Raw genomic sequence first — 51,395 nt, forward strand, 5'->3', positions numbered from 1 at the left:
ATTGTCTTGTCGTCTCCTCGTCTGGCTTCTGGTCCTCCCTCGAAGGTTATGGGGTCCCTCCTGGTCCAGAAAAAATCTTCAAAAAGTTTTGCCGTGTTTGGACTTCAGGGATTTTCTGTAAAACAAAAAACATGCAGAAAAAAGCAACTGGCACTAGGCACTAGGTTAATATAAAATTGCATACAAATCATACAAGGTTGATGATATAATAGCATGAAATAATCAAAAAAATATGTTGGAGATGTATCACCAACCATCGTGCGTGGCCATAGACCCGCACGTCATGGTTATTGCGGTGGTGGTATTTATCTGGTGCAGTCATGTGTCATGCGCCTCCATTCATGGTTCTAGAACCGTCATGTGCTTTCTTAAGTTACAGCGCCAACCACGATGGTAATTAAGCTTAATTCCTTGTAAATAAAATAGCAATTTCATTTTAGTTATGCATGTGATAGATGATTCTGCAGTTGTGAATGTTACATTGGTTGCTATGAATATTACAATTGGTTGTAACATTTTAGTATTGCATGTTATAGATGATTCAGTAGTTGTGTGTGTTACAATTACAATTTTATAGTTTATTTTGTTGTTATAAATGTTCAATTGGTATATGTGACAATGTAGTTGTGAATAGTTCTGAGAAAAATGTATATTTTGTTCTTCGTTCTTGTAGCTAACAATGTATATTATGTTTCCTCGCATCTAATCTTAACAAATATAAGCCACCATTTGTCATATACGAAAGCAATTTCAATAATAAGACATATGCAATCCAAGATCTGTTATGAAGCATTCTTTGTGATTACATGACCATAATACCCGAGGCAACATATCACTTGGAAAGTGTTTGATTTGTCTATAGACCAATGAACATTTATATGTTTGAACCTTTTGTCTTTCATCACTTCATTTATAACTTTTTACCAGCAGGGATAAATTTTTGTTGCACTGTAGACAACTAACTTGCTTGAGTTTGGCTTGCCATGTGTGAGGCTATCCTTCTTGAGTGAAAGCTTTCGGTGGACAAGGAAGAAGTTTTCGTGCCTTAAGGGCCTCGGAGAAAAGGAGTTGTCCTATGGACAGCCTCCGGACTTCAACGCCCTAACAGATTATCTCTGGAAGTAAGGCTTTGACCAACTCTTCAAATGCAAGAATCAAACTTGGGTAACTACACTTGCAACATCAATTAGTAACACTAAACTTAATATGAGTTGTCCTTCATATTTTAACAGGTCGTTATATTTTGTCGCACTGTACAAAAGAGCAACCCATAAGTAAGTACAAACTGCTTTCCTTGGTTAATACAACAACTTAAGTATGATGAGGATAATGTAGAGGACGGAGCCGAGGTAGAATATAAGTCTTATACCTTACAGGTTGCCGACGAAGCTGAGTACACCACCTTTCCTTATAAGAGGAAATGAGTATCCAAGTGGTGGTGTGTGGTTGATCATCTGGCCCCGAAGGGAAGGGAAGCGCCTAAGGTGGAGATTGTTTCATGTCTCGACTATCACCTAGGTCTCGCCTTATAAAGGGGGGTGATATCTAGGATTACACTATTTACTAATCGACATAGAGCCATAGGGCGTCCCTAACTTTTACGTCAAGATGGTGATTTTCTACAAGGTAGGCTTCATGCGGGACGAGGGGCCCAGCCTATGCCTCGAGCTGTTGGGCCCTGAGACCGTCTTGGTGACCGGCTTCCTGGTTAACTGGCCACCTTGGTACTATGCACCGTCAAGAGTCACGACATAGGCTGAGGTAGTCGACTCTTCCTCAACATGTCCGCAGGTTTGCCATGGATTGTTTGTTGCTATGATGTTGGAGTTGTGTCGGAAGAGGATGGGTGGCGATGACGACATGCAACAATTGGTCTATTCGGTGGTCTTTCGTGGCTCACCATCGGAATCAGATTGTGTTATCGCCGACAGGTGCAGCTGATTAGTTGGCATGGATCTTCATGTGCCTTGTCATGAACTTTGTGTCGTGGGTTTGGTAGGCAGTTGTTTCGCAACATACTTGGAGTCACTTGCCCCGGGATAAGCGACTACAATTACGCATATGTGCAACCTCGATGAGGTCTTCTTCGTGATCATGTGTGTGATATATCTTGGGTATGACTTATGAGCGGGACACGATGGTTTTCACACTGTGTGTCTGTTAATCTACTGACAATTCTTTTCATTTTAATTAACAGATGAGGTAAATCTTTTGCCTCCGTTAAAAGAAACAGTTTCTCCCAACCTTAAGGATGTGTTTTGTATTGGTGTATGGACGCCATCATGCCAATGTTTCAAGAGCATCACTTCTTTCATATAATTGATGATCTTCCCTATAATTCACACTTATTTGTGCCCAAAGCTAGGCACGCAGTATGACCGTTAGAACATTACCATGTCCAATCATTATATTCCTTTTCTTGTCATGGTCCTCATATATTAGCCTGCCTATATATAATCACTACTTTTATCATGTCATTCAAAGAATATTTTCCCACTTTGTGCCCTAAGGGGATACATGAAGATCAAAACAGCACTTAAAGCCTCAAAAGGCTAAAGACCTTGGACCAGACCCTGCACATACTCTCTCTATATATGGAAACTCTGTCATTTATTCGCATGCATGATTATACTATCACATACATTGAAAGTATTTTTAGGCATGTTCTCTTGTCATGTCTTGTGCACATATATGGATTATGGATATACATGTAGTGTAGCCACGAGACATGATTGACTAAATCTGACTAATATTTCCACATATATGCAAAGGTGGTAGTTAGTGTGCAACTGTGCATGCTTTGCCTTTTGCATGGGTGGTACTTAAATTATTTAGAGTTCTTTTTCGGGCCAACAACAAAACGAAGTTCCCCGCAAATAAACAAAAAACAAAATGAAGTTCCCAAAATAAAAGTTTTCTCTGGACATATAACAACAAATACTGACATAAATAAGTTTTTAGACCAACGTTCTTATTTGGGATAATGTTAGAAGGTTTTTTTTCTCCTATTTTTCATCAGTGGACAAAAGTTTGTTCTCTGATTTTTGCCTTTCCTAAAGCCTGAAGTAGCGTGGCCCATCCGAACTAACTGTCGACTGAACGCCCAATGGGCCTTTAATTTTCCATATGACGTCTCTAGGTCATGCTCTATATAATTAAGCCCTAAACTAAGGAAAATGTTTCCTTTCCGCCGGCTGATCACGTGCAAAGGCTAGGAAAATCCTATATGCCGCTCGTTGCGTCAAACTGCCGGCGCTTCGCACAGGCGAGCGACCGAGCAGCGACACAACGCGCCGGCCCGTTTAACCGTTCCTGCGCTCCCGGTTTTGGGAACCTTCTAGAGGTTTCCAGCTGGTTTTTTCGGGTTTTGGGAACCTTCTAGAACGTTCCTGAACTGGTTTTTTATTTTCCTTTCCTTTTCTATTTCTGTTTCTTTTTCTTTTCTTTTTTTCTTTTTTGTTTTTCAAGTTTATGTTTTCTTTTTCAAAAAAATGTTCGCATTTTTTAGAAAATGTTCGCGCTTTTACAAAAATGTTCAGAATTTGAAAACAATTCGTGTTTTCAAATTTTGTTCACAAATTCAAAAACTGTATGCATTTTTTTAAAAAATTGTTCACAAATGTTTCTTTTCTTTTTTAAGTTTCTGTTTTTTTTCTTGATGTTTTTTTTCAAAATTTCAAAACTTTGCAAAAATTGTTCGCAAATTTAAGAAAAATGTCCGTTTTCAATTTTTGTTCGTGAGTTTCAATAAATGTTCCTAGTTTTTGAATAAAAAAGCCTTCACAAAATGTTTTGGAATTTCAAAAAGTGTTCCATCTTTCCAAATTTCTTCACAAAATTATAAAATTTTCATGTTTTCAAATTTCGTTCACAAATTAAAAAATGTTCGTAAATTCCATAAATTTGTTTGGGAGTTTGAAAAAGTGTTCCTGTTCCAAAATTTGTTCGAAAATTTCAAAAAATGTTCATATTTACAAGTTTTGTTCGCAGTTTCGAAAAATGTTCCGTTTCCGAAATTGTTTGCAATTTTGAAAAATGTTCGTTTTTTCAAATTTTGTTCTGCAGTTTCAGAAAATGTTCGCGTGAAAAAGTTGTTCGTGTTTCCAAATTTTGTTTGGAAATTTGAAAAATTGTTCCTGTTCAATTTTTTGGGTAGTTTAAAAAATGTTTTCCGTTCTAAAAAAAATGTTCGCATCTCCAAAATTCATTTGTGTGTTGAAAAATGTTTGAGTTTTCTGAGAATTTGTGAAAAAAATAATGTTCGTGTTTGATAAAATAGTCACGTTTTCTTTTTGAGAAAAACGTTTTGTGTTTGAATTTTTTAAAGATGTTCGGATCGGCGTTTTAGTTTTCTTAAGATTTTGCAATGGTCTGTGGTCAACAAAGCTAGCTAGCTCAACTGGTTCGAGGCGCACGCTCCTAAACAACAGGTCTGATGTTCGCTTCCTGGCAACGCACCTTTTTTATTTCCAGCATGAGCTACTGTTCGCGAGAGAGATCGCTCGACTGCTTGACGCAGAGAGCGTCACATAGGAGCTCCCCAAAGGCTATATCTCACTTATGGCCTGTACAGTAAAGGGCTGGCCCATTAGGATGCACATAAAAGAAATGGTAGAAGAAAAATGGTGCTCGGGGATTCGATCAAATTTAAGTTTAAATTTTCTGAATACATGGTCAACACTTTCTCTATACACATTTAACACTTTTCAAATGCAAGTTTAACATTTTTTATATACATGGCCAACATTTTTTCTATACACATTTAACATTTCCCAAATGCTTGATTAACATTTTTCTAATAGTTCTTTAAGAAAATCTTGCTTAACATTTTTTCAATACATGATCAATATTTGCACACACATTATATATTTTTTGTATAAATTTTTCGTATACATGGTCTACATTTTTCTGTACACATTCAACATTTCTCAAATGCATGATTAACAGTTTTTTCAAACACTATGTAAAGTATATTTTTGTAATATATATGTTTATAATTGAAATTGTAAACAAAAGAAAAGAAAGAATCAAAAAATAAAAAAATGAAACAAACAGAAAAAAAAGAGACAGTAGCCTGCCGCGCACTGGGCCGGCCCATATGCTCGCATGACTGGTACACGCTTCAGCAAGTCGCAACCTTCTCTCGCGTGACGCGAGATATAGCCGCGCCCATGATCACGCCCGCGCATCAGCCGGCACCACTGATGCTATAAGGGATAGCCGACGCAATTTGGGACGCAACGCTGCTAGGCTTGCATAGATACTGCTGCAAGTCGTACGCGGGCTGCATGGTGGTTGTCACGGCTTCAATGCCGGTCAGGATGCACCGCTGCAAGGTCGGTGCAACCGGTAAAAAACTTTATGTTGAATTTTGTAAGTTTTTAAATTAAATATTGTTGCAACATACATATCCCCATATCTACATGCTCGAAATATAACAAATATTATTTTACATACATCAGACTATGTTCCGCACGCCCCAGAAAATGTGCATACACAAATATGAATTTAGGTTTCTCCGTTCTACTGCATATGATCAAAATCATCCCATCGATCCACGCACAATATTGAGTTGGCGCCACTGCTGCAAGCCGAGGTCTGATCCTGCAAGGCAGGCAGCCGCCGTTACAAGCGAGACATGTGATGATGCACTCCGGAAGCACACTAATGTTGCAAGCGGACACTGCATTTTTTTTATTTTGATGTTGGAAAGTTATAACACTGTGTTGTAAGTCTGATTGGCCGCCACTATAGTTAGAACGTGTGACGATGCAACCCAAAAGCACGCCGATGTTGCAAGGGGCTGCTACAATTTTCATTTTTGATGTTGCAAAGTGATGTGCAAATCGGACAACCGAAACTAAAAGACAAATGTACGACGCTGCAATCAACACAATTAATGTTGCAAGTCGAACACCCGATGATGTAACATGGACGTTGTTAGAATAAATCCGAGGCATACCGTTGATCATCCGAATACCAAGCAATCACACGAGCACGACATCGAGATTTGTTAACGAGGTTCACCGATATGGCTACATCCCCGGAGCCTGACTACGGGCGCTCCTCCCCATGACACCATCACAATACCGCACACCGGCCACTCGGGCGCCGGCACTCGCCACTGGCTCCCCCTTGCGCGCATGTGCTATTATGTTGACATAGGTTAAATCGTGTGTCTACCCCCGCTATATATGAGAGGCCTAGGATACAAGTGACTTACTAGTACACGACTCCACATCCTATGTAAACGCAATACAACTCATAGTCCAACTGTAACCTACCTTGTACACAATATTCGACACAACTCTAACAAACTCCACCTTGGCGAATAATCTCCACCACCTTGAGTTCATCAATGCATCAAACTTTCATGTACATTGAACTTGAGTTTATTCCGTGAGCACGGCTGCTACTCCAAAGACTCCACCTGCAACTTGTAGTCCCTTCTTTTCTTGACCACAGTCAACACTCGAGCAAAATTAAGTTCCTCGTTACTCAATTTGTGCTCCCAACTTCCAGAGTATCCGTCCAACGCCATCACACACTGATCACTGACCTGCGTGAAAATGAACAACTCACATATTGGTTGTCACACATAAGAGTTACCTGAACTCAACATCACCACTCTTCCTTGACCGACTGTCTGAAACTTGAAGGAATTTCACCATTGCTTTTAGTCATCCCGAGTCAAATTCGCAGTTGTCTCACCACATATATGACCACCAGAGCCCTGGCCCGTCTTCATGTCCCGTGCATACCGCACGTCTCGCCGCTATTACCGCGTCGAGCCTCCGCTGTCCCGGTCGAGTCTCAAGGGTCGCGAACCCACACCACTCAACCCCCAGTGAAGAGTACCACCGATCATCACCGACCGATGACGAGTTTCACGCTTTCATCAGACTACTGGGCTCCAGTCCAAACTGCATGTCACTCACTTTTTCCCGCTGAATAGGCTTCGACTCTCTGTGCACTTACATCGTAGCCCCTTAATCAGCACCAAGTGAAGTCTTCCAGACTCCAGCTCCACCTTCAACATGACTCCATGGTGGTTGTACATGCCACCCCGCGCCCCGTCGACTCCTAGCTTTCATGTGCACCGTCTTGAATCAACCCCATGCCATAGTGTTGTCGAAGTCACACAAGCCTCGGGCTTGTGCCACGTGTTTCCACGCCCCAGAAGTCGGTCACCATCAGCATCACGCTCCTATGTCGTCGTCGCTGATTCCACCACCGTCTTCTGTACCAACCGACTTGCGTCCATCTGTCAGACTGTCCAGGCCAACTTCCCTACGTGTCTAACCTGAGCCGAACTTTCCTGACTGCAATCATCTGCAACTCCTCACAACCATCATCGTCCATTGGCTTGACATCCCGCAACGCCTTCAAGCATCCTTGTTGTGCCAACAAATCTTTCACCTTATCTGTCATAACTCAAGGTTTTCTGTTCTGTCGAACTTCTTCACCTCAAACCTAATACCCCTTGATGCCAGATTCTTTGTATGATTGACATGTGAAAAAATAACCAAACTTCTTTCCACGATGCCAAAGTACACAAAGCAAACATATGTGCTCGCGTCCCAGTATTAATAGCAATTTCCCGTGGTGTAGCTCCTGGCTCAATCCGGATGCTAGCTTGCTTTGTCCTCCTGATGGATTTTCTTGCCTCTGTAGGTTGCCTTGATATTGCACGACTACCGCTCGGACTTGGCCCTTTTCTTTTGGTCCAAAACAAATCTCATGTGTACACCGTGGCACAACTCAAGCGCCGATCTGCTGCATCGCTACAGCACCTCCGCCTCCAGCTCACAACCCTGCAAGCCTGGACTCCGTGGCCTTCGCTCGGGCCAGCCGGCCGCCTAGCGCCAGGCGCACGTATGTTCCACGCGATGGCAGTACGCCTGCCCAGGCGCACGCCCCGCGATACGCCGCTGCTGCTCGCCCAGTCTGCATGGTTCCGATCTCGCCGAGTCACCTATAAACTGCTGCCGCCACGTACCTGCATCTCGATCCGATTACTGCTCGAACATCACAATACGACCAATCCTGCCTGGATCGTAACTCGCCGATGATTTTCATCCCGTATCACGATCGCTTCTGCATTCTTCTTTCTTTAGATCAACTTCAACGGCCTTTTCGAACCTTGCTCATGATACCACTTGTTATAATAAATCCGAAGCATACCGTTGATCATCCGAGGACCAAGCAATCACGCGAGCACGACACCGAGATTTGTTAACGAGGTTCACCGATATGGCTACATCCCCAGGGCCTGACTACGGGCGCTCCTCCCCGTGACACCATCACAATACCGCATACCGGCCACCCGGGCGCCGGCACTCGCCGCTGGCTCCCCCTTGCGCGCATGTGCTATTATGTTGTCATAGGTTACACCGTGTGTCTACCCCCGCTATATATGAGAGGCTTAGGATACAAGTGTCCTACTAAAACACGACTCCACATCCTATGTAAACACAATACAACTCATAGTCCAACTATAACCTACCTTGTACACAATATTCGACACAACTCTAACAAACGTGAGGTGGTACAATCGAGACAAACAATATTACAAGTCTGCCTCCCGCCGGCGGTACTACAGGTCATACACGAGGCTACAGTGTCACTAGTAAATGAACTCTTGATTAGCAGCATTCCAGTTGGCCCAATAGCAGCATCCGAGCCGACCGTTACTACTACCACAGGATCACTTCCTCGTGCGGGTCACTGGATCTAGGATTGCCGCACGATGATAGCCGTGATGGTGTCCCACGCTTCCTTGGTCATCTTCTTGGCACCAAGGTAGTCACCGTCTGCGGTGGGATGGAGCGCATGATTGCCTTCATCGCCAGCCAGTCCTCATCGTACTCAACATCGCATGTGTTCACGACTTTCCACACATGTCGTGCCTCCATGATGACCTTCATCAGGAGAGACCAACTAGGATAATTGGTCCGTGTGGGGAGAGGGAAGGAGGTGTTGGACATACCCACGTCTCGCACGGAGCGTGGCATACCCAGCTCACCTCCCGACTTCCCTCGCAGTGCGAGCACATCTGCCACGCGCACCTCCTCAGTCGATCTCTTTTCAACGGTCTTGGAGTCGTTGCCGGCGACACCTTCCTTCGGCATATGCTTCGGCATGGCAACATGTGGCTCTCATACCAATTGTTAGCCCAACCCAACCTTTTTGCCTGCCGCCGGAATGAGCTCGCGGAAGAACATCGGTGTCCGAGTAATGGAGGAGGAGGAGGAGGAGGAGCGATGTATGTATAAGAAATTTTCCTCGGAGCGAGGCTGTTTCCCTTTCTGCTAGTCTCCACCAAGAGTGTTCGATTGCTATTTATACAGAGTACAGGGGAACAGAAAACTACCTATCTACCAAATCTGGTTACGATGATTAATCTTAATTAATTCGATTGAATCAGCACTTACCAGTTCTGGTTGAGGATGCAGTTGATTTACAAGGAAACAGAAGTCTTGGGAAGAGCCTTCGATTGGCGAAGGCCTATGGGGGGACAAAACCACATACGGATTTGATATTTTATTTAAAATAGTAGAAAGATATTGGTTGGGGTTCTAATTAGGAAAGAAGAAATCAGAATCGGGAAGGAAGCAAGAGGGATTGAGGGAAGGAGATCAAGAACATATCCAAACAACGATTGGAAGAAAGAAAAATAAACAATGGTTCAGTGTGAAAGAAATTGGTGGGCGAGGGGATCGTACCAGAGGGGAGGGACAAAACTAAACGAAACGAAGTACCAACTCCCCCGTTAGGAGTAGAGATAGTAACCTTATTTTAAACAACACACAACATAGCATACTCGTTGATATTGAGATGTGAGGAGAACATACAACAAGTACATATCTGAACGTTACAGTACAACTGCCGCTGCAAACATACATGAAGGACCCAAGAGAATACCAAATGAACATAAACGTCAATGATGAACTTTTATGCATGGCAGGATCATCAAACGTCATTCTGAATAAGCTGCCAGAGAAGAACAAGGAACACATTATCACACATAAGATTGCGAGCCGTAGTACCAACCCGTCTCTGAGAGATAGGACCAAAGTCATCAGGGAAAGAACAATGCTGGCCCCACACACACCATAAATCTCTATCCCTATATATGTGGCTACCACCAGCATTCGACGATGAAGACAACCATATCTGCATCACAATTGTGGGCAGAAAATAAGTATACTACATGCCAAAAATCAGATTCTTCAACACCTGTTGATTTTGGTTTCGTTTCAAACAAACTCAACCGCATTTGTATGTTTTCGAAAACATGTGTTTATGTGGGAATACATGTTTAATGATATTTGCTTCTACGAAGTGAGCATAGCTAAGATGGTTTTGTTTTCCTATTGTCCTGACCCAGAGATCTCAATCTCCGAGCTCTCGGCGAATAATTGGGACTTGGACCTTCGTAGGACGCTTTCTCCTGAAGAGTTGGAAGACTGGCATCGTCTTACTGCTTGCTTCCCTCTGCTCTCGGAGGATGAGGACTCGGTGGTCTGGCCCCACTCTGCCTTCGGTCGTTTTTTGGTCAAATCCTTGTACACTAAAATGATTTCGGGCTCTCCTACTTCCAAGTTCAAGTGCATATGGAGTACCCGCCTTCCTCCTAAGATCAAAATTTTCTTGTGGCAAGCCTTTCGTGGGAAGCTTCCCGCAACGGATCAAATAAGGAAAAGGAACGGCCCGGGTTCGGATAGATGCGCCTTGTGTGGGGATCTTGAAAACACGGATCATATTTTCTTCTGGTGCTCCTTGGCTAAATTTGTTTGGTGCTGCATCCGCTCCTGGCTCTAGGTGTCATGGGCCCCCTCTTCTTTCGAGGATCTTAGGGTTTTGGTCAACGGTTTATCTGGGAATTCAAAAAGGGTCTTCTGGGTTGGGTTTGCAGCGATCTGTTGGTCTATGTGGACCACTAGAAACAAGTTTACCATCGAGCATATCTTCCCAGCTAATCCTGCTGATTGGTTATTTAAAATTGGAACATTCTTGCAGCAGTGGAGATCATTGACTAGGGATGTTGATCATGAGGCCTTCGATGTTATGGCGTCCAAGATTCGGGCTACGGCCTCGTCCCTGGCGCGCAGTCAACGCGAAAAATCTTAAACCCTGGCGTCTCCTATTTAGTCCTATGTCTGGCATGCACGCCTTTTCTGGCTAGTTAGCCATGTACCTGAACTTCTTTTCTTTGTCTGCCTAAGTTATTGTGGTTGCTTGGATGTTGGCTCTGTTACTCTGCCTGGTGGCTTTATCTATAAAGTCGGGCGTACGTCTTTTATCTAAAAAAAGCTAAGATGGTTAGGTTTCTTGTGGCGGAACCAGCTCATCAGTGTTCAAGTCTTAGACTTGGTAGTTGGCACTGGTGCTCGCATTTTTCTGAATTTATTTTATGCTTTCTGGCGATGTTTGTTGAATGAAAAAAAAAGACGTTTTCATCAACTACAAGGCGCCTATGATGACTTTGTAAATCTAAAGGTATTGTGTTGGTTTAGTATCTCGAAGATGCTCATAGGAGTAGGTGCTTAGAGGAATAGGTGCTCATAAGGATAGGACATGCGTGCGTGCGTTCAAACAGTAAGTGTATGTGCGTGTATGTGAGGATCTGTGATGGTACTGTGTTTTAAAAAATGGCAGTTGCTTCTATATGCGAGAATAGTACAAAAGCAGGTGGTAAATAATATCAAATGTCCCATACTGAATGTTCATCAATTATAGTTCCTCACATATTTTAATATTTCTTGGGAAACATACAAAAGAAAAAACAAAAATAAAGCACGAGTATATGGCTACCTAGTTCAGATCCCCAATTCTTATTCGCAGCGACTATATCTCGCTTTAAGCAAGGTTGAACGCATTTCTCGTGTCAAAGCTGCAGTAACATCCTAGCCAAATAGCGGACACTTAACATGCTATCCCAGGTTTGAATCCTCCCGGGTGTGGTGCTCTCTTTTCTTTATTATTTTATTGGTTTTCACTGGGCTTTTCCTTCTTCTCTTTTTTCTTCAGTTTTGTTTCTTTATTTCTTATTTTCACCGGCTTTCTGTTTTCCTTTTCCGTCTTCTTAACTTTTTTTGGTTTTATTATTTCTTCTCCATTTATTGAATTTTTTTAGTTTTCCTTTGAGTTTTCTTTGTTTATTTTAGTTTTAGTCTACATTTTGCATAAGTTAGCAGCATTTTTTTAATACATGTCTGACAATTTTCCAATACAAATTTAATATTTTTTATGACATGGTCAAAATTTTTTAACCATTTTTTATAATTTTTTATTAACATTTTTAAATACAAGATTAAAATTTTCTTTGCTACATCGTCAACATTTTTCCTATACAAACTTTCAAACTTTTTCATACGTTTGATTAACCTTTTTGAAGTACAAGATTAACATTTTTAAGAACATGGTCAACATTTTTTGTATGTAAATTTAACATTTTTGACAAATACATGATTAACATTTTCTAAATGCAATATTAACTCTTTTTGGAATACATTGTCAACATTTTTACTATACACAGTCATTTACCAAATGCTTAATTAACATATTACAATAATTCTTCAACATTTTTTTCAATTGATACATTAACATTTTTATATACATGATCAAGAAATTTCATCATTTTTTAATACATGGTCACCATTTTTTTTATGAAAATTTAATATTTTTCAAATGCTTCATCAATATTTTACAAATACTTGTTCAACATTTTTCAGAATGGTTGACTAACATTTTTAAATGCTTGGTCAATATTTTACAATATTTGAAAGTGCAAACAACATTAAAAATTGGAATCAATAATGAAATAAAAACATGAAAAAAAACAGAAAAGTAAACGACTCAGTGTGCTTCCACAAACTGGGCCAGCCTATATGCTCGCGCGCTTCGGCGTGTCGGAAGCCTTGACTCGCTGAACGCGGGGAGCTCCTATTGGACGCTCTTTGCGTCAAATTGTCGTCCCCACACACAGCTAGGCAGCTTGACTGAGCCGGCCCATAGAGCTGTACCGCTGGAAGAAAAAGAAAGCAAAAAAGAGAGGCAGACGCGATGGAGGGAATCGAACAGGGGACTAACATCTTGCAAATGCATACTCCCGCTGACTAGCATTGCTTGTAACGGAACAGCGCGCATCTAAAATAACTTATGACAGCCATCCAACCGGACTTGTCTACTGTATCGAACCGGAATTAGTTACTCTACTAGTGAACATCTTCAAAAAAAAGTGTACATTTTCTCCTAAAGTATATACTTTGAAAAAGTACAAACATTTTCCAAATATATGAAAAAAGCGAAATCAGGAACATTTTTTCGCATATGCGAACAAAAACATTGAAACTGGAGAAAATATTTCCGAAAAACGTGAACTATTTTTTGAAGTTGTGAACAAATTATGAAATTCTGAACAAAATTTTAAACCACGGACATTTTCTGAATTTTTCTACAAATATTTGAAAATGGAACAATAGATGAAATTACAAAAATATGAAACCACGAACATTTTTTGAATTTGTGAACAAAAATTTGAAATTGGAACTTCATGAAATATCTAACAAAAATTTTGAATGCACAAACATTTTTTGAATTTGTGAACAAAAAGTTGAAAATGGAACTTTGTGAAATATCTAACCAAAAAAATGAAAACACGAACATTTTTTGAAATTCCTGAACATTTTTTGAAACGCGAGCATTTTTTCAATTTTGGACAATATTTTGCAACCGCAAACATTTTCAAAATTGTAGAAGTATTTTTGAAATATGAAAATTTTCACAATTTGTGAAAAAAAAATCAAATAGATGAACATTTTCTGAATTTCTTGTACATGTTTTGAATTTATGAACATAGTTTTTAAAGTAGACCATATTTAAAAATCCGAAAAAAATGAATTTAAAAAAAGACAAATATTGACATGAAAAATTAAAAAAGGCCAAAAAATGAATAAATAAATAAAAATAAAAAAGGAAACAGCAAAAGGAAAAAATAAGAAAAACAAGAATGATGAAAAATACACAGAAACACTAAAAAAACCTAAAACCAAAAATAAACTGGAAATCCTGTTCCGGGAACCTTCTAGAAGGTTCCCGAAACCGAAAACGCTGGAACCCGTTATGGGTCGGCTCAAGTCATCGATGGAATATCTAGGTGTGTGCGAAAGGTCCACACTTTGATGGAGCGTGCGTCTAATAGGAAATTCCCTGAACGAGAGACATAGGTGCCCCCATTCCTATTTGGGGCCGGTTACAGTCTATTCCACAAACTGGCGCACACCCCGGGGTCTTGGGCTCAGCCTGGTTACTTTTTCTTTTCTTTATTTTAACCTTCGAAAAATAGTTGTGCGACTGGAATTAGAAATATCAACCTCTCGGTGTACTTCCGCATGCTTTAGCCACTAGGGAAGCTCACATTCTGTGCTTAGTTTCATTATTTTTCCTTCTTATTGTCTTCTTTATCTTGTTTTTCTTTTTTGGCAATTATTTTGGTTTTTCTTCAATTTGATAATTTTTTAAAATGTGTGACCCTTTTCAAATTATGAACCTTTTTTGAAAATCTGTGTGATTTTTCTAATTTATGAACTGTTTACTAAATTGAAGAACCTTTTTGAAAATTTATGAACCTTTTGAAATCCGTGAACTTTTTAAAAAAATTGAAGAATATTTTTCTGATTCGTTAAAGTCTCTCCATAATTAAAATCTGTGAACTTAAGAAAAACCTGAACATTTTTAAAAAAATATGTGAAATTTTCTAAAATTGTAGAAAAAAAATTAGTCGATGAACTTTTTCAAAATGACAAACATTTTTGAAAATATTATGATATTTGGTTTTCAAAATCGACTAACTTTCTGAAAATTCGTGAACATTTTCTGCAAAAGTGATGATCTTTTTGAAATTCTTGAATTTTTTTAGATTTGATGAACTTTTTATCAAATCCACAAACATTTTTTAAAGTTCATGAACTCTTTCGTTTCTGCGTTCTTTTTCCAATTCCTGTGAACCTTTTTTGAAGTTCATGGTTCTTTTCAATATTTGTAGAACTCTTTAAAGTTTCTAGTTTTTTTTAGAAATGATTATGCCGTGTATATAATATATATTAACTATAGGAAGGGTCAGATAACATTATTTCCTTATTATTGTATATCTAATGAGCTCGACCATCAAAGCTCCCATGGGTATCCTACAACCATCAAAGCTCTCGTGCATAACTCGAATCCCGCTTCTCCCAGGAATAACTTCTGTAAAAAAAAAATCTTTGCGTTTGTTGTGTTGGAGAGCATGTTCTTGGGCCGGCCCAGCAGTGCGACGCGTGAGCTAGGTGCAACAACTGGCATGCTTTGTTGGAACGCGCAACTTCACGATGTGTTTGGGCGCTAGAAGATGAAGACCTAGTTAATGTTATCTCTGAAGTGATAGAATTAGAGGCAAAGCGAAGGATTTTTCACTCTAATGGAGATGCTCCACATACATATTTTGTTCGGGTCCTAGTTATCTTATGGGCCATATGGCATGCATGGCGGAAGGCGATACACGAGCAAATTTTCTTAAGTACGGCGATCACCCATGCATGGTTTCGTTGATCGGTACATACATGAGATTAGCTCCTGTAAACCTGCGGCGGCTCCACAAATCACCACAGCACAGCCCTCCGCCTGTTGGATCTCTCCTCCAATGGGGTTTGCAAAGTTAAAGGTTGATAGGACGGTTTCAAGAGCTTCTAATATTGCCGTGATTGGTGTGATCTGTAGAAATAGCAAGGGTTCACACATGGGGGTGTCTGCCAAAGTATTTGCAAGCATAACTTACCCAGCTACTCTCGAAACTCTAGCTTGCAAGGTAGCTTTATCCTTGGCAAACAATTTGATGGAAACATAGATTATTGTCAGCTCGGACTGCAAAAAATATCATTGCAAACATCAAGGAAGGAACTGGAGGAAACCCTGGACACTCATCCGAGAAACTCAGATCATGTCTTCAGTTTCAGAATTGCTCTTTCATGTTTGTAAGAAGGGCCTCAAATGTTGAGGCACATAACCTCGCTAGACACGCACTTAGCCTCTCTGTTGGTCGCCATATTTGGCTTTTACAGACCTCTGATATAAGTTGTATTATTCAGAACATTATTGATCGCCAAATAAAATGTGTGGTTAGCCTAAAAAAACTTAGGCTGAAAGCCCTGTATAGGAGCTCTCGTTCAGACTTGGCATCACCTTGGCAATCGAAGAATCGAATGAATCCAGCAAAAGAAAAGAAGAATCGAATGAGCCCTTGGGCCCTTGCCAATTGATTTGGGAACGTAGCCCAACTGCCCATTGGCCATTCCTCTTCAGGCCCATGCCAACTGCGTCACACGCCTAGCGGGTACGTCACATATATATAGGACGAAGCCATGCAACATGCAGCCCTAACCGATCGATCCAACTCGATCTCGATGGCCGCCGCCGCCGCGCCGTCGGACCGTCTCTCCGATCTCCCCGACGACCTGCTCATCCACGTCCTCTCCTTCGCGCCCTCCCGCGAGGCCGCCCGCACCACCGCTCTCTCCCGCCGATGGCGCCGCCCGCTCTGGCTCCACACCGCCGCCATCAACCTCGACTACCGCTCCTACACCACCACCACCACCACCACCGGCGGCGTCCCACTCCGCTGGCGTGCCATGGACAACGCTGACCACGCGATCGCCTTTCAGAACTCCGTCGGCCGCGGCCCGAAGAAGGTGTCCGTAGTTATGCGCGATGGCACCATGCACGACGACATCCTGTCCGCCACTTGCAGCAGGGAAGTCGTCGACGATGAGGATGAGGATGAGGATGATGAGGATGAGGAGGTGGAGGACGATTCCGGCGTGGAGGAGCTCCGGCTCGAGTTCCTGGACTACGGCGGCCCGCGGCACTGCACGCATGCCGCCCTCTCCGATTGGACGTACCACGACCTCTCCCTGGGCTTGCTGCCGTTCGCCGCGCTCCGGACTCTCGAGCTCACCGGTTGCAAGCTCAAGGGCCGACGGCGCATCCTCGACTTCCCGTGCCTGGAGGCGGTGCGGCTGCGGCGGTGCATCGTTAATCTCGACACGCTCCAGAACATGGTCGACGCCGCACCCATGCTCTCCGACCTCCGACTCGACGCGCTGAGCTTCGTGCCCGACCGTCCCCTCTACAGCCTCCGCTGCCCGGCGGTCACCGTCCTCGCCATGGCCAACTGCCGCGAGTTCACCGAAACCGACATGTACTCCGGCGGGTACTACAGCGTCGAGCTCGACGCTCCGTGCCTCCGCCGCTTCCGGTACGCGCAGGTCGTCACCGTCGACGGCACCACCTTCTCCTTCAAGACCCCGCCCACGCACCTGGAGCAGGTTCACCTCGAGTTCCACTGCACCGCGGCCAAGCAGCTGCGTCGCTCCATGCTCGCCGCCACGCGCCACGCCAGGGTTCTCAAGCTGACGGCATACTCCATGGCCGACCTCGCCACCGCCGACATGCCCGTCTTCCCCAACCTCGAGCGCCTCGAGATCGAAGAGCTGTGCGGGTGGTGTCTGACCGACCGCGCCGCCGCAGTCACCGCGCTGTTTAACCTGCTGCGCGGCTGTCCGGCGGTCCGCGAGCTCCGGCTGAAATTCAGCTCCCGGGAGTACGGCGGCGAAACCAATCATCCCGACCCAACGGATCCGATGGCCGCCATGTCGGAGTGCTCCTACGAGGGTCATGATGATCAGCTCTCCGCCGGTCCGAGCGGGGCCAAGGCGCCGGAGTGCCTCCGGCGTTCGCTGAGGAGGGTGGTGGTGCGGTTCGACGGGCAGCTGGGGCTCACCTGCTTCCAGGCGCGGCTCATCAAGTACTTCGCGCGGAACGCCGTGCTTCTGGAGGAGGTGGTCGTCGACGGCGGCCGTGGCTACGACTACGACGCGAGCCGCTGCGTCCACTGCAAGGTGGCCGGGTGTACGCCACCTAATCCATTTGTGGTACGGTCAGAAGAATGGTTGTGCTGTTGCCGCCACCTCCTTTGTGCTGCTTCGGCGATCCTGGATAAGTTGGCGCGCGGTCGCACTGCTCCGTCGCTGTGGTCGCTGTCCCAGTTCCCGCCGCTCGGCACGCCGGCTCATCGTCGGTGGCGACGTGTCTCCCCCGCCGACATCGGCGGTGTCGACGTGGCCTCGATCCGGCTCCAGCGCCCTCCAAGGTCGGCTGCCTCCTGTCATCGCCGGTCCACTGCCTCTCATGGCCGTCCCAATATGGGCCGCCGGCGCCGGTGATCAGCCTCTGCCCGCAGCATATATAATTACTCTAGAGTTGTCACATTGGTCAAGGCGTGTGCACCTGCATTTCAAAGTGATTCCTAAGCTCGAATATCCTTTATTGATTTTTGCCCAAGCGGCAGGATGTAGCTTTTGGTTCTGCATTTAAATTACTCCCTCTGTTCATTTTTATAAAACCTTGAAGATACTTCAGATAATGTGCAAAACAACCTATTTTAAGTTGTTTGAAATGACTTACAAAAATGAACGGAGGGAGTACCTAATTTTCTCTGTAACATAGTATAGTACTTAGTACATACTGTTTTCAGCGGATGGGACCGACTATACAGTTTTGACTTGGGACACATCTAAATGTGCTTTACCAAAACTATACTCCCTCTGTTTCTAAATATAAGTTTTTTTTAGAGATTTCAATGCAAACTACATACGGATGTATATAGACATATTTTAGAGTGTAAGTTCACTCATTTTGCTCTGTATGTAATTGAAATCTATAAAAAAGGACTTATATTTAGGAACGGAGAGAGTATATATTTAGCCCTTTATGAGATTACATGAATGGAAGGGTGAATGTTTATTCATAAAAATATCTTTTGGTTCTGCACTTAAATTACCTAGTTCTCTCTGTAACGTAGTTCTTAGTACATACTGTTTTCAGCGGATGGGACCAGCTATAAAGTTTTTTTAGTGCAATACTTAGGACACATCTAGATTTTCTTTAGCAAAACTGTATATATTTAGCCCTTTATAAGATCACACGAATACTCCCTCCGTCCGAAAATACTTGTCCTGGAATTGATAAAAATGAATGTATGTAAAACTAAAATAGGTGATACATCCATTGCTCCGACAAGTATTTCCGGACGGAGGGAGTATTTATCTAGTACGGTTTATTCATAAAACAATTTTCACCGGGGAAGGGTGGATGTTTATTCATGATTTATTAGTATAACATAAATGTGCAACTAAGAGATAATTTTAAGGGTGTAACTAAAATCAACAATATTGTTCATAAATCTCAAACTAATATAGTTCACAAATCAACATCTACAATGTTAAATAACCACCAAAATTGAGATTAGTCTTTTAGAAAACCAACAGTCCGTTTGTTTCGAGTACTCACAGTTACTCAAAAAGAAATGTACAATACACACTAGTTTTCGAACCTTCCATGTGCATTTTAGAAGGATTCTTCCGGTTTCCTATTTTCTTTCATTTTTGTGTTTGGTTTTTCTATCTATTTTGCTTCGTTAAAAAAAATCTCTTTTTCTGTTTTTGTTAATCTTGTTTATTCTTATTTTTTTTCATGTTCCTATTTTATTATAAAAAACTGAGTGATTATTTTTTATCTGTCACCAAAGTTTTTCAAAAAATTGCATGAGCAAGTTTTCTCATTTTATAATTTTTTACAAAAGTTGTGTGAAAACAATGCGTGAACATTTTTATAAATGTTGTGTAAGTGTATTTTTAAATTTTTAGTTTTTGTTATATGCCATGAATATATCGTGAACACTGCACAAGTAATTTTTTTTACATCTTCATGGACATTTAAAAACGTGTAAATATTATTTGTAAATGTTGCAAGCAGTTTTTTAAATGGTGCAGACACCTTTTTATATATCCTGAAACTTTTCAACATTGCGCGAATGTTTGTATATTACAATAATATTTTTAAACAATATGAAGAATTTTTCTAAACTTGTGAATAGTTTTAAAAAATGGTATGAGTATTCTTTAATGTCACAAAAAATTATAAATGGGTGGATATTTTTTAGGTGTCATGAATATCCTATTAAAAATGCATGAACACAATCATTAACTGTGTGAACAGATTTTCTATACACCAAGTACATGTTTTTGGAAATTTAAGTAAACAAAAATATTTTGAAGGTATATAAATATATAGCAATTAGAAGTATAAAAATAAAAATAAAAGATGAAAATCAGAATAAAAAAATACACTTACTTCTTTGAGTGAACAGTACGTACCTGGAAGCTAACCAACATATGGTTAAGTTTTATGATCTACCTCTCTCTGCAGCATAATTACTTGCTAGCATTCCACGTCACATTGGTCCAAGGGCCAAGGCGTGTGTGCCTGGCTTGCATTTCAAAGTGATTCATAAGCTCGAATATCCTTTGTTGTTTTTTCTAGCCGCAGGATGTTTTGGTTGTGCATTTAAATTTCCTAACGTTTTCGGCGGATGGGAGCAACTATTCGGTTTTTCTAGAGCAATATATATTTAGCCGTTTATAAGATTACACGAATACTCCATGGCCGACCTCGGCACCGCCAACTTGCCCGTCTTTCCCAACCATTTGAGCGCCTCGAGATTGAAGAATCGTGCGGGTGGTGTCTGACCTGTAAAAGTTATGAGATGGCTGAATATTATGTTGTATTGATCTGACCCGTGTAAGGGTATATATAGAGGTACAATGAAGGGAGAGAGACTTGGAGTAGAGGACAAGTTAAACCTATCATATTTCTATCTCTTATCTCTATCCTAAACGTAAATATACTTCTAACATGACCGATCGCGCCGCCGCAGTCACCACGCTCTTTAACCTGCTGCGCGGCTACCCGGTGAATCGTATTCATTCAGGGAGTTCTGTAGGACTGATATCCTAAGTTTGTCGCATGAGTATCAGAGCCTGAGGAATCAGGGAATATTTTACTTCTGTTCACATTCACGTGGTAGAGGATGCCCGCCATTCTCTCAACCCAGAAACATCTTCATGAAATATTGTAGTGCATCCAAACATCTACTCCCTTCGTTCGGAAATACTTGTCATCAAAATGGATAACAGAGAATGTATCTAGACATATTTTAATTTAAGATACATCACCTTTTATCCATTTTGATGACATTTCGGACGGAGGGAGTACGTCTTTACTTCTGGTACATTGAGAACCCAGTAGACATGCCATAAAATTCCTGCATTGTTGAATCTCCTTATTTCATAAGAGATACATTTGCATCCAAAGATCAAACGGACCATGGATACAACCAATTTAGTTACTATAGTACTCCCTCCGTTCCCAAATATAAGTCTTTTTAGATAATCCAACAAGTGACTACATACGGAGCAAAATGAGTGAATCTACTACACTCTAAAATATGTCTACATACATCCGTCTGTTGTAGTCCATTTGAAATATCTAAAAAGACTTGCACTTAGGAACGGAGGGAGTACATCTCATGTGGACAATCTGATTCTCGAAATTGTGCAGGCCATGCATCATTTAGTGGAAATTGAAGAATATGCCGATCAAATTCTATCGAGCTACTTTTAAGTTAAAACTTAAAAGAGGCCTAGATACGGTGTTCATAACCCGCCATTCCAGTTAATACACCAACTTCGACGCAAAAAAAAAAAAGTTAATACACCAACTTACAGAAAACACTACACAGAAATAAAAGGATGTACGTAAGTCGAGCGTCCTGAAGTTGTCTCCTCCTGAAATAAAAGGCACGGAAGGCATTCTGAATTCGAGCTGCTGCTTGAGTTGCATTTCTCACGGCTGCCAAAGAGTCCTCAGTGAGACTTCTTCTGTGCCTCCATGCAGTTGGGCACTCCTGTGAGATGTGAGATATGCTCTCTACTGCTCTCTCTGGTTCAACTGCAGCTAATCCTTCTGAAATAGTAGTACCACTATCTTCTATAGTCATTTAGTCAGCGATGCAAGATTGCTAGTTAGCGACACTTCTGAAAGATAGCCCGCAAGGCCCATGTGTCCCCGCTCAGAAGCTAGGAAAGCTGCTGTTTTGCCCACTGGATCTTGTGCAGAGGGATCGGTGACTGCTGGAGCTGAAGCACCAGCAGCAACAAGTGCAGCAACCATCTTTTCCCTGCAACAAAAATGGACTTACTTAACAAGGTCGCTTCCTAGTTCAAATTGCAATATGTGCTAACATATGAAGATAGAGAGACAGAGACAGAGAGAGATGTAAAAAATACAATCATTTCAATATATGCTGATGTATTGCACTTGGTGTGCGAAAAATCCACTGGTCAAGACATCTTATATACTGTAGATACTAAAAGGTTATCTTTTCTATTCAACGTACAGTGGCCTTTTCTACTTCATTTGTGACCTAGGTTTCACGGTTGGGCATTACTTGTTACAAAGTTAGTGGCATGGTGGCCGAGACCCAGGAGTACAAAAGTACAACATCAAAATTTGTAATTTTGGAAAAACAATGGTTTCTTCAGCCAACTACAGGGTATATCATCTATTCGTAAGAATAGTAAAGAACTTTTAGACAGTTATGATAACTTCCTGGTTAGGCAAAACGAAACCTAAATCACCAGTAGTAGAATATATTTTGCAATTACCTTCCAAAATAAGCAGCCCAATGAAGTGCAGTCCATCCGTTCGAATCACGCAAATTTATACCAACGCCAGCACCGAGAACTGAAGACAGTGCCCAGTCATAGCCCAGCGCAGAGATTAAGTGCATAATACCTTGCTCGTTTCTGGACAGAGAACATGTTCCATCATCTCCTTGGAGCTTCAGTGATAACCACTGTTGTAATTTACTTTTCAGCAATTCCTCCATAATCCAGTGAACCCCTCTTAGTGGACTTTCACATCCTACATCAAGCGCGTTGATCAACCGCTGCCAGTTCTCCTCATTCATCTGAACTTTTGGACTCCGCCCAGGCTGAGGATCATCAACTGAAACTGCAGAGGATCCGTTGTCACGCAGAAGTATTCTTGCAAACTTGGCAAGAAGTGATAACTCTTCAGCAGACTTCATAGATCTAGACAACGGTGCTAGGTCTGTGAAACTAGAAGCCGCCGAGTTTGCACGGAACTCAAAGTCCCTGAATTCACTGCAAACTTTCATATTCCCAGTGGTAATACAGAGTGTGAGTTTTCCGGCACTGTGTAGTGGCGTGCGGCAGCGGAGAACACCTGGCTGAACAATTTCAACAGGCACCTCAATGTCGCCAAACATTACTGCCCAGCATATGTTCGAGGGGTCACACAAGAAATCTCCGGTAATGATTACCTGCATTGATGAGCGGAACAGCAAGACACGAGAATAGTTGGTGTTAAGACGTACTCCCTCTCCTTTCCAAAATAGATGACTCAACTTTGTACTGACTTTATACTACTAAAGTTAGTACAAAGTTTGAGTCATCTATTTTGGAATGGAGGGAGTACATAGAAACTAAAACGTTCGTGGTGTACCTTGGTGATCTCATAGCAGAATGCCCATTCAGGAGAGATCTCACGAATGCTGAACTGTTGCTTCCGTGTCAAGGTTAGTCTTGTATCATGGTTGTACTCTTTGTTTGCAGAATAAGAACTTGCTTCAGTTATAGAGCTCTGGATAGATCCATTGCCCTCACTGAAGTCTGGTGTGGAGCCGTGATTTCCATGCAAGTAATTTGGATAACTCAACTTCGAAAGAGATTCTGCTGATTCATTTGACAATGTTGAATAATATCGTCCCTGTAAGAAAGTCCATGCAGAAAACTACTCATTTGACGTGCTCCTAATTGTATTCAAATTAAAATGATTGGAAAAGAGAACAGATTATAACGGTGTGGATTAGTTACAAAGAGAGAAAAATTCCACTCCAGCTAATTATTTGGTGGGAACAGATTATACTCCCTCCGTCCGAAAATACTTGTCATCAAAATGGATAAAAAGGGATGTATCTAGAACTAAAATACGTCTAGATACATCTCCTTTTATTCATTTTGATGACAAGTATTTCCGGACAGAGGGAGTGTGTAGATTGGTACAAATATCATAAGAATCCTATTACGCAAATGGTCATAAGAATTTCTCTGAATTAGTGCAACGACCTTATCTAATCCATTATGAACATATTTAAGGCACAGGGCAGAAGTTATCCTTTATATGTGTATAACAATAACTGAAATTTCCGCTTTTAGTTATTTCGTGTTTTACGTGCAATATTACAAGAGCACTCTGAAACAAGTAATTGCTGTGTGGCAGGAACAAGTAATTCCACATGACATATTTTATAACCGAATCCTGATATGGACTCATGCGAAAGAATTCTTGAAATATTCATTTTAGTGATGACTGAAATGCTGCTTTGGTCTATAACTAATTACATTTTGACACATGATGACTGCTTCAATTTCAGCATGAGCTGATACTGTTGATTAGCCTTTTACTTTACGTGTGGATATTTTAGCTCAAGTTTTCTCACTATTTATTTCCGGCAGATGATTTGACCAAATAACACCATAAATATTCACAGGAAAGGATATCATGCCAATCTACACTTGCTCACAATGATAATACTCGGTTACTCACATACCTCGGCCACTTCTCTATATTGTACCAGCACAATGTGGTCGTATGCACTGCAGAAAAGGAGAATAGGTATTATAATAAATAGTACTAGTCACTCTTTTTTGCCTAGAAAAATGGTTGCAACATTTCCTAGATAGCAAATGAATAGCATGTAGCACTCAGGCATCTTGGCACAATTGCAACCTAACGGTAGCATAAAACTATAAATGGCAAAGCTGATCTTACGGTTCCAGCATCCAAAAATATCGTCTCTGAAAATACGGATTTTGCTCTCCATGAGCATAGTAGCAACTCAGAGCATCAACGTTTCCAACCTGTTATGATATGAAAATGTCATATATAAGATTAAGTGCTAAGTGTGTTGATTAATAACTAATTTTTAAGTTCTACTAACAAAATGTTCTGCAAAATTCATTCATACATAATGACCAGGTTAACCATACAATATCTTATTTCTAGGCATACGTATTAGCACTGCTGTGACAGCTAAGATATCACAAAACATATATAGACACAGGTATTGGTAAAAAAAAAAGAACAAGCCCAATACACTGTTTGCAAGATCAGTAGCTGTAAGACTTGTGTCACTTGCACTGTTTCTCATAAATTAATCTTTGGAGTTAAATATTCAAATTCTGAACCATAAGTTAGTTATCTGCAGAGGACACTAAATTGGTATAGTTATTTTCTTGTTGCCTTGTCCCAATTCCGATGTGTCGCCTGACAGAGCAATAAACACTATAAGGTAAAGCAACCTGGGCAAATATATCCAGTTAAGAACTACTCCTTCCGTTTCTAAATATAAGACCTTTTAGAGATTTCAATATAGACTACATACAGATGTATATAGACATATTTTAGAGTGTAGATTCACACATTTTTGCTCCGTATGTACTCCATGTAGGAATCTCTAAAAGATCTTATATTTAGGAACAGAGGGAGTATACATGAATATATGTAAATGTTCAACACATTCAGCTAAATGGATGTGAATGATCTGATTAATTTGTGATACTTGATTTGCCATGAAACATCACACAGACTGTACAATTATGTTGCTACTTCTTGCAAGGATGATGCATTAATAGAAGGAACATGCACACCCAGTCCGAGATGTCCTGACAGACGGCACCCTCTCTTGTTGGCAAGACTGTATTGACAAGACGAAAATAATTGGAATACAGTGACACTATACTGAGCTTTCTGAAGCAAACCTTTAATCGCTCGTGAGCCTCCCCGACAGTTCTTCCATCTTTCTTCCTTCGCCATGCATAACCATCTTTCCGGAAAAACCGATTCACACGGCGATTATAAAGGAATAGTGAGCCACCTAGAGAACAAATGATATTGTTATTGTACACAAATAAAGATAGAAGTAAAAGCAAATTTCTCAAAATTAAGGAGATGTACTTACTGGGTGGCTTATTTGGTGGCTCATGGGTGATATGAAGCTGCTCATGATTCAACAAGATATAGTAAACTTCAGAAGGCTTTAACCACCTGCTCCTTGCTTCTTTGAGAAGCACGTTGATGTCAAAACCTATGAGAGAAAGACTAAAAGATAAGATAAAGCAGTAGTAGGTTTTGTACCAAGCCCAAAATTAAGGTAACCTTTAGCTATGCATGAGTTCAAGCAATCAACCATCCTCTCCTCCAAACAATGATACCATCTAAAGTTGGGAGCTTAAGCATGACCTAGGATTAGTGAAATCCTAACACAAGCGTGATGCTCCTCAACAAATCACAATGAAAATAATATTTATGCTTTCAAAAGATTATATTCTACACTTGATCAGAAATTAAAATGAAAACATTTAATACTTCGAACCCTAGGTCATGGAAAACAAGCTGATCCAAACTGATCAAACCATCTTGAGCAACAATTAGACTCTTCTTTGATTAAACAGTAGCGGGTACCACCATTGCCCTTGTAGGAATTAAAAATGGAAAACAGAAAAAAGAAAAAAAAAAGGTCCGGGCTATCAGCTACAGACCAAAATTTTTATCAATCGCCACAACAATAATTGAAGGGCCCAAAAGAAATATTTCCAGGTGAAGTAAAAACAAATCCAGCGTTAAAGGGGTTTCACCTAATGTGCCTTTTTCTTGGCTCCAATGATGTTTCTCTGAAGGACGACATTCTTCCTCTATCGGATCCACCCACTGTAAGTTACTTCTAGGAAACCTTGGGTGCTTGTCAATGGCATTGTTGATCGCTGACTCTGCTGCCCTCCAGTCTGATTCAGTGGTAGCTCCAATTTGTGCAGCAATGTACTGGAGAGTTAAAAGGTGCTCAATTCCGGCTAGCATGTTGTCATACTTCTCCCCGATATGGGCGTTGAAACCTAGCTTGAGCCTACGAAGATTGGGCATGGTTCCTGCCATGAAAGACATGCAAAGTACACCACATCTAAACTTGAAATACTTGAGAACGGAGAATGCCCTGTCGCTGAAGACGATCCTTCCCTCAGGAGCTGTCTGAACAGACAGCCAAAGAACTGTGAGAGAAGGTAATCCTGTGAGGATAGCAATATCACTCATCGGCAGTTCTCTGACAGCAACTTTCATAATGCAGATTTTGCGGAGTTGTCCGATGCACTTGGGAAGTCTGGAGAAGATGCAAATGTGCGGCAGCAACTCAAGTCTCTCGAGAAAGATGGGGGCAGACATGCCGCTCGAACCATCAAAAAGAACCACCGTTCCAACAGTACCAGCAGTACCAGCAGCCAGAGTGAGAGATTTGAGGTTACAAAGTTTCCCGAGTAAAGAGGCCAGAGCTATCAGATTTCTCTTCAAATGTTCACTAGAGAGTGATGAAGAAAATGTGAGATGAAGATCCCTCAGGTTTGTCAGCTCACCAAGGTCCCATAGGTTGTCTTCAGAGCTATTGCCGAGGTCAAAATACATGAGTGTACGTAGAGATCTGATGCACCCAATCCCACTAGGTAGATTTGCACCTCGAAGACAGAGATGCAACAAGCTCGGAAGTCTAACAATGTCCAGTGGAATATCAAGTACCTGTGTGTTTATTTCCAGTGTTTCTAGGTGTTTCATCCCTTCAATCTTATCTGGTAGCTTTACAGTGACATTACATGTGACCTGCAAATATCTCAACCGAAAAAGTTCACAAATTCCTGTGAGGTTCAATGTCTTGGTTCCAGTATCATCCCAAAGATGAAGTATTAGAACTCGAAGAAGCTTAAACACCACGAATGAAGGCATGCAGTTAAACAGGCCAGAAAAGAAAAGTGATCGAACTTGCGATAATCTGGTGCTTTCTGGTGTAGTTGCACATGTTGCACTGCCGAAGTGGAGCGACAATCGACGAACTTTATCAGCAAGTGGTATTGTTGTTTGCGAATAATCCACTACAGTGATGAAGTTCTCTTCAACGGACTTGTATGTAATGAGATCAAGTACCAGCTGGTGTACTGAATAAGACAACGACTCAAAATCGCAGCTGATATCCATAACTTGGATAAGGCCCATACTGACAAGTTCACCAAAATAGCTCCCGGCAACTTCCTCCATGTCTTGACCTTCGTTTGCACATATAAAACCATCAGCCACCCATTGCTTCACTACGTCATATTTCAAGAATAGATAGCCCTCTGGATATGTACTAAGATGGAGCAGACATGTCTTCAAATAATGTGGAAGACTAATGAAGCAAATGTTCAATATTCGTCCCATAAACCCTTCCATGCTAGGATTTGCCCCGAAAATGGAACCAGAAGAATTCTGTGTACTGCCCCATTGCTCTAGCTTCTCAGGTTGGCTTGCTAAAATTCTGGCTACAATGATGATTGCTAGTGGCAAGCCACCACAACTTCTCATAACCTGAGGTATAACATCATCAAATTGTTGAGGACTTTGATTTCCTGGGACAAGCATTCGTTGGAGCAGTAATTTCTCTGAGTCATCATCACTAAGAGGTTCCATTTTAAAAATATGCTCAGGGCAAAAACAGCGACATGCGAGAGCTACTTCCATAATTTCTGTCGTAGTTATTATTCTGCTGCAACTATTACTCTGTGGAAAAGCGCGACTAACCACATCCCATACTGATGTAGCCCATAAGTCATCAATTATAACAAAGTACCTGACAAATATTTTGTACATAGCATGCCTGTTAGTAAAACACCGAAAGGACAATAGAAAATAGAAAAAATGTTCAAAATAGTAACATTTAAGTTTTTTCAAGAGCATCAGTTTTTTAGGGTGATTCAGAGAATTCTAGTGTACAGTGCAGTACATTGACTTCTGTGATTTTCAATGTGATGTCAGGACACCTGTTTCATTGAATGTCAATTCTTTTTATGAATAGATAATCTTTATGGTACTCCTTTGATAGTATAATTAGCCTGACAAAAATTACATTGGCACTGTTAGGTCAACAGAGATACATCAACCGAGAAACCCATAGCAAACGGCAGTGGCGGAATTCCTAGATGTTGACTCTTCTTTTTTTTCTGTTTCTTTTTGTAAGAACAGTAGGGAGAGTGCCTAATCTCTTTACAGGATCTCTACTACAAAGCAATATAATAAATTTTAACAAACCAACAAACTTATGTATTTTCAGTATATCTTCTAAGGGAGAGTGGAGTTTCTGTTTTCAGAATTCTGCTGGAAAGCAGTCCTGAGAAGCAACATGGCTGCTCAAGATGCTGGCAATTTCTAAGTGCCAGAAGCTGAAGCCCAAATAAACAGGGTTTAACTGGGAAACAAAGTAATTTGGCGCATCTGTAAGCCCTTGACACATCTGATGTCTCCTTGTGTGGCTTGCGGCATCGGATGCACTGTCGGGTCCACCTGAACTACTTTTGCACATTATTCAAGTGGAAGTAGATAACTGAAATGCTGTTGTAAGTTGATTTTCTCAATGGACTTACATGATGACACGGTAATTCCAAAGAAAATGGACCAATGTTGTGAAACAAAATGTGCATATAACTGGACAACGATTAATACATGTCTGCTCCACAAAGCGAAAATCTGTGAATAGATGAAGCTACTAAGATAAGATAGCAGTAAATGAAATGGCTACAGAGGACTGTTACCTCTTGTCTTGTAGATATTCCCTGAGGTCGTTGATCAGGTGGCGCATCTCGCCATGGTTTGGAGGTTGGTGCGGCAGAACTTGGAAGAGTATGTTCCTGAGAATACCCCTCATATCGGGTTTTTGGGCTGTCCGCACAAATGCCCCACACTCGAATTGTCCACAGAGCTTACCCCACAACTTTAAGGCAAGAGTGGTCTTACCGATTCCTGCAACACCCACAATGGACACCACCTTGAGCTGCTCCTCTCCATTGATCAACCACCTCTCAAGCTCATCCGTTGGGCCTTCCATGCCAACAAGATCATCAGCATCTGACCAAATACTTGGAAGCTCATGGCCAATACGTGAGAATCCAGGACTGGAGGCGCAATCATCAAACTTGTACCGCTGGTATCGCTGAATCGCCTCCTGCGCTCGAGTCCTGAATTCTGAGATCTTGTCAGTGATCCATGGGCGCCACCTCCGCCTCTCTCGAAGACATTTAATCTTTACCCGAGAAATTTTTTTATTCTTGTGGCGAGCAGCTCTGCGGATCTTGGCACGGCCATGAGCATGGAGGAATTGGTCGGCAAAGTCGTCCATGTCGTAGGAAAGCTCGCGCACTTCCTTCATCCAATACCTCGCAGCCATAGGAGGTTCCTGCGGCGCATCTGAGAGCTTCAGCATTAATTTGTACAGGATGCAAAGGTCGGTCGTGAGCTGCTCGATCTCATCCATCAGAGCGCCCCGCAGAACCCAGTGTCTGGTCGCCAAGAGCTCATCGAGCTTCCGTGGAAGGGAGCCCATGGCGCCCAGCGAGGCACTGACTGGACTCCCCTCCATGGCTGCCGCTCTCTGTCACCAAGAAAAGAAAGAAACAGATCAAATCAGATGCAAATCAGGCTGCAAGTGGGACTGTCCGCGGGAAGCCCGCATCCGCCCAACATCCGCCGCATAGTATAAGTGGAAGACCTGCATCTGCCCACATATTTTTACACGGGATAAGTGGGTTTAGCGGGCAACCCACATCCAACCTGACTGAAAGTAATGTTCATGCACTCAAATAACAGCAGAGTACATGCACGCCAGGCAGCATAGTACAAATACTCAATTGTTCATGTTCATGCATACTGAATAGTGATCGTACGAGCTTAGGCAAGTTACCTGAAGCTGGACATCGTGCACCGACATACAGCAAGTACATATCATTACAACATGCTGTTGAGCAGTATATGAATTACAGTAAAACTAGAGGCTACAACCTGCCATCCTTTATTTGCAGTATAAGACTAAAGACAGGATCAAGTGCAATAGACTAGAGGCTACAGAAAGATGGATTTTTTTCCAGCTCTTCAAGATCTTCCATCACCATCAACCTGCCATCCTTTCTTCGAGTAGCAAACTAGCAACCCATATTTATATCAGAGAAAACATTAACAAATGACTGGATATGTAGTCTACATAGAGCCATTACACAAAATAAGAACTGCTACATGTTGCATCGATTGAATTACAGCTAAACTGAACTGATGGGAGTTAAGGGAGATGTTTTCTGTTAACAGAACTGAACTGGACTACTGTATGAGTAATACATGCAGCTCTGTTAGGCATGTAGTGCTGCTGTACTATCTTAGGTACACAGGCAGGATGATTCTTTATCAAATGCTGCTCTTTTTTCCTTACAAAGGCAAGTAAAACATTTGTATCAGCAAGACAAAAGTATGTCAAACAGTACTACTTCACTCGCTGTTTGCCGAAGAACCTAAACAGTTCAGGGGAATTCAGATAAGTCGCCATGAAGTTCTAGCCCAAAATACCTACCTCCAGTTAACAAGATTTGTGTTATTTTACACATAGGTACCACTCAACTTTATCATTGCTCATGTGCAGAACTGACAGTGATGTGCTTTTTTATCAGTTAGGTGCAAATGCAGTCAGAGATACACCATTGTCAAACTTATGCTGTACTAACAGAGATTCTCAAGGGACAAACTAGTAGCACTACCAATGATTCTCAAGATGTAGTCTACAATTATATGTAGGCAAATCCAGATCTCAAGGGGTGAAGGGGATAACCAGATAACTACCTTGGCAGGTTCTTCTTGGACAGCAGCTATATTCTTCTTCCTCTTCTTGCAGCCAGACCTTGGGAGTTCATGTCCAGGTCGCTTCTTGCGAGCCTCGCCGGTGAGGGCCATGGTGGAGGTGGACGGCGGCGTTGGTGCGGCGACGATTGAGGTGGAAGGCGGCGCTGCGGCGTCCATGGAGATGATGGGTGGCGTCGTTGTGGCATCCATGGGGTAGATTGGCGGCTGCGCTAGGCGCCGCATAGCGCAGCGGCCAAGGACGGCGGCGGCCTACCCTAGCATGCGGCGGCGCTATGCAGGAGGAACGAGGAAAGAAGAGGGGAACGAAGTGGGTTCTGTGTCGTCGGTGGGTTAGCGCAGGATTATTTTTTTCCATAGCGCTGCGAGAAGTGGGATAAGCTACACTTAGGACCTGTTTGGTTCACAAATCCTAGGACTTTTTCATTTAGTCCCAAAAAACAACTTTTAGTCCCTAATAGTCTCTCCTGTTTGGTTAAAAAGTTTCTAAAAGGGACTTTTCTAATCCCTACACCAAAAAGTCCCTGAAAACAAATATCTCCTTATCCCACTTCTCATAGCGCAGGTTTTTTTTTCATAGCGCAGGTTACGTGGGCGTCCACGAACATGAATTGTGTGGGCTTTTAAGTGGGCGCCGCGGACGGCCCGTGTCCACTTGCAGCCCGAGATGCAAAATTTGGCAACCACTGTACATATGCATGATAAAAGGAGGGGGAGGAAGAAGAGATTCAATACTGGATGTGGGAACTATACCTGGGGAGAACCTGCTCGGGAGGAGGAGCAGCCTCGCCGGCGGGTGGCGCTCGAGAGCAGCCTCTTCTTCGTTGTGCAGACGGTACTGCTGCCCTAGTCCCGGCCCCTCTCCTTTGTTGTGCAGACCATCTTCGCATTGCCTTGGTGAGACAGCGTGGGAAGCTTCGTGTCCGTGTTGGCGCAGGGTGGTGGTCGGTTTGGTGGCGAGCTCTGAAGTGCCTGAGGTAGAGGCTGGGATCGGGAGAAATCCCTATTGGCTTGGCCGACACCGACGTGGTGGCACCTGAGGGTTCCGCCGGACCTTCCTGGAGGGCGTCGGGGCTACCCTTCCTCTCTCCTTGCCGCGTACCGGGGGAAACCCTTGGCAGCAGCGTCGTCATCGCCGCTTCCCTTCTTGGAGGTGTTGATTGGTACCGGCGCTTCGAAGTCTCGTAGCTTGATGGGCGATCTCCGGTGGACGCAACGGTCACGAGGCTTTGTCATTTTTGTCGATCCGCCATTATCGGCATTTGTTTCTTTTTTTATCTTTCATTTCTTTTGGGCGTGATTGTGCTGCTTCCGCTCTAGCTCCTATCGTTGGTTGTATCAGATGGTTGCTTTGTAATACAAAGCGGGGGCAAACCCTTTTTCTTAGCTCGAGAGCAGCCTCGCCGGCGAACAGCGAATCAGGGATTGGGAGGCGAAGCAAACGAGGAAGATGGGAAATGGAGCCGGCACCCCCCGCCCCCCTCTCCCCCTCCCTCGCCGGAGAATCCAAAATAGGAAGGTAGAGAAAGGCCGGTGCCGCGACTAGGTCAACCGCGGCGAGATGAAGGTGTCGCCGCTGCCTCACACATGACAAGACAGTAGTAAAGCTATTCCTGGATGGGTTACTCCCTCTCTCTCAGTTTACAGGGCGTGCACATACCCCTAGGTCATCAATTTTACCAATCTAATACAAGTCATATATTACAAAAAATATATCAATATAAAATTTAGATGTTTTATTTTCAAACCGTATAATTTGTGTGTTATGTAGTTTATATTAAGGTGATAAAATTGGCAACCTAGATATACGCGCAGGACTTGTAAACTGAAATGGAGGGAGTATTTGATAGTACTAGTACACTCCACTTTATTTTAACTAGCCACGGTGCGGAGTAACTTAGACTCTATGTTATTGCAAGTGCCGTGTTTACGATGGGGAGTAACATATATATGGCGTCATGCGACACTTCATTTATTAGGTTGTAAATTTATCTTATCTTAGTATGTGTGATGTTACTGAGTACTTCCTCCGTTTCTTTTTAGTCTGCATATAAGATTTAGTCAAAGTCAAACTTTGTCAACTTTGACTAAGTTTACAAAAAAAACATCAAGATTCATAATATCAAATCAATGTTGTTAGATGCATCATAAATTAATTTTCATACCATATAGCTTTAGTATTGTAGATGTTGATATTTTTTTCCAATAAAGTTGGTCAAACTTTACAATATTTGACTTTGACCAAATATTATATCCAGACTAAAAAGAAACGGAGGGATTAACTAGCTATGTTATCACATGTCTCTCTTTCTTCATTAATTATTTGTCATATCATCTATTTTGCCTAGATATGTGTGATATTATCACCTATATTACTCTCACTATGGGTAGTCTTAGCAAATGCTCATCTTTACTTTGGCTGGCATAAATTAAATGATTCGGCCACGAACAGGAGAACACCGGCAAGAGGAAGGTTTCGTTGATGCCTCGACCATGGCTCCTTTGCACGGCAAGAGCATCTACAAACGGGCGCCCTATCCCGACCCAAATGCCCGAGCCCGAGGTCCGGTCATTGTCAGTATGAAAAAACCGCACTTAACTGGACTCCTAATAATCAGCTCAAACGTATAGACTAACCGACACTCCCCGTATCTGAGATGGATATGAAAGGTCGGGAGCCACCCAGACACCGGTGCCATGTAGGATCACCCATGCCTCCCACGTCTGTCCTCACAAAAAACTCAACCGACGAACCCTAGCCCACTTCTCTTGTCCGCTCCGCTCCTCTCTAGTCTCTTTCCCTTCTATATGTAATCTGCCACATCCCCTTCGCCATGGACTCGTCGTCCTCATTCAATGAGGAGGAGCTTGCGCTCCACATCGCTCTATGCCGCTCATGGATGGACCGGGGCGGGAGTTCCTCCTCATTGGCATCGCAATCGTCGTGGGTTGACAGCTCCTCCTCCGCCGCGCCTCGACTGCGCCCCACGTGCTCCCTGCCATCTCCGGCTAGGCGATAGGGTGGGCAGTGGCTTATGTCTACTACGCAATCTTCTTTTTGTAGACGTTGTTGGGCCTGTGCAGAGGTTTGTAGGATAATAGCAAATTTCCCTCAAGTGGATGACCTAAGGTTTATCAATTCGTGGGAGGCGTAGGATGAAGATGGTCTCTCTCAAACAACCCTGCAACCAAATAACAAAAGAGTTTCTTGTGTCGCCAACACACCCAATACAATGGTAAATTGTATAGGTGCACTAGTTCGGCGAAGAGATGGTGATACAAGTGCAATATGGATGATAGATATAGGTTTTTGTAATCTGAAAATATAAAAACAGCAAAGTAACTAATGATAAAAGTGAGCAAAAACGGTATTGCAATGCTTCGAAACAAGTCCTAGGGTTCATACTTTCACTGGTGCAAGTTCTCTCAACAATAATAACATAATTGGATCATATAACTATCCCTCAACATGCAACAAAGAGTCAATCCAAAGTCACTAGTAGTAGAGAACAAACGAAGAGATTATTGTAGGGTACGAAACCACTTCAAAGTTATTCTTTCTGATCAACCCATTGGGCTATTCCTATAAGTGTCACAAACAGCCCTAGAGTTCGTAGTAAAATAACACCTTAAGACACAAATCAACCAAAACCCTAATGTCACCTAGATACTCCAATGTCACCTCAAGTATCCACGGGTATGATTATACGATATGCATCACACAATCTCAGGTTCATCTATTCAACCAACACAAAGAACTTCAAAGAGTGCCCCAAAGTTTCTATCGGAGAGTCAAGACGAAAACGTGTGCCAACCCCTATGCATAAGTTCACAAGGTCACTGAACCCGCAAGTTGATCACCAAAACATACATCAAGTAGATCACGTGATATCCCATTGTCATCATAGATAAGCACATGCAAGACATACATCAAGTGTTCTCAAATCCTTAAAGACTCAATCCGATAAGATAACTTCAAAAGGAAAACTCAATCCATTACAAGGAGATAGAGGGGGAGAAACATCATAAGATCCAACTATAATAGCAAAGCTTGCGGTACATCAAGATCGTGTCACATCAAGAACACGTGAGAGAGAGATCAAACACATAGCTACTGGTACATACCCTCAGCCCCGAGGGTGAACTACTCCCTCCTCGTCATCGAGAGCGCCGAGATGATGAAGATGGCCACTGGTGATGGCTTTCCCCTCCGGTAGGGTGCCGGAACGGGCTCCCGAGAGGTTTTTGGTGGCTACAGAGGCTTGCGGCGGCGGAACTCCCGATCTAGGTTATTTTCTAGGGGTTTCTGTATTTATAGGAGGGTTTGGCGTCGAGAACAAGTTAGGGGGGCCCACGGGGAGTCCACGAGGCAGGGGGCGCGCCCTCCACCCTTGTGGAGCCCACGGGCCTCCCCTCCGGTAACTCTTTGTTCCAGTATGTTTTATATTTCCCAGAAAAAATCTCCGTTGATTTTCAGCGCATTCCAAGAACTTTTATTTCTGCACAAAAACAACACCACGGTAGTTCTGCTGAAAACAGCGTCAGTCCGGATTAGTTCTAACCAAATCATACCAAAAACATGTAGAAATATTACAAACATGGCATGAATACATCAAAAATTATAGATACGTTGGAGACGTATCAGCATCCCCAAGCTTAATTCCTGCTCGTCCTCGAGTAGGTAAATGATAAAAACAGAATTTTTGATGTGGAATGCTACCTAACATATTTATCAATGTAATCTTCTCCATTGTGGCAAGAAAATTCAGATCCATAAGATTCAAAACAGAAGTTTAATATTTACATAAGTGAAAGGATCGAGATGGACCTAGAGGGGGGTGAATAGGTACAACTACAAATTTTAATTGTTACTTAGCAATTTTAGGCAATAATGCAGAATATGTAAGTAAGCCTAACAATTGCAAGTATGACACTAATGTTGGGGAACGTAGCAGAAATTCAAAATTTTCTACGCATCACCAAGATCAATCTATGGAGATTCTAGCAACAAGAGAGGGAGAGGATGAGCATCTTCATACCCTTGAAGATCGCTAAGCGGAAGCGTTACAAGAACGCGGTCGGTGGAGTCGTTCACGAAGCGATTCAGATCGCGGCCGAATCCGATCTAAGCACCGAACAACGGTGCCTCCGCGTCCAACACACGTACAGCCCGGGGACGTCTCCTCCTTGATCCAGCAAGGGGAGAGGAGAAGTTGAGGGAGAACTCCGACAGCACGACGGCATGGTGGTGATGGAGCTCGTGGTTCTCCTGCAGGGCTTCGCCAAGCACTACGGAGGAGGAGGAGGTGTTGGAGGAGGGAGGGGCTGCGCCAGGGGAAGGGTGCGGCTGCCCTCTCTCTCCCTCACTATATATAGGGGGAAGGGAGGAGGGGGAGGCACCCTAGAGTTCCCTAGGGGAGGGGCGGCGGCCACAGGGGAAACCCTAGATGGGTTTGGGCGCCCCCACCCCCTAGGAAACTTGCCCCCCAAGCCGGGAGGGGTGGCGCCCCCACCTCTCCTGGTTACGTGAGATGGGATGGGAGGGGCGCTCAGCCCCTTAGTGGGCTGATGTGCCCTCTCCCCTTGGCCCATAAGGCCCCCCAACGCTTGCCGGGGCCTCCGAAACCCCTTTCGGACACGCTGGTCATCACCTGGTACCCCCGAAACAATTTCAGACTCCAATACCCTTCGTCTAATATACTGATCTTCACCTCTGGACCATTCCGGAGCTCCTCGTCATGTCTGGGATATCATCCGGGACTCCGAACAACCTTCGGTAACCACATACTATTTCCCATAACAACTCTAGCGTCACCGAACCTTAAGTGTGTAGACCCTACGGGTTCGGGAACCATGCAGACATGACCGAGACGTTCTCCGGTCAATAACCAACAGTGGGATCTGGATACCCATGTTGGCTCCCACATGTTCCACGATGATCTCATCGGATGAACCACAATGTCAAGGATTCAAGCAATCCCGTATGCAATTCCCTTTGTCAATCGGTATGTTACTTGCCCGAGATTTGATCGTCGGTATCCCAATACCTCATTCAATCTCGTTACCGGCAAGTCACTTTATTTGTTCCATAATGCATGATCCCGTGATTAACTACTTAGTCACATTGAGCTTATTATGATGATGCATTACCGAGTGGGCCCAGAGATACCTCTCCGTCATACGGAGTGACAAATCCCAGTCTCGATTCGTGCCAACCCAACAGACACTTTCGGAGATACACGTAGTGCACCTTTATAGCCACCCAGTTACGTTGTGACGTTTGGCACACCCAAAGCATTCCTACGGTATCCGGGAGTTGCACAATCTCATGGTCTAAGGAAATGATACTTGACATTAGAAAAGCTTTAGCAAACAAACTACATGATCTTGTGCTATCCTTAGGATTGGGTCTTGTCCATCACATCATTCTCCTAATGATGTGATCCCATTATCAGTGACATCTAATGTCCATGGTCAAGAAATCATAACCATCTATTGATCAACGAGCTAGTCAACTAGAGGCTCACTAGGGACATTTAAATCTGCGTGTATAAATCTGCGTGCATTTAATTTGCGTTTTTAAAAATTTAAAAAGCTATAACTTTTGAACCGAGGATCGAAACTAAGATATGTTTTCACCGCTAGGTTCCACGCAACAAGCTCTTCAAAACTAGATCCTATATGAGTATGTTTCGACTAACTTTTTGAATGAGCAACTTTAGGTGATACGAAAGCAACTTTAGTGCTATAGTAAAACAACTTCTTGTTAGTCTATGCAGTATGTCTACCTATAATTGAAAGCCCCTTCAAAGTTGGCTACCATGACTATCAAGTTAACTAACTTCACCTCTAAATTTCCTCCAATAACTAGCAAGTATTCTACATAACGAGCTTCATCATCCAAGTTGATAGTATTGCAGACAACTTAGTTTTCGAGATAAACTAACATTATCCTAAGTTGCCTGCCATGATTACGAGTAGCATAACATCATCCTTAGTTGCATTCAATGACGTTTGCTATGGTAAGAAACTTAGTTTCATAGATAGGCAACTTGATAACACTAATGGGCAACTTTCAAGTGTATTGTAGGCAACTGAAATAGTAATGGCAGGCAACTAAGCATCACTAGTAGGCAACTTTATTATGTTCGTCGGCAACTTTTGAAAAACAGTGATAAGTAACTAATTTTGCAAAGTTAGGCAACTAATTACCAATTGTGGGCAACGGGGAATTAATGGTAGGCAATTTCATAGTATTTATAGACAACTGAGTATCAATCATAGGCAACTGACGATCAAGATAGATAACTTAGCAGACATGATAGACAAGTTGGGATAATGTTAGCAAAATTCATAGGTACACAGTGCAGTGAAGTTGCTTGCATGTAGACTAAAGATGCCTCATGTTTTGTGTGATTTTCTCGTTATTACACAAACCAACATAATAGGCAATTCTACTAGGCCAAAAAACAAGGAGTTGCTTCTTATAGTGCTAAAGTTGCCTTCATTGCATCCAAAGTTGCCAATGAAAAAAGTTCATCAAAACCTACACATATGGGATCTAGTTTGAAAGAATTCATCACGAGAAACCCAATTGTGAAAACGTTTCTGAATTTCGACGCTCGAATAAAAAGTTATAACTTTTTTAAAAAGTTGAACCCCAATTAAATGCATGCATGTAGGAATCATGAGATGGGAAGGCACGAGTAGACACCGGACATGTGCCTTTTCTCGTAAGATGTATGCTTAAACTTTACTTGCTTTTTATGAAAGGGGCACCCAAAATGAACCATCGGGTGTGGTTCGGTTGGGGCCTCCGGCTTTAGATGTTAGGCTTTGTTGCGATGTCTGTTTGATATTATGCCCGGACTGTCTACACACCCTTTATCAAGTGGTTAGGAGTAGCGACGGTTGTTGCTAAGATGCTGGTTTCGGACAAATTTATGTATTACTCCCTCCGTAAACTAATATAAGAGCGTTTAGATCACTAAAATAGTTATCTAAATGCTCTTATATTAGTTTACAGAGGAAGTACTTTGTAAGGTCTTTATGAATAATTAATAAAATGGCTGAATGCATTGCCCAAATGTTGCTACGAAAAACGAACCACCGGGCGCACGGGCGCTGCCTAGCCACGTTAATAACGAGTGTCTTTCTCCGTCGCTTTCACCGCATTGTTCCACCTTGCTGTCCTCCCAAAGTCCCAGTCCCGTATCCCCATCTGGCGGCGGTCGCCGGAGCTGGGCAGGGCCGGCAGCAGGCATGGAGGCTGCGGTGGCGAGCGCCCTGACCAAGGAGGTGGTGCTGAAGCTGGTCACGCTGCTGAGTGAGAAGCACAAGCTGTCCAAGGGCCTCAAGGGCGACCTCCGCTTCATCCACACCGAGCTCGACATGATCCTCTGCGACATGGACGAGCACCTTGGAGATCCGAGCCACAGCTCACGGCGGCCGCAGGTGGTGTCCATGGAGGAGATGCGCGATCTGGCGCACGACATTGAGGATTGCATCGACCGGTTCCTCCCCTGCGCCGCCTGCGAGGGGGAAGCAGCCACCTCCGTCCTCCGCCGCGTCAAGAAGGCGGTCACCGGCAACAGATCCCGATTCGCGGCGGAGATCCGGAAGCTCCGGCAGAGGGTCAAGGACGCGCACGAGCGACGGGTCAACTATGGCGTCAACGGCGTGAGATCTGCCGCCGGAGCCGGAGCAGCAGCTCCCCCTGCGGTCACAGATGCGGCCGAGGCCGACCCTGTGGGTATCGACAGGCCCAGGCAGGAGCTGGTCGAGCTGCTGCTGGGCAGCGAGCCGGGGCCTCCCGGCGTGATATCCATCGTGGGGTTCGGCGGCTCGGGGAAGACGACGCTGGCCAGGGCGGTGTACTGCTGCCCCGGTGTGGTCCAGAGATTCCCTGCCCGTGCCTGGGCCGCGGGGTCCGAGCACACCGACGCCGGCGGGCTCCTGACGGCGATACTCCGGCAGCTCCGTCGTCGCACCGTCGATGTGCAACAGGACCAAGATTCCATCAATAATTTCCTGCGGAGTACAGAGTGAGGATTTTCTGCATTAACCTCCTTCCGACCTCACAAGAATCGTTTTTTACCAGTGTTGTTTTGCGCACATACTTTGACGGCCTAATTATTACTACTGAAAAACTTGCCAGTGTTGTTTTGGCTTTGGAAGAAAGAGTTGCCTGCGCGTAATTTAATCTTGCCATATTGTGACATGAACATACTCGGTATCTTGACAAATTTAAGACAAGAATTTTGGGACGGAGGGAGTATTACAAAGTTTGTGGGTGCCTGATTGAAGATCCATCGTCGAGAAAAGGAGGGACGAATCAGTGAAATGCTGTGAAAAACTGAAAATAGGAGCAAAGTCTCTTTTGCAGTGTCTGTATTGAAAGATTAGTCAGCAATTCAGACTGATTTCCCACATTAACTTTATGGTGTGCTATATTTACCTGTCATATAAGTTTAACTTTACTAATTGGTTACAATCCAAGAGTCGGCCATCTTTAAGAATTCTAGCTCTGCTTTTTAAGAACAGTGTCACATTTCCTCTGTTTCGATAAACAAGATTTTAGCCCTTGTACAAGTGTTAATTTACATTCCTCCTGTTATGTACTCCCTCCGTAAACTAATATAAGAGCGTTTAGATCACTATTTTAGTTTACAGAGGGAGTACTTATAAACAGTTGAGGACTCTATGTACATTTTACGCCTGTTTATATCTGCATATAGCAAATCAGTGAATTGGCAACCAATTTCTTCCAGATATAATCATATAATACCTTGTTAATTTCTCAGTTTGTCTGCCTGCCAGGTGCTTAATTGTAATCGATGACATCAACAAGCAACACTGGGATGCCATAAGGGCTATCTTCCATAGTGAAACAAAAAGCAGAATCATCGTAACCACGGCTCTTCACTCGGTAGCTAATGCTTGCAGCTCAGGTGATGGTTATGTTTACAAGATGAGCGTTCTTGATGCACAACTCTCCAGGGTTTTGCTAACGAAGAAGGTTTTCTTTGGAGGATGTTCACCTGAACTGGAGCGGGGCTCGACAGCAATTGTGGACAAGTGCGACGGCCACCCACTTGCTCTTGTTAGTGTGGCCAGATTTCTGCTAGGCAAGAATGAGCTCACAGGAAGACACTGTGCGCAAGTTTGCCGCAACCTCGGGCTTCATATGGAGGAGGCTGCAGACTTCACAAAACTGCAACAGCTTCTTGTAAATAACTACAGAAGCCTGTCTGACTATCCTCTCAAGACCTCCCTGCTATACACGAGTGTGTTCCCAAACGGCCGTCCAATCAGGAAGGATACTTTGATCAGGCGATGGTTAGCAGAAGGGTATGTGCAATGCAGGTACAAGCGCAGTGACCTGGAGGTGGCAGATGAAAACTTCCGGAAACTTGTCGACCGGAATATCATTCGGCCGATCGATGGTAGCAACAACACAAAAGTGAAGACGTGCAAAACTCATGGTATTATGCATGAGTTCATGCTGCACAAGTCCATGTCTGATAACTTCATCACGTCTCTTCATGATCAAAATCGGAGCAAATTCCGTCACCTCTTCATCCAGAACCCTGAAGGTGGCAGCACCTTGGGCCTGAACCACCAGCATACAAGTCCGGCAAGTGACAACATCTCTGGTAGCAGTGAAAAATTCCGTGCCCGGTCTCTGACAATATTTGGGAATGTGGGAGAAGCTGCTTCTGAGTTTTGCAGGTGCGAGCTGCTGCGGGTGTTGGATCTGGAAGAATGCGACGATTTGGAGGACGGGCATCTCAAGGACATACATAAGCTGTGGCATCTGAAATATCTGAGCCTTGGGGGTGCTATCAGCAACCTTCCAAGGAATATTGAGAAGTTACACTGTTTGGAGACACTGGACCTTAGGAAGACAAAGATAGAGATACTGCCTGCAGAAATCATTGGGTTGCCTCACCTAGCTCACCTGTTTGGAAAGTTTAAGCTTGGAAAGGACTTGAAAGTGGGTGAACTGGAGAAGAAGTCCTTACCCAAGAAATGTAAGCTGCAGACCCTTGCAGGATTTGTCGCAGACGAGAACCCTGGATTTCTGCAACTCATGTCTCATATGAAAAAACTGAAGAAGGTTAAGATATGGTGTTGTGAGTCCACTGATGAAAACAATGAGAGCATGCCACACATTTCGGAGGCAGTTCAGAAGTTTGCTCAGGATGGTATGGACACGGCAGACGTCCGTTCTCTGACGCTTGATTTTGGAAATTCCTCTGGGGACTTCCTGGGATCTATACAAGAATATTGTTATCTCAGCTCGCTGAAACTGCGTGGCAGGCTGACTCAACTGCCTCAGTTTGTTACATCCCTGTGTGGCCTTACGGAGCTGTGCCTTTCATCAACTAATCTCGTGGGGAATGATCTATCAAACCTGTGTATGATGCCCTGCCTGCTTTATCTCAAACTGGTTGAAGCTGACCTTACTGGCTTCATCATAAAAGATAGGGGTTTCCCAAGCCTGTTAAGCTTATGCCTTATTATGCAAATGCCCGTGCTCCCTACAATCGGAGCAGGTGCTCTGCCGCGTCTTGTCTCGCTTCAGCTGCTGTGTAAAGATCTTGTTGGTCTTTCAGGCATCAAGATCGAACAGCATCACTGTCTGCAGGAAGTTGCTCTGGATTCTATGGTCAGTGCAAAAACAGTAGACATGTGGGAAACTGCAGCGAAGAAGCATCCCAGGAGACCAAAAGTTCTGTTTCTCAAAAGGATTGGTCCAAGCGAAACTAAGTCCACCGTGAAATATGTGGCGGCAGACGGACCAATACGTGATAAGGCGTCCTCCGTCGAGTTCAATCAAGTCCAGTTAACGCAGAATATGTTGCAGGACGAATGCATGATCAGTTTAGATCAATCCAGTTCAATGAGCAAACTCAATTCAGCTATGAAGAAAATAATAGTTTCAGAACCCCCTCCGGATACACCCGAGCTGTCCAGTTCTGGAAACAGTGTGATGCCTCCTTCTGCAAGGTGAGGAACCTATCGGTTATGCTGACCCTTTTCATGTTCATGTGCTTTTTTGTGTTCAGTCAGATTCCATCTCAACACATATTTGTGATAGGATATAGTACATTCACTATTTTTCAGTTACTCGGCTACATCTGTTAAACTAGCTAGCTGTAAGTACCTCATAATTACATGATTATGCCAAATTATGTATATCTTTTCGTTAAGACAAGTTGTGGGTAGCTCACATCTGTGTACGATGGCAATGGCTCCAATACATTTTTTTCATTTAACTGACCTGTTATAATCAGGTTTTACCAAATAAACACTGGATATTGTTTTTCTCTTTTCATGTTGTGGACCTTTTCCTTTTCAAGCATTGCCATTGGGACATATACTAGAGACATTCCATCTTCATGCTATACTAGAATAAAAAACCACTGTGATGCTTGCTCGGGCAGTTAACAAATAATGCACATTTCTTCTTAATGTTGTTTCTCCTTTCTTTCTTTTTTTTCTATTTAAGCTCCACTTTTTTTGTGGGGATTGATTCTAGTAGTGACTGAGAAACATTTCAGGAAACATTTTTGCACACTGCTGCCTGCTGGTACTTATACATAATTTTGATGACATTCTATTTGTCTTTTTTTAATTGTGCAGCATATGCTAAAGCACCATTGCTGGAGTTTAGGAACTTGGCCACGGGTTCCAACCTCATCCAGTGTACATGCACTCATTTTTTTCTCTATGTATGCGTGAACGGGGACGCGAAGGTTTTGCGTTCTCTCTGTTGTTGGAGTTGGCCATTTATTTAGCTGAAAGTTAGTAAAATGAGCAGTTTTTTTTTTAGCTGAAAGTGAGCAGGGACTTGTGTCGTCGGAATTGTTAGTTGTAACATATCTTGGTGTATCATGTCATGTTGTAGCATATTTGGAGTACTCAGTGTGTGTACAGATATGTACTTAATTATCTGTAATGTTACATGAACTGGATTTTATCACTGGCTATTTGAGATAGCCTCGGTAGTGATCGATGGTTGCCACGAGATAGTTCCTAAACAAGTGGAAGCATGCATGTTGAGATAATTAGAGATAGTAGGAGATTACTCTCTTAGGTACATAGGATGTGTGTACAAAGTTCAAGATTATTATTATGATTAATTTGGATGAACTAAATCTCTTTTTCTTTTTTTCTTTTTTGCGTTCAAAACATGCTTGCTTTATTCAACGGAAACGTTCATAGGAATACAATTCAAAGATGGGCGGTTATAAGGCCTGTTTGTTTCATAAGTCCTATGACTTTTTTAAGTCCCAACTTATAAGTCATAAGTTCCTACCTGTTTGTTTACACTTTACAGTGACTTATAAGTCCCGAGTCCCTACCTGTTTGTTTACAGAGACTTATAAGTCCATGTTGCATCGCTGCAACGAGGCTCAGGAGAGGGCATGTCGGGCGATTGGAGGCACCGCTGCAACGAACCGAGGCAGAACGAACCGAGGCGGGGCGAGAGGCGGCGATTGGACCGAGAGGCAGACGGCGTGCGGGGAACGAGCCTGGAGCGACGCGGGGTAGGTCCGGCCCGGGATAAGTCCCAATAAGCTCCTCCCTGAGAGTCTTATTTGATAAGTTCCAAATCACCAGAATAAGTCCCTTGTGTTTGGTTTAGGTGGGACTTATAAGTGGTGGTGGAATAGGAGGAATCCACTTGGGTTTCGCTCCAACCGGACAGGCAGAAGTAACTGTTGGCTTCTTCGGCCTGCACTCTTCCAATTCATAGAGATATTTCATTATAAAGCTATGAGTCGGCCCAGTCAAGCATTTTTGGAAGGTTGGGGAGGAACTGTGCATGGAAACCTCTACGTGTCGCGTTATGCGGCATACTGTAGCTGTTGCATTTTTTTTAAACCTAATAGTTCAAATTTCGAGTTGTTTTTGAAAGCACGAACACTTCGAAATAATATATATGAAATGTTTAAAAAAATATAATGTTTTTCTGAAGAAACAAACTTTTAAAAAAAATATTTTTTGTATTGTGCGAACATTTTTGAAAATTGCAAACATAGTTTTGTTTGCACGAACATTTTTCAGAAAAGATGAACATTATTTTGAAAGTGCGAACATTTTTCACAAAGATGAACATTGTTTTGAACGTGCGAACATTTTTAAAAATACGAACGTTTTCCAAATTGCGGGCATTATCTTGAAAAACGTAATTTTGTAAAATTTACAAACATTTTTTGAAAATGTGACATTTTTCAACTTTACAAACATTTTGAGTACACGATTTTTATAAAAAAAAATTGAACATTTTTTGAATTCTTCGGACATTTTTTAATTTTTTTGAAATTGCAAACATTGTTTTGATTGCATGAACATTTTTCAGAGAAGACAAACATTGTTTTGAAAACGCAAACATTTTTCACAAAGATGAACATTGTTTTGAAAGCGCAAACATTTTTCAAAAAGACAAACATTTTCCAAATTGTGGACATTATCTTGAAAAACCTGCATTTGTTATGAAAGTTACGAACATCTTTTGAAAATGTGACATTTTTTAACTTCACGAACATTTTGAATACAGAAACATTTTTTAAAACAAGAAACATTTTCTAGAATTTGTGAACATTTTTTGGGAAACATGAAAAAGAAATTAAATCCCGAAAATATTTTCATATTTGGGAACAATTTTGACTTCTAAACATTTGATACATTTGTGAATTTTTCAAAAAAGAAAGAGAAAAGAAGAAAGAAATAGAAAAGATAAAAACGAAAAAAAAGAAACAGAGAAAAAACCGAAACAGGAAAAACCACAAAGAAAACAAGCCTCGAAAAACAACAGGAAAAAGAAAAACCGGTTCGTGGAACCTTCTAGAAGGTTCGCAAAACCGGGAGAAAACCGCCTGCAATAGACACGCTAACCGCTAAAGGGGCCTGGCCCACTAAGCTCTTCGCTTCGCCCCCTTTCTGCGAACCTCCGCCATTTTGACGCAGAATGCGTAAAATAGGAAATACCGGAAATCTTCCATCGGCTTTGACCAGAAGGTTGCACATGGGTTTTTATTTTCTTTATTATGTGTTTTTCTTTACGGTTTTCATCCATTTTATTATTTATGGTTATATTTTTCTACTTTCTATTTTTTCAAATAAATATCAAATTTCTATAATACATGATAAACATTTTATATGTACATTGAACATTTTTTGATACATGTCGAATTTTTGTAAATACATGTTTGATTTTTCTCATAGTAATCATTTTTCAAATACACGTTGAATAATTTTTTGCATTGTACAACAAAATATTTAATATATATCAAGTATTTTTTTGCATTGTACAACAAAATTTTAAAAAGTCACATACATATTTTGAAACACATGCGCATTTTCTAAAATTGCACTAAACATTTTGTGAATTATGCTAACTTCTTCAAAAATGTCATAAACATAGTTTTTGAAACTTGTGGTATTTTCTTTTATATATCACAAAATATTTCTTGAATGGTACGAAACACTTTTTACGTGAACAATTTTTGTGCTGGCCTATCGTTTCCATCTTTCATGAGGTTCGTCAAGAAATGTTGGGCACGTTAATTATCAAGCATGATGAAATGAGAAACAACATTGTCCAAATGAAAAAGAAAACATCTAAATTTATAGCACAAGGCCGGTTTAACGTAACGAAATGAAGTCGAGAGCAAAACAGGGTACGCACACGCGCCAACGTGCATAAATTATTGCTTCCTACCGAGAAAAAGGCATGACATGATATTGCTCACTCATGATATTGCTTTTTTTCACAAAAAGAACAAAAGGCTGATTATCATTTCATGCATGGGCGCACCTCGTCAACCATCGTGGGGCAGCCGGCGTAGGGTGGGCTCTCCGAACGCCCGGAGGTGGCAGGCGCCCGCCACGGCGAAACTAGCGATGCACGAGAGCGTGTAGGCCACGGTGCACGCCCCGCAGAGCCACTGCATCACACGCCTGACGGAGATCCAGTAAGCGAACTTGTCGTGCTTCCTCATCTCCATCGTGTCCAACCACCTTTGATAGTTGATGTCATGCAAGGCGAGCATTCGGTACTGGGCTTACTTCCAATCGCATCCCGTGTGGACCGCCATAGCCGGTCATAGCTCGAGCTAGACCTAGGGTTTGTTGTCTTCTCGTCGATTGACATGGGAAACTCAATTTGTGATGGTTATAGTAGAAGAAGAAACCTGGGATATTCGATTCTGAGCTTAGGCTCAGCTGCTCCTGAAATCGTAGCCATCTGCTTGCATGCATGCGGATGTGTGCCCTTGTGTGTATTCCCAGACGTATTTTATCAGTATTAGCTTTGAAGAATGAACATGTCTGCACACATTTATTGCGATGGGAGGCGTTAGCCTGCATGCGAAAACAGGTTGTAGACGAGCGGCCCAACGATTTTCCCGAGCCAGCCTGAGCCGTCTCTTGCATGGTGGATTTAACTGCCACCCACCCAATCTGTCTTTATCTATTCTTTTTTCCTCGATCTGCTGCTATGTCTGCGTCATCATCAGCTAGAGCTACACGTATAGCAGGGCATCCAAATCTAAGAATGCCATGCGACCATCCACATATCCGGCTATAGAAGACATATGCCACAACCCATAATGACCACCATGGCCAACAACCCATCAAGCTGGAACATTTTTATGTGCCAGAACAAGAGCAGCTATTTTCATCCACAAAAAAAGAGGAGCTATTATAAATAAGAGCATCACTGCTCAACAAATTCTGAAATTCTGAATTTTAGAACTGCAAGGTAAACACAAATTGCAACGAACGATTTTTTCTACCAGAAATGCAAGAACTGCGGGGTTGTCCTAGACATGTATCTAAAAAAAACTAAATTCTAAATTCTAAAATCATCATGTCCAGGGTGGCGACACTTCTGAAGATGCAAGATGAAAGGCAATGGTCACTCCTGGGTCCTGGCTTTTCTCTACTGCTTTGGTTGGGAAGCTCCATGTTGCCTAAATTACCAAAAACAATTAGGAAGTCAGAATACAACATTTTAGTAAACTTTTTCATACTACAATAGTTTTCTAACATGTTTTCAAGCATAAATAGGTTCGCAAAAAGAGATGATGGTAAGCCTAGTTAAAGTACTTGAGCAACAAATTGATGCATTTTTGGGATTACTTGAGCAGTGCAACTAAAGTAATATTACAAAAGAAAATGGTTTCTTCAAGCTCGTTGCGATTTATACAAACAAACGGTTTTGTTGGGATGCATTTGGTATATAAATTGTCATATGAATTTAAACGAGAAAATCTTCACTACCTCTGATCATCAGAGTGGATTTCATTGTTGCAACATGAACTGTACAAGCACAGATTCAACTTGTCTCTAAATTACACCAAAAAATGCTGACCAAGATAAGCTATCAGATTGTGTTTTTTCGAACCAAGTTTACTAACAGAAGCAAACTATATAAAAGGCTATTTTCATCATGCAAGGTTGACCAGTACAAGAACACCAAAACTCCTAGTAGATGATAAGAAACTGCAATGAAGAACTCTTTACACACCTTATGAGTTTCTCACAACTGGTTAACATGGAATTGTAACATGTGGTTCACACTGACAAGGGAGCTTCACAAAACCAAAAACCAACCTATCATAGTTCTATCATCATTGGAACAACTGACATGAGAACTTCACTTTTTTCGTAGGATTGGATTACCATAATCCATAATCCCAGTGAGATAGTCTGAATTACCGACCTGAATTATGACAAATTAAATCATGGCCAAAGTTGACCAGATGCTTCTGAAAAAGTATTAAATAACCCTTTTGCATAAATTACAGAAAAGTCATTTATAAGTTAGCGCATTTCCTCTTTTACATGAAGTTGTCATTTATAAATTGATACTGAGTATAATGGAACACTTAGAAGTTTGCTCAAGAAAATGATGGCAGGGCTTGAACAACAATGTGGCCTTTAACAGAAAAAATAATCTTCCTGTACGTAGTCCAGCACAAGCTGCAATTAGACATCCAGTGCTAGCAAAATTTCAAGAGAACTTATTAAAACAGAGAAGATTAAGAAAGAAACTTGTTGGGCCATATCCAACATAACAGACCTATGGAGCAGATTCAGGCTGAATAACTTTGCCAGCATACTGTTGCCTTGCAAACAGAAAATGACATTAGTGTATACGTTTCATTTGTTTCGTAGACACCATTTAGTTTAAACTAGGTGGATACCACAACAGTGGAAAATGCTTACTAGGCAAATCCCAGGTAAAGAAATGACAAAGTGCTGAATTTTAGATTCGATATTCCATTTATCATCTATACCAGTTTTGGTCTACAAGTAAAAAAGTTCTTGAGCATACCACTTCGCCACAAATAAATCAAGTGATCCCGCTTACAGATACCAAGCTCATATTCTTAGCAGGCATCGAACAATAACCCTATGTGTCTGCGGCATGAATTGTAATCAAGAAGCAAAATACAATTGCTCAACTTAATCAAATAAATTGATTGGTACTACCTTCATGAGACATTACTTGAGAAATCGAACAGAAGAGGGCATCATCACTTCCTCGGTGATCAATGTTTCAGCGAAAGCATGTGGGGGACATCAACATCAAATAAATGGGGAATGCAATTCACTAGGGTAATTTAATTTGCAAAGAATGAACTAGTGATTTGTTGCTGGTGCCTCAATACTATTTTTTTTCCAAATAAACTCGCCCAATAGTCCTAGGCATGGATAAACCAACAAATCAATTGACTTGCTAGAAAATTCAACAGGCAATAGATCTGAATTCATTGTAATATGGAGAGATGGAACCGATTAACTGGAGAGAAGCCACCAGATCTGCTAGGGAAAGGCCACCTGAATTTCGCATTGCCAACAGGGTCAACATTTTTGCAGTAAACTGAAACTGCAGCCGCTGGCTTAAGTCAGAAGAAAAGAAGTTGAATGTAAAACCTCAAATGGAAACTCACGGGTCACGAACGGATCTAGACCTGGCTACAGTTCCCTAATCGCTGCACGTAGCCGGCGCTTCCACACGCGGCGGTACGGTAGCAGCATCAGAGGGACCGGATCTGGCTGCTCCAAGCTGTTCGCGAACTCCTCCCAGCGTGGGAACCCTGAAAATCATAGCAGAGTAAGCGGCGGCGGCGGGGAATAGGGATATCCATCGAAGCACGAAAATACATGGGCGAGCACTGCGGTACAGAAACTCACCGGTCACCCCATCGGCATCCATCGCCGCTCCGCCGCAAGAAGTCGCATCCCCTGCGCACGCCGTTATCATCGCACATGTTGTGAGCCACGGCTCAGACGCCCGCACTCACGGATCAACGCCACCAGCTACACAACTGGCCCACCGTTGCGCACTGTGGCATACAGTATATAGCATGTATCCTTGTTTTTCCATGGTCCACCTCTGCCGTATCTGACACACTTTTCACCATCCCAACGCACCAGCCACAGGCTCAGATTTCGGGTGCAGGTGAGCCCGAGCACCAAATCGACCTGTCCAAGAAACCTTTTTTTTTTTTTTTTGAAATTGGACTTGAATTAATTAAGCAACATAATACAGTCTGGCTGGGATAGGGTTCTGGGTTTATGGCCGACCCATGTTGTTTTCCAATTAAAAATCAGAGAGGCTTCACAATACTCTCTCTCTCCTGCGTTCCATGGGCCGGAGA

General features: G+C 42.5%; 1 protein-coding gene and 1 pseudogene across 1 annotated transcript; one reads left to right on the plus strand and one right to left on the minus strand.

Moving 5' to 3' along the window:
- Positions 1-21,461: 21,461 nt before the first annotated feature.
- LOC119322550 lies at positions 21,462-32,012 on the minus strand (annotated as a pseudogene).
- A 7,889-nt stretch (positions 32,013-39,901) lies between these two features.
- LOC119322731 (disease resistance protein RGA4-like) lies at positions 39,902-44,730 on the plus strand. The gene is made up of 3 exons (XM_037596242.1): positions 39,902-40,757; positions 41,533-43,725; positions 44,362-44,730. The coding sequence occupies exons 1-3, from the start codon at positions 39,976-39,978 to the stop codon at positions 44,369-44,371; spliced, it is 2,985 nt and encodes a 994-aa protein (XP_037452139.1). The 5' UTR covers positions 39,902-39,975; the 3' UTR covers positions 44,372-44,730.
- The last annotated feature ends 6,665 nt before the right edge of the window (positions 44,731-51,395 follow it).

Source organism: Triticum dicoccoides, chromosome 6B (genome assembly GCF_002162155.2).
Source record: "Triticum dicoccoides isolate Atlit2015 ecotype Zavitan chromosome 6B, WEW_v2.0, whole genome shotgun sequence".
In the NCBI taxonomy this organism is placed as follows: domain Eukaryota; kingdom Viridiplantae; phylum Streptophyta; class Magnoliopsida; order Poales; family Poaceae; genus Triticum; species Triticum dicoccoides.

What these genes read in the sequence shown, in the direction of transcription:
- LOC119322731 (XM_037596242.1), top strand. Translation starts at nt 39,976, where the DNA reads ATGGAGGCTGCGGTGGCGAGCGCCCTGACCAAGGAGGTGGTGCTGAAG. An exon ending in AATTTCCTGCGGAGTACAGA is followed by an intron (nt 40,758 to 41,532) that starts GTGAGGATTTTC and finishes TCTGCCTGCCAG; the next exon opens with GTGCTTAATTGTAATCGATG.